At 44.4% G+C, this 72,089-nt stretch overlaps 1 long non-coding RNA gene across 1 annotated transcript; it reads right to left on the bottom strand.

Annotated features, from left to right (window-relative positions):
* Positions 1 to 23,844: 23,844 nt before the first annotated feature.
* On the bottom strand, positions 23,845 to 69,205 carry LOC130295658 (uncharacterized). Its single transcript, XR_008848950.1, has 3 exons — positions 68,895 to 69,205; positions 61,543 to 61,609; positions 23,845 to 24,097 (listed from the first exon to the last, which is right to left on the bottom strand). It is a non-coding gene; the product is annotated as an uncharacterized LOC130295658 (long non-coding RNA).
* Between the last annotated feature and the right edge of the window lie 2,884 nt (positions 69,206 to 72,089).

Here is a 72,089-nt window from a genome sequence, read left to right as displayed (position 1 = left end):
TTGAGATGAAGTTATCCTAACACATTGCACAAATCAAATTTTAACATTATTCCTCTCTCTATTACTGAAACCAAGGTGCTATATAAATACATAATAATATTAATCTCTGGAGCATTAGGCTATCCCAACACAACGCATTGTCAGGTAAACACATTCAAGATAACCATGACTACGTCTGTATATTTAATGGAGGGGGGTACGGAGCAGGGCTTTATAGACAGGGGTATAATTATCGTTATATGCGATCATGCTTATTTTTAGAGCAGGAGAATACAATACAATCTTTCATATATAATAGAAAGTACATATTTGCCTCCACCAAGTTAAGTAACCTTGAAACTTTCCAGTGCTAGAAATTGTACATATACTTCTTCTGTTTGCATTTTGCTTGCCAACATCTGCATTTCGGACAACAATATCGTAGCGCGCTGCTTTTCCATGGGCAACTCTTGTTATTGTGTAAAATACATGTGAAAATACCTCCCAGAACAAAGCAAGGAAATACTTTTATTGTGACACCTTAAAAATGCAAAGCCTGTCTGGGTTACACATGGGGAACAGATGCCAGCTGCGAGCTGCTATGAAATATAGATATTTTTTCTTCTTTTTTTAACTACAGGTCATGCTTTCAATGCAATCTTTGTCTTGACATTTACATGCAATGAGTTAATCATGAAGCTGTGAGGTTAATTTTATCATGTGTGTCCCTGTTGCTTAGGAACGTGGCTCCGCTCTGGCTATGGCCCGCGCCGTATTGGGCTGGATGGTAAAACCACCTTAGAACTTTGACTTTTGTCCAAAGGGACCCAAATATATCTCACTGTGACCCGAACGTTATCGATTCTCCTAGTAAAGGGAAAAGAGAAATAAAGACTAAACTGGAGTTATATATTAAAGAGCTCTTGTCACAAATACACATATAAAGCGAAAATATTTACTATACTATTTATACTAGTTAACGCTATACAGTGACCCCCCGACCTACGATGGCCCCGACATATGATAATTTCAACATACGATGGCCTCTCAGAGGCCATCGCATGTTGAAGGTAGCATCAACATACGATGCTTTTGTATGTCGGGGCCATCGCATAAACGGCTATCCCGCAGCGCTGACTGCTTCAGCTGCCGCCGGATAACCGCTTACGGTGCCCCGTGTGCTTCGGTGATGGTCTCCTACCTGTCCGCGGGGCTCCGGCGCGTCCTCTCAAGGATCCCCTCCATCGCCGGCGCTCTCCATTGTCGTCATCACGTTGCCGCACACGCCGTCTCTTCATGTAATAGGAGCGGTGTTCATGCGTAGTGATGGGATGACGGCGACGGAGAGTGAGGATGCCTGGGAAGAAGACGTCTGGAGCGTCGGGGACACCCTGGGGACGCGGCGCCAGCGATGGAAGGCGACATCCAGGGCAGCGGTGACGAGCGGTGACGGTCCGGAGCGGCGGGGACAGGTGAGTACAACTTCCTATACTTTACATTGCACGGATCCCTCAACATACGATGGTCTCAACAAACGATGGTTCATTTGGAACGGATTACCATCGTATGTTGAGGGATCACTGTATTATATTTAGCTCTTTACTCATTGGTATGAGAAATCTGAATATCATATTCATATGGACTGATGGGAATAATTGTGGCTGTAGAGGATGAATGGGTAGTACATATGGCGCATGGTTGTTTGGGGCCCTATCGCAGATTTTGCAGTGGGATCCAGAGCTGCCACAAACAAGCTGGGAATCACCAGGAAGACTGGATCCCACTGCGAAATCTGTAATAGGGCCCCCAACAACCATGTGATATTCGTAACACTGCTGACGTGAGTCAGGGTAGCCTTTAAAAACCCAGAGCTACCCTATTACCGCACTACCCCATTACCCTCTACAGCAGTGTTTTACAACCAGGGTGCCTCCAGCTGTTGCAAAACTACAACTCCCAGCATGCCTGGACAGCCGTTGGCTGTCCAGGCATGCTGGGAGCTGTAGTTTTTCAACAGCTGGAGGCACCCTGATTGGGAAACACTGCTCTACAGCAACAATCATTCCCACCTGTCCTAAGGGCAGCATGTGCTTGGTGACAGGGACACCGAGTCTTGCTTTCCATTTTAGGCGCTGTACATCTGAAAAATCGCTCACTAGTCCACGATATTCATGAGCTGGTGCTCCAGCCTACCCATCGCCGGCACGTGATTTGCAGCGTTCTGTCAGGGATGCAGCTCATTATTATTATTGCAGACTACAAAGCGCACGCTTACTCAGTAGTCATTAATGGTCTATTCACACGCACAGTATTATGTGCAGATTGATTGACGCGCTGATTTGATGTAAACTGAACACAGCTTCAAATCCAGCGCATCAAATCTACTCAGAATACTGTATGTGGGAATAGACCCTAACAGTGATTTTATCATATATAGTGTGCCAAAAAAAAGATAATTTTTTTTTACTCAGAGTCCCTGTCACCAGGCTTATGTTGCCCACAGACAGGGCAGTATGAATTTGGTGATAGAAAGTAGCTATCATTAACTAAACTTTCCCTAATCCCCCTCCCCATCTGTCCCTGACACTAACTACATCTATCCCTGTATTAATTTTTATTTAAATCCCCATTAAAATACCTTTTATAATAGCATCTTCGGTAGCTCAGAGTTGAGCTCTCTCCGGAGGGCAGGAAGTGGGCGTGGCCCGGTAGGCGCAATGTCATGGGAAGCCTGGCCAGCCGGCTTCCGCCAGTCTCTCTCTCCTGTATCTGTGAGACTGCAGCCAATGAGAAGAGGGAAATGCAGGGGGCAGGGATATTTAAATGACGTGCGCCGCACGAGTACTGTGCTTGCTCTCTGCCTGTTTTATATACAGCCAGAGAGCAAGCTGAGGATGAGCATTTTGGACCACGCTGGACGGGGCTGGGGGGGGGGGGGGGGGGGGGAATGATTCCTGGACGACATAGGGTGACACCTAGTGGCCAGGTTTTCAAAAGTAAAATAAACAGTGAAAACAAGATTTTTTTAATTAACATATATTACAAAGATATTTATTTAGGCATAAACTAGTTAATTAAAAAAAATATATATTTTAATGAGAGTACCCATTTAAGACCACCAGACTGGCTTGTGGAGACTTACAGGCCATGCAACTTGCAAAGTAGCCCTCCTCCAGAAGGTAGCCTAGCCTCCCTGCAAGTCAGTTCTCAGCACATTAGAGAGCCTTGGAACATGACTGGGGATTATTAGAGAGTTTGAATCCCCCTGTAGAAAAAATTTATTTAAACTAAGACCATTCTACCCCATCAGCCAACAAATTGTGGGTGTAAGGGCAAGTTCAGCTCATTCAGTCAAGAAGTTGTAGTTTTTCTAAATGGATTAGATAATAAAGAACACATGAAGCAAGGGCAATATGTGATCTACATATGCTTTGCAGAAATTTTTGGGGGGGTGGTGGGGGGGGGGGGCAATTTCTTTCAAGAAATCTTCTCCCCAGTTCTCTGTTAGCTTAACTAGACTTTACGTTCTTAACACCATGCCCTTGAAACACATACCTTGTAACTTCTTAGGTATGTGTGGTGTCTTGGGGTGTGAAGGTGAGGTGTATGGGGAAGATGTTGTAGCTTAGGGGCAGGTGTTGTTAACCCATAAATGTTTGTGACGCCAGGGCGTGGTTTTCCCGGTAACCACCCGAACGGTAGTACCGCTAGCTCTAGGTTAGGCAGGACAATAATAGTCCAAGACCAGGTTAGGGTTAACGGTAGCTTTACTGAGGTAGACAGATGGAAATAGTCTTTACAGCTAGGCCAGGATCCCAGAGTGGTGGCCAGTAACACAGAAGGACTGTGCAGCTTGCTGGGACTTGTAGTGACAGCCATGTTGACTATAATAGACTTGACTATAGACTTGATTGTAGGTAGTGACAGCAAACATAGAAGACTTGACTTACTGGCATGTGGCTGTAGGTGGCTTGAGGCCTCCAGATGTGCTGGGCACGAGCTCTGAGACCTCTGGTCTTTGCTGTGCCTCAGGATCAGGATCCCCCTATTATAAAGGGGGGGCTGAGCCAGAAGCCCATAGGTCAAGCTGCAGGTCACCTGGTTAGCTGGTGCTCTCTGGGTAACAAATACATCATGTGAACACATTATCATGTGCAGGGCCGGTGCAAGGATTTCTGCTAACACAAGCGAAACTCCATTTTGGCGCTTCCCCCCCCCCCCACCCCAAGTCGACCCCCACCCTCCACTCCCGGCCACCAGAACTCCCACACGCGAGTACAGATAATGTAGCAGATGTTACCTGCAATCCTATGTAACACCACAGATAACACAGTGATAACTCTCTGAGTACAGATAATGTAGTAATGTGACCTGCAGTCCTATGTAACACCACAGATAACACATTGATAACTCTCTGAGTACAGATAATGTAGTAGATGCTACCTGCAGTCCTATGTAACACCACATATAACAGTGATAACTCTGAGTACAGATAATGTAGTAGATGTCACTTGCAGTCCTATGTAACACCACAGATAACACAGTGATAACTCTCTGAGTACAGATAATGTAGTAAATGTGACCTGCAGTCCTATGTAACACTGCAGATAACACAGTGATAACTCTGTAACAACCCCCAGCGCCTCCCCCCCTTATCAATCATACATATACAACCCCTCCCCCTCCTCAGACTCCTTACCCTCGCCCCCCAACCTTCCGATAGCTTCCCCCCCTGCACCCCATCTTTGTATTTTTGCTTTCCCCAGCCTCCCCTCCCGAACCTCATCCTTAGTCTTCTTTTATTTATTTTGTACCTTAATTATGTGACGCTCCGTTGCTCCTGAGCAGGGCCGGCCCAAGGCATTGTGCTGCCCGGGTCCAAGAGTAAAATGCTGCCCCCCAATGAAGAAGAAAAGAAAAAAAGAAAAAAAAAAACTACAGCCGCCATAAAAGCCCCTACAAAATTCAGTATTTTTTTATATAATTTTATAACAATGCTGGCGCTCTCCAGGTGAGGACTGACAACTCTCAGGGCACCTGGAAAAAAAAATAAAAAGAAGAAGCAAGACTCCTGCCCTTGGTCACACCACTGCCCTGCTCCTATTCCAACAAAACTAATGCTCCACACCTACACACTGAATGATGGGAGATGTCATTTAGCAAATGCTGGGGGCACCCTGGCATAAAAATGCCACCCGCCTGCTGCTGCATATCTACAACTCCCAGCATGCCCTTTTCAGTGAGGACATGCTGGGAGTTGTAGTTTCACTCATCATAACTGTAGAACTTACAAGTGACTACAGCTCTGATGGGACAGTCAGAACAATACACAATGATATCAGTGACTACAGGTGACGTCTTCTCTATAGTCTTCCCTTATCTAATTCAGATGGTACATACCGCCAGGACTTGTTCCAGCTGAATCTTCTCTCTGCAGAATGTGACGCCCAGACGTCTCCTCACTATGTCAGCGCATTCTGATCCTCTATATAAAAACATTAATTATTATAAACCTGCCAGACACTAAATATAATACTACTATACACTGCACTCTTTGAATATAAACCTTCCACGCACACTTTACCCTCTGAATATAAATCTGCCACATACTGTACCCTCTGAATATAAATCGGCCACATACTGTACCCCTGAATATAAATCTGCCACATACTGTACCCCTGAATATAAATCTGCCACATACTGTACCCCTGAATATAAATCTGCCACATACTGTACCCCTGAATATAAATCTGCCACATTCTGTACCCCTGAATATAAATCTGCCACATATTGTACCCCTGAATATAAATCTGCCACATACTGTACCCCTGAATATAAATCTGCCACATACTGTACCCCTGAATATAAATCTGCCACATACTGTACCCCTGAATATAAATCTGCCACACACCGTACTCTGAATATAAATCTGCCACACACCGTACTCTCTGAATATAATACTGTCATATACTGTACCCCTGAATATAAATCTGCCACATATTGTACCCCTGAATATAAATCTGCCACATACTGTACCCCTGAATATAAATCTGCCACATACTGTACCCCTGAATATAAATCTGCCACACACCGTACTCTGAATATAAATCTGCCACACACCGTACTCTCTGAATATAATACTGTCACATACTGTATCCTCTAAATATAATACCAACACACACTGCGCCCTCTGAATATAACCTTGCCATACAGTGCGTCCTCTAAATACAATACCACAACCGCAGCAGCACCTATTATATCCCATAAGCTGATGCTATTACTACGGGAGGGGGGGGAATTGTGGTGTTGCTGGTGGATGATAAGGGTGCTACTGCCCCACACCCCCCCGTTTCCACACATAAGGTAGCATCATTTCCCCACATTAGGAAGCAGTTTCCCCATATTAGGTCATTAGGTAGCAGGTTCCCCACATTAAGTAGCAGGTTTTCCACATAACGTTGCAGGTTCCCCACATTAGGTATCCCCACATTTGGTCATTAGGTAGCAGGTTCCCCACATCAAGTAGCAGGTTCCCCACATAAGGTCACATGTTCCCCACATTAGGTTTACCCCAATTAAGTAGCAGGTTCCCCACATAAGGCTTCCCCATATTAAGTCGCAGGTTCCCCACATTAGGCTTCCCCACATTAAGTATTAGGTTCCCCACATTAAGTCGCAGGTTCCCCACATTAGGCTTCCCCACATTAAGTAGCAGGTTCAGTACGGTAGCATAGTTACCCCCCCCCCCCCCCCCCACACACACACAGACTCACACACCCACACACACTGACACCCCCCCCCACACACACACACACATGGGGACGAACACCACTAATGAATAACCCCTAAAAATTAACTTTTATTAGTGACTATTAAAATAAATACCCAGAAATAAGTGAGTTAAAATTGATGGCAGATAGGTTATAGTAATATGAAATAATAGTGGGAGTTCACCCCTCACTTGTGAATTGTATAGGTACTGCAGATACCACAAATCCCGAAATCATTAAAACAATTACACCGTATTGCCAGCCCCTACATGTTTCGCCATTACAATGGCGTTCTCAAGAGGCATACAGTGGCAATGGCGAAACATGTAGGGGCTGGCAATACGGTGTAATTGTTTTAATGATTTTGGGATTTGTGGTATCTGCAGTACCTATACAATTCACAAGTGAGGGGTGAACTCCCACTATTATTTCATATTACTATAACCTATCTGCCATCAATTTTAACTCACTTATTTCTGGGTATTTATTTCAATAGTCACCAATAAAAGTAAATTTTTAGGGGTTATTCATTAGTGGTGTGTGTGTGTGTGTGGGGGGGAGGAGGGGTAAGTGTGTGTGGGTGTGTGAGTCTGGCGCACACACACACTGACCCCCCCTCCCCCCCACACACACACACTGACCCCCCCACACACACACACACACTGGCACACACAGACTTATACACACACACTGACCACCCCCACACTGACCCCCCCCCCCCCGTCACACACACACACTGGCACACACAGACACACAGACTCACACACACTGACCACCCACTCCCCACACACACACTGGCACACACAGACACACAGACTCACACACACTGACCACCCACTCCCCACACACACACTGGCACACACAGACTCACACACACACACTGACCACCCACTCCCCACACACACACTGGCACACACAGACTCACACACACACACTGACCACCCCCACCCCACAAACACACACTGGCACACACAGACTCACACACTGACCACCCCCACCCCACACACACACTGGCACACACAGACTCACACACACACACTGACCACCCCCACCCCACACACACACACACACTGGCACACACACACACACACATAGACACATGGCAACATTTACCTGGCATAGGCTTCACTTCTCCTCTCCGGCAGTGGACCACGAGTCCTCTCCGGCGCCGGTCCTCTCTGACGGCGTCCTCCTTCGCGGGTCTGCGGAGTGATGTCACTAGCGCGACGTCTCTCAGTAGGCCCGGGCTGCCGCCGCAACTGTGAGGAGGTAATGGAGCACTATTGGAGCGGGCGCATCAGACGACAAGGGGGGAGTGTTACAGTGGTGCTACGGGACAGGAGCGGGCGCATTGGACGACAGGGGGTTCGGGGGTGCTACGGGATAGGGGCGGGTGGCAGCTGAAGGATGGGGGGGGTGCTTTTGGACACACGGCACGGGCGGCGCAACAAAGCATTAAAAGAAAAAAGTCCTTGATTTTTCCGCTCCCTGGTCCTTGTGCCCTTAAGCGACCGCTTGGTCTGCCTAATGCAAGCGCCGGGCCTGATTATGTGACTAACTCAAAGGTCCTTTATATATAACACACATAACACTATAAATAATATATATATATTATATATCAAACTATATCCCGTACTGGAACATCACATATGCGCAAACTTTTATCTGCCAAGGTCACAAGGAATGACAGCATTACTGTAGTATGACATCATATTCCTAGGATGTTCATAGGATGTGATCCCCACCTGCGATGCCAAAATGTGTCACTGACACCTACACGCTGAGCCAACTTCCTTCCATCAGGCATTGTATGAATCACTCCAAGGTGTTCATGTATTCACTACAAATATCCCAGTCTGCTGCCACTACTCCAAGGAAGAGACTCTGACTAATATAAAGAATGACTATTGTACTTATTTCACCTTATATGAGGATCAGAAAAGTACTGCACCCAGGTATGTCTTAACCTTTCCTTTGCCCAAACCCCTTATATTAATTTGTAAAAATTTGGCTGGGTAAAAGCCAATATGTTGACTATTATAGCTCCCCCGGTTACCTGCAATGCACTAGCTGGGAATAAATGGGGAAAATGCTCTTTAAAGATACATTCACAGGATCCTATGCAGATTTGATGTGCAGGATTTGTAACTGCAGATTAGAAGCTGTGCTCAGTCCTTTAGTTTACATTGAAATCTGCAGCAGAAAATACTGTGCATCAAATCCTGCGCAACAAATCTGCCTACATGTGAACGTGCCCTAAATGTTACAGTTCTGTTCATAAGACGCAATTTTTTCCTATTTAATGTAGAAGAATTTCACAGCAGAAGCTGATGAATATGTAACATACTGGTGCTAGAAACAAAATGTACAAGCTCAAGGAGGACCTGTGACATTTCGGAGTATATTTTTGGTTTAGCTGCATAGTGCACTCTAAAAAGCAAAGGAAGCAGAGCTTTAGTGGAAGGAACCCTATTTGCCCTGGGGAGTGTGGTTTCTCTGGAACAAGGACATAACAATAGACATGGCAGAGGGGAGCATCACAGCTGCATTACTTTGTCCTCATTGACATCTGCCACCTAAGAGTATGACTGTAAGTGAGCAGAGATGGAGCATAATAGTTCCACAGCTATCTAGTCACATTGAATCTTGGTATTGCATGTGCTATGGGGCTTGTGCTTCCTCCAAATACGTAACGGAGCACTGACCGGGTACTTGAAGTCAAGGTCTCTTTATTTCTTCAGCAGGTACAGCATGTGCAGGGGGAGTGGACTGCCGGGAGCAGCTTCGGGCAATGGACCGTATCACGCCTTAGCGCTTCCTTAGGCCATATGTCAGCATGTATGTGGGTGTGCTTTAAAACCAGGGATATATGGTCATGGAGACAGGACAAAAATGAGAGAAAAAATACAAACATGTAAGTGAAGAACTACGTGAATACCAGGGTGAGATATACATAAGGAAACAAGACAATATACAGTAGGTATTAAAAGCATATCCACAAGTGAGAACCAATGTGAACAATATATCTATAAAAAATAGATCAAAGACGCGCATTTTGCTGTGGTCGTTCAGACCCAATGGACCTGTGGCGTCTGTACGTAAGATCCATCGGGACTCTTTCCTAAATAGACATTTATGTCTGTCACTTATATTTGGCGAGGGTTCTATCCGTTCCAATGCTGAAAATTTCATGGCTTTTCCGTCTCCATTGTCGGCATCAATCATGTGGGAAATAAATCTGGGTGAACCTTGCTTGTTTTTCAATGATCGTATTTGTTCATGTATCTGGGGAAACATCGGGCGTATGGTTTTACCCACATACAGTCGTGGATGGAAATGTTGGCACCCCTGAAATTTACGTTTTTCTCGCAGGAAAGGATTGCAGTAAGACATGTTTTGCTATACACATGTTTATTCTCTTTGCGTGTATTAGAACTAAACCAAAAAAAGGAGGAAAAAAAGAAAATTGGACATAATGTCACACCAAACACCAAAATGGTCTGGACACAATTATTGACACCCTTTCAAAATTGTGGAAAAATAAGATTGTTTTAAGCATGTGATGCTCCTTTAAACTCACCTGAGGCAAGTAACAGGTGTGGGCAATATAAAAATACCACCTGGAAGCAGATAGAAAGGAGAGAAGTTCACTAAGTCTTTGCATTGTATGTCTGTGTGTGCCACACTAAGCATGGACAACAGAAAGAGGAGAAGAGATTTGTCTGAGGACTTGAGAACCAAAATTGAGGAAAAATATCAACAATCTCAAGGTTACAAGTCCATCTCCAGAGATCTAGATTTGTCTTTGTCCACAGTGCGCAACATTATCAAGAAGTTTGCAACCCATGGCACTGTAACTAATCTCCCTGGGTGTTGGGACGGAAGAGAACAATTGATGAAAAGGGTCAATGCAGGATGGTGGATAAGCAGCCCCAAACAAGTTCCAAAGATATTCAAGCTGTCCTGCAGGTTCAGGGAGCATCAGTGTCAGCGCGAACTATCCGTCGACATTTAAATGAAATGAAATGCTATGGCAGGAGACCCAGGAGGACCCCACTGCTGACACAGAGACATAAAAAAACAAGACTACATTTTGCCAAAATTAACTTGAGTAAGCCAAAATCCTTCTGGGAAAACATCTTGTGGACAGATAAAACCAAGATTTGGATAGGGGGTATGAGGTCTAGGGGCGGAGTACCCCTTTAAGCAAGTGATAAATGGAGTCATGGCAAGTCACCAATAGAATTGATCAGACTAAGGAGGAACATGTTCAGCTAAGCACTTCTGCCCTTTCATCCAGATATTTAAAACTTATCTCTGATTCGCTTAAAATGTTTCATGAATAATACAAAAAAAAAAAAGAATATATGTTAGGAGGATAACAGGCATTTTTTTTTTAAAGGAAGATGATATATAAGATTAGGTTATAATGGTGACTAACAGTCAAAAAGGATAAAATAATTGTATGCTGTATTTTCATTTTCCTCTTTTTAATGCCGTATTCTGCTTTCCTTTGGAATCAATGCTTTCATCTCTTGAACCACATGAAGCATGGTTATGTTAGGATTTCCACTGGGTTTTCTCTATTAGGTCTTTACATTATTCATATCATACTCTAAGTGTGTGTACAATCTACATATATAATGTGCATACATCTATGTAATACATCTCATGGACAAACACTGTGTGAAACAGATACAGAATAGAGTTTCACCTCAATAAAAGGAAAAATGCATTTTTACATCGCAAGCTGTTGCCATCTGGTAATTTCATTCAGAGAGCAGATTGCTACATTTGTGAGGATTTAATAATAAAACCATTCATTTGGTGGAAACAGAATTAATAAAAATAGAAAATGAGACATGAAGGAGAGGGGGTGGGGAGTTAATATTGAGATACAGAAATAGTGCAGTGGAAAGAACAGGAACATTGCCTATAGCAACCAAGATTTTTAGTTTAGTATTGACTTCCATGCAAAGTTGACCATTCAACTTTTTAGTACTTTTGTAATGTACTACACCCTACAGTTGTGCTGAATAATTAAACCTAGACCAAGCCATAGTATCGACTATGTCATGATTAAAGGACATCTGCAGCCTAAATACACTTATCCCCTATCCACAGGATAGGGGATAAGTGTTTGATCCCCGGGGGTCCGAATGCTGGGACCCCCTGCGATCTCCTGCACAGGGCCATGGCTCTGCCGCAGCTCTCCTGTGCAGGAGGCGTGCCGGCTGCAGCATGAAGCTGTGGCCGACACGCCTCCTCCTTGCAGTTCTATGGGAGAGGTGGGTATGCAGCATTTGTGCCTCCCCGCCTCTCCCATAGAGCTGTATGGGGAGGGGGTGTGGAAGGGGCATACAGTCGACCCCTGTGAGGTCGATGCTATGCGCATTAACTGGGTCCCCGTTCGTGAGATTAAGGGGTGTCCCAGTGGTCAGACCCCCCTGCAATCAAACACTTATCCCCTATCCTGTGTATAGGGGATAAGTGAATTTAGGCTGCAGATGTCCTTTAAGCACTGACAGCAATGTTAATGGTAGTTATAGTTGTTACGCCGAGCGCTCCAGGTCCCTGCTCCTCCCCGAAGCGCTCGCGGCGTTTCTCTCCCTGCAGCGCCCCGGTCAGACCCGCTGACCGGGAGCGCTGTACTGACATTGCCGGCGGGGATGCGCCCGCCCGCGAATCGCATCCCAAGTCACTTACCTGTCCCGGTCCCCGGCTGTCATGCTCTGGCGCGCGCGGCTCCGCTCTCTAGGGCGCGCGCACGCCAGCTCTCTGAGATTTAAAGGGCCAGTGCACCAATGATGGTGCCTGGCCCAATCACCCTGTTTAGCTTGCACCTGTTCCATGCTCATATAACCTCACTTCCTCTGCACTTCCTTGCCGGATCTTGTTGCCTTGTGCCTTGAGAAAGCTATTACTGTGTTACCCATACTGTGTTCCTGACCTCCTGCTATTTCACTATTGACTACGAACCTAGCCGCCTGCCCCGACCTTCTGCTACGTCTGACCTTGCTCTTGTCTACTCCCTTGTACCGCGCTTATCTCAGCAGTCAGAGAGGTTGAGCCGTTGCCAGTGGATACGGCCTGGTTGCTACCGCCGCTGCAAGACCATCCCGCTTTGCGGCGGGCTCTGGTGAATACCAGTAGCAACTTAGAACCTGTCCACCGACACGGTCCACGCCAATCCCTCTCTGGCACAGAGGATCCACCTCCAGCCTGCCGAAGCGTGACAATAGTCCACCAGCAAGGGGCCGTAGTCACCAGCTTGGTGCCTAGCTTAAGTAGATGTAAATTCTAATGAGCAGTAATATGGGCTCCCCCCTTCATATTACTGGTCTCTCCCTGAGCAGAAAAAAGGGGGGAACATAGATGGTGCAAACGAAATGCTTTGCTGTATGGCTAATAACTTCATATTGGTAAGTTGCTTTATAATACTTTGTGACAATGGTTGCTTCTTTTATTGGACAACTCTTTTACTACCGGTGAAGAGACTTAGCTAAAGCCTGCTTTTGTAGTGAAGGGTCCAGGAGCAGAAAAAAATTACAGAACCACAACTTATCAGGATCCGATGCATCACAACTAGCAGACCCATAGAATATCACAGATTATACAGTCATTGGATCCATAACAATTGGGCTTTTACTGATTAAAGATCCTATATACTAAGGATTGGGACAGTAAATGTATAACTAACCCCCAGGACAGAGTTGCAGACTGTACCCATGACCACCAAGCACTAAAGATTTCATCTACCACCACTATAGACAGAAAGCACCAAATGGGAGAAGAAATCATTTTTGAAAGTATATAATAGATTACACAGTTATTGTATCTCTAAAACTGGGCTTTTGAATGCCACCAGGGAGTGACAATTCCATATACCACCAATCATTGGAGGTAAAATGCACCAATTGGGAAAGAGAGAAGAAAAAAACACAGCCACTTCATCACTAGGAACTGGGCTGCTAAAGGAACCAATTACCACCATGTTGGAGTTCTACCCCTGAACAGCAGATACTGGAAAGTCTATATTCCACCAATCATTGGCAATAGAACGTACCAGATAAGAGAAGCTAAATATTTTAGATGGTATACACATCCTAAATTGCTTCACTAAAGATTGGACTGTTGGATTTACCACTATCATTTTGCACCCTGACACCCAGCAACTAAAGAGTCCGTATTCCACCAAGCACTGTAGGCAAAGTACACCAAAGACAAATCTCAAAGACATTTATTTACATCATGGATTGCTCAGCCATTGGATCTCTAGGAATTGGGCTGCTAAATGAATCACTAACCACTAGGTCCCATTTGGACCCATGACCATCAGAGACTAGTGAATATGCTATGCACCAATCAGTGGTGAAAGAATGAACCAAATGGGAGAAGAAAATATTTTCATAAGGTATTAGGATCACAGATTACATGATTATTGCATCACTAATGAATTATTGAAGCACTAATGATTGAATGTAACACTAAGTACCAGGACCCAGTAAACTTGGAACAACCAGGAACTGAAAATGCTGTATTTTATCTAGAAGATTTAGTATTTTATATTACATTTGAAATACATCAACTGGGAGAAATAGAAGAAAAAACATTTTCAAGCCATTGAATCTCTAGGAATTGGTTTGGTGCTGCGGTGGCCCAGTACAGAAGGTGCCATTCTGTACCCCTCAGTAGACTCAGTCAATGTCCCCTGGCCCCCCACTCCTCAGAACTCTCTCTACCATATTAAGTTATGTATGGGTTAATGCAATGTTATGTAATGTATTCATATGTTATTGTGCCTTAAAAACACTGTTGCAAAGCACTATGTTACCAAGGGGAGGTATGCAAGGTGAAACAGGCTTGTTGGTTACCAGTGGGATTTCTCTAAACTACCCCCCTTATGTAGTGAGGTCAGGGTTCAGCTCTCTCTCTTGAGTTTTAGCTGAGGTACAGTGAAGGGAAGAGCTGAGGAGTTTGTCTGTGTGATCCAGAAGGAGGCCTGAGGCCTAGCCCTGCAACCACGCTTCTACTGCAAGTTAACCCCTACATGTGAAAGTGAAAGTCAAAGCCTAGTGGTAAACACAAATACAGGGGATAAATAGTCTAGTCAAGATAGTCAAGTGTCATTTACTAAAGTCAGCGTGGGTCGCATAAATCAGTCCAAGTCGACTACAAGTCCCAGCAAGCCGACAAACTTCCTAAAGTTCACTGTGCATCTCCTTGGGCCTGAACTGAGCTTTAAAGACTTTAACACTGCCTGTCTCAGTAAAAAGCCACTGTTCCATAACCTTTCATCGGAGTGATTATTTGCCCTGCGCCTGGCCCAGGAATCATCGGCTATACCTCGGGTGGTGAATAAGATAAACCATACCCTGGCGTCACGAACACAAAGGGTTAATGCCATATGCCCTAAGGGTTAATACCATCTGCCCTTCCAACAACCTCACCACACTGCATTAACCACTAACCACCAGTTCCCAGTTGTAGATTGTGCCCATAACCACCAGGGATTAAAGATTCCATATGCCACTAAACAATGATGGCAGCCTCCACCAACTAGTAAGCAGAAGAGGGAAAAAAAACATTTTTAAGGAAGTTTATTTATAGATTTTACGACCATTGGCTAAAAAATTTGCCAATATTCATTAGATCCCAGTTGTAGGAAGTATATTTTCCATTACTGGGGTTATGGGGCACCAAATATTAGCAGAGCAATAAAAAAAATATTTTTTAAGAAAGCATATTCACATGTATTTTTATTAAAGTGGTTATGCAATATTTTATAGTTCTTTTTCTACCTATTCTCCCATTACTGTTCACCGGAAATAAGTAATTTACATACTACTAAAATAGGGCACCCAGTTTCCATTTCAGTGGTATGTCATGTGACCTGTGACATCACTGACTTTTCCCACTCCAGTGATGTCCCCTTTTACAAAGAAGATTAGCATCTTAGCTATAAGCTAGATATACAAGACCTCAATCAAGCAAATAGGTCATGTGACATGTCACTGAACAGACAATGGGCATGTTTTTAGGGGCAGTAAGTGAATTATCAATTGCAGTGGACAGCAAGTAGGGAATAATACCAGATTTTTCGCCGTATAAGACGCACTTTTTCTTCCCCAAAACTGGGGGGGAAAAGTTGGTGTGTCTTATACGGCGAATACACACACCTATGGCGTGGACCCATAGGTCAGGACCCGCGGCTAATACAAGACATCACCGATCGCGGTGATGCCCTGTATTAACCCTTCAGATGCGGCGAGCAAAGCTGACCGCCGCGTCTGAAGTGAAAGTGACACTAACCCGGCTGCTCAGTCGGGCTGTTCGGGACCGCCGCGGTGAAATCGCGGCGTCCCGAACAGCTTGCAGGACACCGGGAGGGACCTTACCTGCCTCCGCGGTGTCTGCTCCGTGCCGAGATCCCCTGCATGGCCGGCGCTCTCCTTCGGCGTCATCACATTGTCGCGCATCCAATAGGAGTGGCGTGCGTAGTGACGTGATGACGGCGACGGAGAGCTTGGATCCCAGGGAACAAGACGTCCGAAGCGTCGGGGACACCACGGGGACGCGGCGACAGCTATGGAGAGACATCCAGGGCAGCGGTGACAAGCGTTGACGGGTCCGGTGCGGCGGGGACACGTGAGTTTCACCTCCTATCCAGTGGTCTTCAACCTGCGGACCTCCAGGTGTTGCAAAACTACAACTCCCAGCATGCCCGGACAGCCGTTCGCTGTCCGGGCATGCTGGGAGTTGTAGTTTTGCAACATCTGGAGGTCCGCAGGTTGAAGATCACTGTTGGGTTCAGAATCTTTATTTTCTAGATTTTGCACCTTTAAAACTGGGTGCGTCTAATATGCCGGTGTGTCCTATAGGGCAAAAAATACGGTATGTCTAAAAAAAATAAAAAAAATAAAACAACTTTAAAGTGAACTATCGCTTCAGTGGTTTCAAAATTTCTTATGTTTAACCTATCGATCACTAGGGGGCATAGTTATAAGGTTGATGACCATAGACCAAAGATGCGTACAATAAAAGTGAAGTTACTGTTTCTGTTTCAGTTACTGTTTCCAATTGAGCTCCTGCAATGTGTTGTGTATAATATTTTACTTGGACATTTATTTGACAATAAAAAACAAAAACAAAAAGAAACAAAGTAAATATCTCTTTAATAGACAATGCTACCTTTTATTCAACGTCCTATATACTGACATTAATGGAAGCAGCAAATATTTGCCTCCTGCCTGCTCTCTCTATTCCTTTGTGAATGTGATGTGTAAATATGGAAAACTATTACTAAAGCTTTTCCCTTTCAACTTTGAATGAATTACCCTTACAGTTCTCTTGAGTTGTTTTTTTGCTTTTTTTATGGTGGCGGCAGATATTATATAAATTGGTTTTGTCTTTGCACCCACCGTGTACACACAAAACAAGAAGTAAATTTAGTCACGAGTCATTACTGCAAAATTGTCCTCATAGCTGAATGTAATTTAAAGAATGCATAGAATGATGGGAAATGGACCAAAACTACACGTGTGATTATGAATCCCACCACTGTTTAAGTTGTGGGGTCAATTGCAAGAATTTTAACTTGAGTAAGCTATTTTATTGAAACGAGCACAAAAGTGCCAGAACACGAATATGTGTGCACTTTTCTTTAAAGGGGTACTCCGGTGGAAAACGATGTTTTTTTTAAATCAACTGGTGCCAGAAAGTTAAACAGATTTTTAAATTACTTCTATTTTAAATCTTAATCCTTCCAGTACATATCAGCGGCTCCATAGGATGTTGAGTTGTTGTTTCTGTCTGACCACAGTGCTCTCTGCTGACACCTCTGTCCATGTCAGGAACTGTCCAGAGCAGGAGAGTTTTTTTTTATATATAGGGATTTGCTTCTACTCTGGACAGTTTCTGACATGGACAAAGTTGTCAGCAGAAAGCACTGTGGTCAGATAAAAAAAAACTAATTAAAAAAGAAAAGAACTTACCCTGTAGCATAAAGCAGCTGATAAGTACTGGAAGCATTATGATTTTGAAATAGAAGTAATTTACAAATCTGTTTAACTTTCTGGCACCAGTTGATTTGAAAAAATAATAATAATAATGTTTTCCACCGGAGTACCCCTTTAAATCAAGGAAAACATATCAAATAAGTTACTGAAAGAGACACAAAACCAAAATTGCTTAAATATGGCTGAAATGGGAACCTTGGAGAGAGGGGGCCTATTGCTGGTTGATCCCACTCCCACCCCCTTTGATATTGGATGGTAAAATCCTGGTCAGGGTCCCCATTTCCTGCAAAACTTTATTGTTTACAAATAAGTGGGTGCATAACAATGATTATGGGGCCTTTGGAGCAATTCTAATAGTAATGAGCGGCATTGCCTATATTCAAATTTGTGATATTTTGCGAATATATAGACGAATATTCGTCCTGTATTCGCGAATTTCGAGTATTCGTTATATTTGCATATTCGCTTATTTGAGGAAGAAAAAAGTCAACTTTACTATTGGTTGCTAGGGATGTTGTTGATAACCTCTGACAAGTGTATTTGCATCATTCTAATTGGCCCACAAGTGAAAAGAAGGAATATGCGAATATTCACATATGCGCATATGCGGAAAAAAGCTAATATTTGCAATTTTGAATATATAGTGAATATATTCGCAATATTCGTGAATTTGCGATATTCGCAATAAAAATTTGAAATGCGAATATTCGTGCCCAACACTAAATTCTAACAATGCAGTTCTCCTCTGGGGGAAAGATAGTACTGCAAACCAGATGGCACCTGTTAGGACTGGTCCCGTCTATTTAATGGCCGCAAAGCAACCACATGGTTTGCCTTTTTGGTACTGTATATGAAGTCTTGCCTATTAATGTCTATGAGGACTGACTACAGATCAGCCCCCTAGTGATGGCCGCAGACTGCAAAGACTCTTCTTTTGAATGTTGAAGGGAATAAAACTGGACATATATTATAGGCCTGCTCATTTCTTCAGGATTTGGCAACTATCTGATGGGTATGACAACCTCCCAACTCTTCCTTGACAGCAGATGTGTGGTATGTCTCTGCACACAGGCAATAGCTACAGGGACAGCAATTTTTCACCCAAAAATATCCCAATTTTTTAACCAATGTACTTTTCAAATATACATATAATGTTATTCTCTACATAATAAAAAATGTTTTTGCAAATGACATGTACACTATACTATATAGCAATACCCATTATCTTAGCAAATGCCTTATATTAAAGTGTAAAACTTAAGATAGTATTTGTCTGTTTTTGTAGCCGAGTCTCTAGACACCATTAGGGATAAGAACACATTGACCAACAGAAATCAGAGGATTGTCAGGTTTATCAGCCTTTTCTTATCCCACTCACTTACACAGCGATATTGTTCTCACTTATCTACCATCAAAGCCCCGCAATGAGAGGTTCCTGGAATAAGCTTTGTTTGTGAATATAAATAGACCTGACAACTATTGAAGACTATGTTGAGAGATCAAGAGTCATACTCTCACCATACATTGTCGTAGGTGAGATGTTAAGACAGGAATATCACTGCAGAGAGTAATGGAGTCCGTTTGTGTCAAAGCAGGTGATGAATTTCTGGAGAGCTGCAGACTGGAAAATTTAAAGTCCCAACCTCTACTGCCTACAAAATAAGAAAAAATAACCGCAAGGCCATTTTTATATTGGAAGTATTTGTTAATATTTTACAGAAGTATTTAGAAGCCAACACCAGGAGTTGATTCTACAGGTGTAGCCACCACCATGACGATATCCCAGGACATCCTTGTGGGTTTAATTTACATAAAAGACATAGACATGTTTCTGTCAGAGGCGTTGCATTTTTGACAGGAGTCTTTTCTCCCCTCTTTCCAAAGCATGCTACGCTAATAGTGTACCTTGCTATAAAGAAGATATAACATGCGGCCAGTGGGTATGAAGTGCTGGTGTGGGACCATACTCACAGGATTCCTACCAGCACCCTCATATTTTACTACCTCCGAGGAGTGCAGTGTATAATTTGACCTGAGGAAGGCACTGTTTGTGTGCTGAAACGCGTTGTCCGTATTGTCATTAATAAAATATCTAATTGTCCTGTGCTGGCCTGAGTCCTTCATTTTGTGACAACCCCTTGAGCAGCTCCTCAAAGACCATATTTTTTTCTGTTATTTGCATATCCCTGTTGGTCTCCCTACCGGAGTCCAGAACCGATCCGAGTGCAGCAGCCAAACCTATACTCACCTCGTCTACACCTAAACATATCTCTGTGAACCATGACTCCCAGGAGCCATGGATCAGAGTGCCCTTATCCAACAGGTTAGTGTATCACTTAGGTGTGGTGAAGGGTCCTCACCAAGTTGATATACACTACAAGGGAGCACCCCCCTGTTTTCTTCTTTTTCTCTCCCAATATCGTCTTTTGTGTACAAGGAGGAATTGGGAAGGTATTTTAGCAATGACTCATGGCTTCGCCATGCACAAAATTGACATAATGTCCAAAAACCATTTCACTTATCCTATTTCCATGTTATACTGTATTTTTCGCCGTACCACGGCGGTCCCTGCGGCCATCAACGGCCGGGACCCGCGGCTAATACAGGACATCACCGATCGCGGTGATGCCCTGTATTAACCCTTCTGACGTGGCGATCAAAGCTGACTGCTGCGTCTGAAGCGAAAAAAAACACTAACCCGGCTGTTCAGTTGGGCTGTCCAGGACCGCCGCGGTGAAATCGCGGCATCCCGAACAGCTTACAGGACATCGGGAGGGACCTTACCTGCCTCCTCGGTGTCTGCTCCGTGCCGGGATCCCCTGCATGGCCGGCGCTCTCCTTCGTCGTTCTCATGTCGCCGTGCACGCCGTCCCTTCATCCAATTGGAGCGGCGTGTATAGCGGCGTGCATAGCGACGGAGAGCGAGGATACCGGGCAGCAGAGACGTTCCGGAGCGATGGGGACACCCCGGGGACGCAACGACAGCAATGGAGGGCGACATCCAGGGCAGCAGTGACGAGTGGTGACGGGTCCGGAGCGGCAGGGAAAAGTGAGTACTACCTCCTATACCAGTGGTCTTCAACCTGCGGACCTCTAGATGTTAAGAACCACAACTCCCAGCATGCCCCGACAGCCAACGGCTGGCCAGGCATGCTGGGAGTTGTAGTTTTGCAACATCTGAAGGTCTGCAGGTTGAAGATCACTGTCCTATACTTTACATTGTATTTGTTTCAGAATCTTTATTTTCTAGATTTTTATCCTATAAAATTAGATGCGTCTTATATGACGAAAAATATGGTCATTTGCAACAATACATAATTTAGTTATTGTAGAATCATTTTCCAGCTTTTAAATAATGTTGCGCTTAAGTAAAAATACATAAATCAATCTTCTGTTTCTGTCACACAGTGATATTAATTATGAGGTTTTTTTTTTTTATTAAAGTTGTAACTTTTCGTGCCTCGGAGTCATTCACACAAGGAAATTATTTGATTGTACTCAATTCGTAAGAACTTTTGTACTCTTACGTACTTTAATTTAAATACTGGGAAGAAGACAATGCCAAATAATTAACCCAGAGATGGCGATGCCCAAAGGTTCAGAGCTGAGCTGAGGCCATACTATAAGACTTTTGGGCTATAAAGATTCAAGCATATGAAACCATAAGGATGGTGTCACACACAGCCTATTGGAAAAATGCAACTGCAGTTTTTGATGTTTTTGGAGCCAAAGGCAGAAGTGGACTCTGCAAATCCAGAAAAAATCTACTATGTGCAAACCTTCCCTGGCACATGGTCCAGCATCTCTGGTATAACATGGAGTTATGGTGTTTCCCAGAGATGAACTCTTTCCCAGTAATCTTGGTTATCTGTCTTAGATGACTTTGTATCACTCTGTTCCTTGCATAATGCACAACTCTTGGATATGAAGGGCATGCAGTTGGTCCCTCCTGAACATTAACCAGAAAGTGCCCCATAGAAAAGATCAAAATGCACCCCTCATTGTGGTAACTGGGTACATGAGTGGGCAATTAAAGATCCCTGCCCTATATGAAGTATTTCCCCGAAAATACACCCTACCCCGAAAATAAGCCCTAGGCAATGCCTTGGCTGCAAATATTAAAAAACAAACTTTAACTTACCTTCGTCCTCCGTTTCCCCATTGCTAAGGAACCGGCCTCATGGTCCCTCTGCTGTTCTTGCTGCTTCCTGGTGTTGGGAGGTCTCAGAGCCTTCAGCCTATCACCGGCCGCAGCGATGTCTCGCCTCTGCCGATGATAGGCTGAGCCCACTGTCATGTAAGAAGCCGGCCGGCCGGCATGGGACGTTGGGGGGCAATGTATGTTGTTCAATGTACATACCGTAAATAAATAAGCCCTACCCTGAAAATAAGCCCTAGTGTGTTTTTTGTGACTAAAATTAATATAAGACCCGTTCTTATTTTCGGAGAAACACGGTATAGTATTTTAAATCACACACGATATTTGGGGGGCCCTCTTAAAGATTTAGTATTGAGACCCAAAAGCTACAAGTCACACATCTGGCTTAAAGGGGTACTCCGGTGGTCAACGTGTTTTTCCGTTTTTGACTTACCCTATTTGTTTTGTTCCATTTCTATTCTTGTTGTTTAGCCTACTCTATTTCCGTTCTTTTTTGTCTTTTTATCCCCCACTTTGTTTTCCTATCTTTGCTTCTGTTTCCTGTTTCTTGCTGTGCTGAAAACTACAAATCCCAGCATGCCACATGCCTTGCTGGTTTGGGGCGGCTCCTTTTTTTGTGTGTTTGTTCCGCCCTTTATCCATCCCACTATTTTCCCGGACCGGCCCCCTCATCCACAGCACACTAATATAATCAGCCCTCGTTGGGATACACTGTCATACACACACAAAAGGGACTACAACTCCCAGCATGTGTCATTTAGGAGTCTTCAGTCTGTGGTATAACACCAGCATGCTGCCTCTGTTGTCTCCTGGGGGTTGTAGTTCACCACACCTCTGTAGGGCATATACCTCTGTTTCCCAACCAGGGTGCCTCCAGGTTTTGCAAAATTAGAACTCCCAGCATGCCCTGACAGCCTTTGGGCATGCTAGGACTTGTAGTTTTGCAACTGCTGGGGGCACACTGGTTGGGAAACACTGGTGTAACATGATGTGTATGCTGAATAGGCTAGAACAGTGTTTCCCAACCAGTGTGCCTCCAGCTGTTGCAAATATACAACTCCCAGCATGCCCAAAGTCTGTCAGGGCATGCTGGAAGTTGTACTTTTGCAACAGCTGGAGGCACACTGGTTGGGTAACACTGGCATGCACACACACAACAGGGACTACAACTCCCAGCATGTGTCATTGATAAGTCCCCCCCCTTCCCCTTCACATATATGTGAAAACCATCACACACAGGTACATACACTATATTATGAACTACACTAACTTTACAGCCCCTGTAGCATAGTCAAAAAAAATTCCTGGAATACCCCTTTAAGCTTTTATAAGAAAACCGGGAGAAGGCCTTGTCTGATATGACTTTTCAAGGTATCAGGGGACTTAGAAAAGCACTTGGACAGCAGAACCGCTGAAGCTTCGGTTTTGGTGTAATAGATTCGAACTGTAGATTCCTGTAAGTGATTGGTGAGGTCCGACCTCTGGAACCGAAGAGAGCATGGCCCCTTGTGCCCTATTCACATTGAGGACAAGGGAAATGATTCCCATTCTCTATGGGGATTCCAATGGTTATATACTGTAGATGGGAGATACATTTTAATTTTGGGAAAACCTTAATAACTCCATAATACTGTGCCATACGCAGGTGGCACACAAAGTGCCTATGGCTCCATAATACTAACCATGTGATACAGTGAAGGCTCTCTGCAGAGATTTGCTATGTGCATGAAAGCTTTTTCCCAGTGCCTGTATATTCTTTTTCCTATCTTGGTATAGAACCTTTTCCTCATTAACTTGTGTAGAGAGGGACTGTCAGAACAGGGAACAGCACCCCAGACTTTAGCTGGTATGGAGGGGTATAGAAACTCTTACTAATGTGCAAGTAAATACGATGAAATGTCATGCAATTCTTCTCCTGACCTATCGAGGGCAGCATTTATACACAATTTGCTACGTGGTGCATGTTACGACTAGAAGACATTTGCTGTATGAAACTGAACACCATGCATTAGATTGGCTGGCAGCCTTAAGCTTGTACTCATTCCCATTTCCAACCAAAGGCAATTATATAATTACATTCACTGTCCTCTCCCACCAAAAATGCACTTTACATCTCCTGTCTGTTCCAGTTGCGCCCTGCAGGGGCCTGCACATGCGATGCTTTCAGTTTCCTATGGAGACACATTGTGAATTATTGTTTTTATTTTCATTTTGAATGGCAGCAGATAACATTACAATCCTGACATGTTTATGTGCGACTGCATTTAGCATCAGTACCCTTCTTTATCCTCAGATCACGAGGACTCCGGAAGATGAGAAATGGAAAGTTTATTGGCTTTTAAAGCAAATAGAATTTTTCAGCTGCAAGGTGTTAAATGTAAATAAAATGTTCTCACTTTATGCATTTAATGATTATCATCATCATCAAAGTGGTTGCAATGCTGTGACCTGTGACCGACTGCAAACCAGCTGTTGCAAAAACTCCAAACCTGTTGAATTTTGGTCGCAGGCTGCACATGACGTGACATTTCAAGTATCAACCTCGATGTAAGTCACATTGATCTATGATCTGCTTGCAACTTATCTTTGATTTAGCTTTTCCTTTACATAGAAATTGTACCTCTAATAAAGCTGCACAACAGGAAGTGGCACAAACTGTGCGACATGTCTAAGACTTGATGTTATGCATTCAAACTTAAAGTATATCTGTCATATCACAGAAAACAATAATGCTTATATATGTTACTCACTAGGTCATGCAGAATCTTTACATTTCTTTTTTATGTGTCCAGCTTATGTATTTGGCTCACAAATCCCTCTGTTCTGCTGATCACTCATTCTGACATCCACTGCTCAGAAAGGGGCGTGTCCAAGGCAAGTACTGAGCCGCCCTCACTCACCATGCATTTACTTCTGCCCTAAATCTGCTCTGCTGGGTCTCTTCATCCAATCACTGCTGGCGGCTCTGTAACCCCCTCCCCCCTGTTTTCATGCTGCAGTCTGATAGGACAGGAGTGAGCACAAAGGAGTGGTGATCCTTCCCTTACTTCCTGGACTTTGTCGCAGCCTGTGAAACTGAAGCTTTACTATAACCATTATTTCTCATATTGAAGGAAGCACTATGGTCAAAGCCTGTGAGGCCAAGTTCACGTGACATTTTTCAGCACACATTTGGTGCATATGATGTTCCCACTGTTTATAATGGGGATATGTGCTGCAGGTCTCAGGGTAAAGTGTGGCATACACTCTTCTGAGCGAACACTTTAAAGGGGTACTCCGTCTCCAAGACATCTTATCCCCTATCCAAAGGATAGGGGATAAGATGCCTGATCGCGGGGGTCCCGCCGCTCGGGACCCCCGTGATCTTCCACTCAGCACCCCGTTAGAATCAGCCCCCGGAGGGTGCTGTCACGCCCCCTCCATAGGCTTGCATTGAGGGGGCGGAGCGTGACGTCACACAAGGGCGGGGCCGTGATGTCACTATGCTCCGTCCCCGTGATCGCCAGTTGATTCTAACGGGGTTCGGCGTGGAAGATCACAGGGGGTCCCCAGCAGCGGGACCCCCACGATCAGGCATCTTATCCCCTATCCTTTGGATAGAGGATAAGATGTCTTAGCGCTGGAGTACCCCTTTAAATATGCCAGAATAAGTGACATGTCACCTATTCTTTGAATTATGAGTGTAAACACATTGGAAATCCAGAAAGCTTATTAGCCTCATTGAATGGGGCTTCCATGACCACAAAAAGCAGGTTATATACCAACAGAATTCAGAGGCAACCTCTAGAATTCCTGTCACATATTTCATGGCACATAAACATTATTGGCTTCCTATGATATTGGCCCTAATGGATGTCTGGAATCAGATATTAGATCATGAGCACCACTGTAGACTGGGACTGATGTAAGTTGTGACCATTTCTGTACAGTGCTGCAGTATATGTTGGTGCTAGAGATGAGCGAACTTACAGTAAATTCGATTCGTCACAAACTTCTCGGCTCGGCAGTTGATGACTTTTCCTGCATAAATTAGTTCAGCTATCAGGTGCTCCCGTGGGCTGGAAAAGGTGGATACAGTCCTAGGAGACTCTTTCCTAGGACTGTATCCACCTTTTCCAGCCCACCGGAGCACCGGAAAGCTGAACTAATTTATGCAGGAAAAGTCAGCAACCGCCGAGCCGAGAAGTTTGTGACGAATCGAATTTACTGTAAGTTCGCTCATCTTTAGTTGGTGCTATAAAGGCAACAGACAATATGTAAAGCAATTTTAAGTTGTAGCATTGAATTTGAAATGGATTTGCCTTTTTCAGGTGTTGGGGTCAATTGTAGCAGAAGAGGTGACATGAGATTCGGCTGGGGCCCTTTATATGCATATTACGGTGGCTACAAACGTGTTTGACTAATTACGTCAATAAACGCGGCAGAAGGTTAGGGATCAGGTTAGAACTCACAAGTAAATTATTAATGGAAAAGACACCTGGAATAGAGACCTCTTTTTATTCTGGTGCATGTGAGCTATGAAGTACAGCACAGGTGGTATTCTTAAGATAGTGCGTTCAGGTTTCATGCCTGTTATACCTATGTCGGATAGAGGTTTCTAGTTTCAGTTCGGACTTAAAGACAATGTGATCCTTTGCCGCTAAGTAGAAACAGAGCCTGATATTTTTTTTTTATCTACACTGACATATAGGAAACCTATTGACAGGCAGGAAACGGTCGTCCCTTTCAGGAGCAGGTTATCTATTTCAGCAATATGTCAGCCAATCCATTATTGCATTGTTGCTGTGTGATTTATTGCATCTTGTACATTTTGTTTGGATCAAAAACTGGCAGCGCTGACTTGTGAATGTATGTGGCCTAAAAAAAATACTTTTCTCTAACTAATCCTCCATTTGCTTTTATTTAGTATACGTTTATTACTAAGGCTTCCTCTGAGAATACAGCCACATGCAGCATAAGTGCTGCGGATTGTCCTCGGCAGATAATCCGCAGGATTTTTACACTGAAATCTGCAGCAAAAAAATCGTCACTACGGATTTAAGTACAGATGTTCTACTGTAAATTAATTGTAAAATCAAACACAACTGGACCATAGACACAATGTTCAGTGTATTTATGGAGACAGCTGCCAATCAAAATGGGATCACTCCCGAAACACATAGTAAAATAGGTATAAAAACGGGTGTATTTTGTAATGAAATTGGGGACATTTATCAGAATCTATCAAAACCACTGGACAGGTTTTGATAAATCTCCCCCAATGTGTTCTATTACGTTATGTTCACATGCCATGAATTTCTGCATGGAATTCCGCATGAAAATTCTGCATGAATTTATAGCCAATACACTTCAATTGGATTCCACTGTTCCATTCACACAGTACAGTTTCCACTGCAGCAATTTCATTGAAGTGTATTGGCTTTAAATTCATGCAGAATTCCATGCAGAATTCCATGCAGAATTCCATGCAGAATTCCATGCAGAATTCCATGCAGAATTCCATGCAGAATTCCATGCAGAATTTAGTGCAGCAATTCTGCCATGTGAACCCAGCCTTAGGCTGTATGAAAATTATGCAAGAATTTATAGCCAATAAACTTCAATGGGATTCTGCTGTCCCATTCACACATGAGAATTTCTACTGCAGGAATCCCATTGAAATGTATTGGCTATAAAGTCATGTAGAATTTTCATGCAGAATTCAGTGCAGAAATTCTGCTGTTTAAAAGTAGCCTTAGGGTGCGTTCACACGCTAGTAACTAGCAGCGGATTTTCTGCTGCAGGAAATCTGCTGCGAGCTACACTAACATTGATTTAAATGAGTCCACAGACAGTCCGCAATAGTGTCAGAATTGCGGACTGTCCGCAGACCCATTCAAATGAATGGTAGCATAACTCACAGCGGATTTCCCGTAGCGGAAAATCCGCTGCTAGTTACTAGCGTGTGAATGCACCCTAAGGGTATGTTCCCACATCCATATTTTTGCTGCAGATCTACTGCAGCTTTGCTGCTGAAGATTTTGTTGCCCATTGACTTGGTAGCAAAAATCTATGACAGCAAATCTGCAGCAGAAAATACGCACGTGTGAACGTACCCGTAAAGGGGTATTCAAGTGGAAAACAATTTTTTTTAAATCAACTGGTGACATAAAGATAAACAGTTTAGTAAATTACTTCATCTTAAAACCTTAATCCTTCCAGTACTTATCAGCTGCCGTATGCTCCACAGGAAGCTCTTTTCTCTGCTGACACCTCTGTCCATGTCAGGAACTGTCCAGAGCAGGAGCAAATCCCCATAGCAAACCTATCCTGCTCTGGACAGTTCCTGACATGGACAGAGGTGTCAGCAGAGAGCACTGTGGTCAGACAGAAGACATTTAAAAAGAAAATAACTTCCTCTGGAGCATACAGCAGTTGGTAATTCCTGGAAGGGATACGTTTTTTAATTTAAATAATTTACAAATCTGTTTAACATTCTGGCACCAGTTGATTTAAAAAAGGCTATGGAAAAGTAGCCATCAGTGCACATTTGGGGGAGATTTTTCAACACTTGTGTAGAGGAAGAGTGGTGCAGTTGCCCATAGCAACCAATCAAATCACTTCTTTCATTTTTGAGGAGGCCTGTGAAAAATGAAAGGAGCAATCTGATCTGGTCGCTATGGGAAACTGCACCACTCTACACAGGTTTTGATAAGTCTCCCCCATATTGTTTGAAGACGACCTGCAGTGTTTAAATTAGTTGTAACGACTGCTGTGTTTTTTTAGTACAATGTGGGCAATTTTTTTTTAAACTTTATTAAAACACATTATTAAATCTTTAAAAAACTGTTACTCAAAGTAGAGCTGCATATCTAGTTGAGACCAATATATGGAGGGTGGAGTTTGACCACTAACTCATAGACTACCAAAAAGGCAGCCCAAAAAAAACCCTTTATTTCCCATATATCTTCTGTTGGAGATAGGTCTCTAGGCTCGCTATCTCCCACCAGGAACGAATGTATTTTTTGTAGGTTTTTTGCAGATTACGAAAAGCTGATTGTATATCAATCTGGTTCAGTGGTAATTCATTGGCTGAGAATACATGTTGGGCTTGTGCCAGAAAAATATCTGGATTTAATTTAGTGGAAAGAAATCCTGCCATAATATAGACAAGCCTTAAAGGCTCGGTCTCGAGAAATGGGTATTTGACCCAAAAAAACGGAGAAACATATCTAGTTGAGACCAATATATGGAGGGTGGAGTTTGACCACTAACTCATAGACTACCAAAAAGGCAGCCCAAAAAAAACCCTTTATTTCCCATATATCAAAAAAGTGAGATTAAAAGTGCAATCTTTATTGTATTAGGTTCGCACTTAATAGTGTTTTAAAATATAGAGCACCATGTCGTCCTGCTTATTTGATTGTATATATATATAGATGGACCATCCGGTCTAATGATTTGAATGCACACTGAAGCGAAGACGAGGTGCCTGCAGACCACCTATATTCAGCGCTATTGTAGGACAATGGAGCTCAAAGTTAAAAACTTAACATGGCCCCCCTCGACATGTTTCACTGCCTCAGCAGCGTTATCAAGAGGTAGATGGGCACTGAGTTAAAAAACGCCAGGCAGGGGGTTTTAATACCTCCCATCATGATGTCACAGGATGTCAGGATTCACACATCATCAATTCTCCACCAATGCCTCTCCTGCATTGAGGAGTGACACTCAAATCGACCAATCCACGTCTCTGCGTTTGATCAGCCAATCTCCTGTTTTGGTTCCCTGCGCCCAATCACAGGTGGGTAACCTTGACTGGCATGTCTATCGGCGAATCCCTGTAGGGTCAGTTGCCGATGACGTGCTGCGCTATGTTCACATGCGCGAGGTAATAGAACGGTGGAGCCGGAGTCCGCCTCATCTGCGCGTGCTCCGTTCTCCGACGGCTATGGTAAACTTCCGGTTGCGCATCTCAACCTGCGCTAAAACTTAGAAATCCTTCGTATGCGCCGGGGTAGATGCGCGAGGACATAGAAAAATTAGTGAGGACTCATATCGATTGGATGGTAAGGACTTAATGTGTAGGATAATTCTACAGACTTAATTGCATTGAGCTGAATTATAGTGTATATATTGTTATGCATATTATTAGTTTATTTGACAAATGAAATAAAAGGACTTTTCCTTATCTCATCTATATGGATGAATATGAATTCGTACCGATGGGAATCTGATAGCCCAAACTAACAGGGGGACAGGAAGAAAAGAAAAGGGATAAAAGTAGAGAAGTGAGGGAAGAACAGGGGAAGGAAAAGAAGGGGAAGGGAAGGAAAAAGGGACACAATAGAACTGAGTCAATGTTGAGGAATTGAGTCATCAAACTGATCAAAGGGGCTGGGAGAGGAGGAGAGATTGATAATAAAATTTGTGTGTCCTAACCTAACCATAATCTCTGTGACACCCATATAAGGCTTAACCCCTTAAGGACCAGGCCATTTTATACCTTAAGGACCGGAGCGTTTTTTGCAATTCTGACCACTGTCACTTTAAACATTAATAACTCTCGAATGCTTTTAGTTATCATTCTGATTCCGAGATTGTTTTTTCGTGACATATTCTACTTTAACATAGTGGTAAAATTTTATGGTAACTTGCATCATTTCTTGGTGAAAAATCCCAAAATTTGACGAAAAAATTTAAAATTTTGCATTTTTCTAACTTTGAAGCTCTCTGCTTGTAAGGAAAATGGATATTCAAAATAAATTTATTTTTTATTCACATATACAATATGTCTACTTTATGATTGCATCATAAAATTGACGAGTTTTTACTTTTGGAAGACACCAGAGGGCTTCAAAGTTCAGCAGCAATTTTCCAAATTTTCACAAAATTTTCAAACTCAATATTTTTCAGGGACCAGTTCAGGTTTGAAGTGGATTTGAAGGGTCTTCATATTAGAAATACACCATAAATGACCCCATTATAAAAACTACACCCCCAAAAGTATTCAAAATGACATTCAGTAAGTGTGTTAACCCTTTAGGTGTTTCACAGGAATAGCAGCAAAGTGAAGGAGAAAATTCAAAATCTTCATTTTTTACACTCGCATGTTCTTGTAGACCCAATTTTTTTATGTTTGCAAGGGGTAAAAGGAGAAAATTTTTACTTGTGTTTGTAGCCCAATTCCTCTCGAGTAAGCACATACCTCATATGTCTATGTTAATTGTTCGGCGGGCGCAGTAGAAGGCTCAGAAGCGAAGGAGCGACAAGGGGATTTTGGAGAGTATATTTTTCTGAAATGGTTTTTGGGCGGCATGTTGCATTTAGGAAGCCCCTATGGTGCCAGAACAGCTAAAACCGCCCACATGCCATACCATTTTGGAAACTAGACCCCTTGAGGAACATAACAAGGAATTAAGTGAGCCTTAATACCCCACAGGGGTTTCACAACTTTTGCAAATGTAAAAAAAAAAAAAAAATATATCTAAAATGCTTGGTTTCCCAAAAATTTTACATTTTTACAAAGGGTTAAATCCGAAAATACCCCCCAAAATTTGAAGCCCAATTTCTCCCTATTCAGAAAACACCCCATATGGGGGTGAAAAGTGCTCTGCTGGCGCACTACAGGTCCCAGAAGAGAAGGAGTCACATTTGGCTTTTTTGAAGCAAATTTTGCTCTGGGGGCATGCCTCATTTAGGAAGCCCCTATGGTGCCAGGACAGCAAAAAAAAAAACACATGGCATACCATTTTGGAAACTAGACCCCTTGGGGAACGTAACAAGGGGTAAAGTGAACCTTAATACCCCACAGGGGTTTCACGACTTTGGCATATGCAAAAAAAAAAAGAATACATTTTACCAAAAATGCTTGATTTCCCAAAAATTTTACATTTTTACAAAGGGTTAAAGCAGAAAATACCCCCCAAAATTTGAAGCCCAATTTCTCCCGATTCAGAAAACACCCCATATGGGGGTGAAAAGTGCTCTGCTGGCGCACTACAGGTCCCAGAAGAGAAGGAGTCACATTTGGCTTTTTTGAAGCAAATTTTGCTCTGGGGGCATGCCTCATTTAGGAAGCCCCTATGGTGCCAGGACAGCAAAAAAAAAAACACATGGCATACCATTTTGGAAACTAGACCCCTTGGGGAACGTAACAAGGGGTAAAGTGAACCTTAATACCCCACAGGGGTTTCACGACTTTGGCATATGCAAAAAAAAAAGAATAAATTTTGCCAAAAATGCTTGGTTTCCCAAAAATTTTACATTTTTACAAAGGGTTAAAGCAGAAAATACCCACCAAAATTTGAAGCCCAATTTCTCCCGATTCAGAAAACACCCCATATGGGGGTGAAAAGTGCTCTGCTGGCGCACTACAGGTCCCAGAAGAGAAGGAGTCACATTTGGCTTTTTTGAAGCAAATTTTGCTCTGGGGGCATGCCTCTTTTAGGAAGCCCCTATGGTGCCAGGACAGCAAAAAAAAAAACACATGGCATACCATTTTGGAAACTAGACCCCTTGGGGAATGTAACAAGGGGTAAAGTGAACCTTAATACCCCACAGGGGTTTCACGACTTTGGCATATGCAAAAAAAAAAAGAATACATTTTACCAAAAAAGCTTGGTTTCCCAAAAATTTTACATTTTTACAAAGGGTTAAAGCAGAAAATACCCCCCAAAATTTGAAGCCCAATTTCTCCTGATTCAGAAAACGCCCCATATGGGGGTGAAAAGTGCTCTGCTGGCGCACTACAGGTCTTAGAAGAGGAGTTACAAATTTTGCTCTAGGGACATGCCGCATTTCGGAAGCCCCTATGGTGCCAGGACAGTAAAAAAAAAAAAAAAACATGGCATACATTTTGGAAACTAGACCCCTTGGGGAACGTAACAGTGTTACAGTGAGTACTTACACCTCACAGGTTTTTTGAAAAGTGGGCCATAAATTGAAAAATTAGATTTTTTTACAGTAAAATGCTGGGGTTACCCAATTATTAACATTTTCACAAGGGGTAATATGAGGAATTGGGTTACACATTTTGGAGGGCTTTTCCCCCTGACTATAAAAATACATCCACATGTGGGGTAACGTGCTGGACGGGCGCACAACAAGGCTCAGAAGTCATAGAGGTCACTTTGTATTTGTGACCTTTGGCATATCAGTAGCTGACGGTTACATACATTCCGAGGAAAATACAAAAATGAAACACCCACATGTGGCACCATTACAGAAAGTACCCACCCTGAGGATTGGGTATAGGGGTAAAGAGGACATTTTTAATGCACAGGTGTTTCCTAAATTTATTTTCCAGGAATGGATGAAGGGTAGCTTTTGAATATTGCAATTTTCAACCTATACTCTGCTTCATTTTTCTGGGAACAACTAACATGTGACTCCGAATTGTCGCCTGGAAATACGACAGAGCTCAGCGAGAACTCTTCGCATTTGAGGCGGATGTTTGTTACGGACCTAACAGTTACATACATTCAGAGGAAAATACAAGAAAGGAACACCCACATGTGAGCCTATTACAAACAGTACACCCCCTAAGGAAGGTGTATAGGGTGAAGTGGAGATTTGGAACAGACGGGTGTTCCCTTCATTTATTTTCCAGGAATGGATGAAGTGTACTATGGGGGGGAAAAAAATTGCAATTTTAGAACTGATATGCCAATTATTTTCCCAGAATGATGACCCAGAGTACAGCCAAAAGTAAAAATGATGCCCGCCCCAAACCCTATACTCTGAATCATCATTCTGGGAAGGGGATATGTGGGGCCGTCCCTATTCTGTTACCTCAAATGCGCAACCCGCTCAGGTGGAGAGAGAGAGCGTTGCGCATTTGAGGCAACTGCAAACCTCCAATGCTGTTGACTCTGTGTCCCATGACCCATTTTTGGGGGACAAAGATATTATGAGGGGCATTGGGAAAGAGGTTTTGGATTTGATTTTTTGGGGGTAGGGTATTTTGGTATAAAATTTGGAAGATAATGTACCCTGGACTGGTACATTGGAGCCGAATTCTGGGGAATGAAATTTAGGGCAAAGGATGGAAAATTTAGTACTCCATGGAAGTGTGATACTCCCTGAAGCAGCCTATGCAGAGGCCCGGATGATCGGGGCAAGTGTCACACTGAGTGGTGGTGTCCCTCCGTCTCCCCTTCCTGTGACACACTCTGCATCTTTTCTGGGTTCGTCCCGACCTTCCAGTGTTGGGGATCACACCTGGAAAGTGTTGGCCGGGGACGATCCGGGGACCTAAAGTTCCAGAGGTGCTCTGACCCGCTCTTTGGCGATCACCATAGATGAGGGCCTTTAGAACTACCTCTTGGTACTGCAGGTATGTCCCTGTGTTGCCAGCGTTCTGGTACAGTATAAAAGAGTTGTACATGGCAACCTGTACCATGTAGACCGCAACCTTTTTATACCATACGCGTGTTTTCCGCATGGCATTATATGGCTTGAGGACTTGATCAGAAAGATCAACTCCCCCCATATACCGATTGTAGTCCAGAATACAATCGGGCTTGAGGACCGGTCCCGCGGTACCTCGCACAGGGACAGGGTTGCTGCCATTCCCATGAATTGTGGTGAGCATAAGGACATCCCTCTTGTCCTTATACCGGACCAACAACAGGTTCTCATGGGAAAAGGCACGGGACTGACCCCGGGGGATAGGATCATGTAGGGAATGATGTGGCGGAATGCCTCTTTGATTCTTCAGGACTGTCCCACAAGCGACCGTGGATCTGGCGGCGAGGGATGAAAAGAGAGGGATACTAGTATAAAAGTTATCCACGTAAAGGTGGTAACCTTTATCTAGCAATGGGTGCAAAAGGCCCCAAACGATTTTCCCGCTAACACCCAGAGTGGGGGAACAATCTGGGGGTTCAATGCGGGAATCTCGTCCCTCATACACCATAAACTTGCAAGTGTACCCGGAGGTACTCTCGCAAAGTTTATACATCTTCACGCCATACCGCGCTCGCTTGGTCGGGATGTATTGCCGGAAGCTGAGTCTCCCCTTGAAGCTGATGAGCGACTCATCAATAGAGACCTCCCGCCCCGGGACATAGGCCTCCCAAAATCTGGCCCCGAAGTGATTGATGACCGGCCTGATTTTATACAGGCGGTCATACGCGGGATCAGTTCGGGGGGGACATGCCGCATTATCAGCATAATGCAAACATCTCCGAATGGCCTCGAACCGGGAACGTGTCATGGCCATACTGTAGAGGGGTGTCTGGTAAAAGACGTCCCCACTCCAATATTGCCTGACACAGGGTTTTTTAACCATACCCATATGCAGCGCAAGGCCCCAAAAGGTCCTCATTTCGGCTGCATCGACTGGAGTCCAGCCGCCGGGTCTAGCTAAAAGTGAGCCCGGGTTAGCGGCGACGAACTGTTGGGCGTACAGATTCGTCTGTGTAACCATCAAATTAACAAAGTCGTCACTGAAAAAATGACCGAAAAAGTCCTTTTCAGTGAACCCGGCGATGTTAATTTTGATTCCTGAGTCGCCAACAAACTCAGGAATCACGGGCTCGTGGTCCGCTGGCTCAGCCCAGTCAAGTTCTCCGGTACGAGGTACCAGTGACCTTGGCAGGGGGGCTTCACTAGTATGAGCGCCAGGGGGACTCATACTAGCATGGGGCACAAGCTCAAGGACAGAGGAGGTTTGCGGCACCGCATGGCGGCGAGTTCGCCGCCTTGGTGGCTCATCATCTGAACTAGATGATGAGGAGGACAATGAAATAAGGAAGGTGGGGTCTTCATCGTCCTCTGAGATGCTTTCAGAGTCGGAGGCAATTAGGTCATATGCCTCCTCCGCCGAAAACACTCTGCGGGCCATTTCCCTACTCTAATGGGAATACGGGTATGTGTGTGTGTGGGGGAAAACTTTATTGGTGTGTGTGCTGCGTGTGGTGTGGTGCGATACTACCTCCCTAACCCGCCCTAACCCGCCCTAGCCTAACCTAACTAAACTAACCCGCCCTAACAGAAAAAAATATAAAATAAAAAGGGGACTTTTAAAAAAAAGGGGGACTTCTAGCGCAAAAAAAAACCCTGCACCAAAAAAAATAAGCGTTTATCTAATCAGTGGTGTGCGCACTGATTAGCGCTTGTGGCGGCAGGGGGCGCAGAAGTCAGTGGGGGGTCCAGCCACTCAGCCCAGGACAGTGGCTGGTGGCTTGTTCACAGACCCCCACACAAAAAACCCGAAAAAATAAATAAAAAAACGCTTTACCCCGAAAAAAATGCACCCGCCTGAACCAAAAAAAAAAATGCTGATCAGTGATAAATCACCGACAGCGGTGGGACAGGCTGCACACACAGGTACGGTCCGTCCACACAGTACACGCCTGCTACTGGTGGCACGGACCGCCTATGGGTGCAAAAAAAAATCCGCGTTAACCGAAAAAGGTGCCTTTACCACAAAAAAAAAGCTGATCAGTGATAAATCACTGACAGCGGTGAGGCACGCCGCACACACAGGTACGGTCCGGCCACACAGTACACGCCTGCTACTGGTGGCACGGACCGCCTATGGGGGCAAAAACACGCTAGAAAACCCGAAAAAAAGCGCCGGCACCACAAAAAAAAAACGCTGATCAGTACTACGGGACTGATCAGCGGCGGGTGGGCTTTAACAAACGGTGGCGGACCGCTCTTTTATAACTAAGAGGGTCCGCACACACGCTTAGTGAAAAAAAAAAAAAAAAAAAAAGATCTGCGCCAAAAAAAAGGCTGACGGCAGACCGCAGCGACCCAGCAGGGCCGGGGTCACGCAGCTAAAGGTGCTACGGACCCACGGACACCCACTGAGGTACGCCGAAAAAAAAAAATGTTAAACTATTTTTTTTTTTTAACCCTAACCTGTCCCTACCTAATCTAAAGCTATCCCTGGGATTTCTGTGCCAAGGGGCCACAGAAAGGGGGCAAGGGGCACTTTTTTTTTACTGAGGGGATGGTGGGCAGCACGGGGCTCCGTCCTGCACACCAGATCTCTGTGGAATGGTGGGCAGAACGGAGCAACGTGCTCCTAGCCCACCAGATCCCCTCCCATTACTATGTGATTGGTGTGGCCACTTTGGCCACCCAATCACAACTGTACTGAGGGGGTGGCCACAATGCCAGCCCCCAGTACAGCATGGATGGTGATTGGTGGTGTATACTACACCACCAGTCACCATCTATATCCAGGTCACAGGGTCACACGTGACCCTGATGACCTGGAACCGCTGCAGAACGCCGGTTAGTAGTTACCGGCGTCCTGCAGCGATCGCCGGTAAAGGAGGTCCTCCGGACCTCCTCCGGCACACTGCCGGGATGTCTGCTGATAGAAATCAGCAGACATCCGGCTCCGATCCCCGCCCGGTGAGCGGCGGGGAACGGAATCGCAGCGCATCGCTCGTCTGAATTGACGAGCGATGCGCCGCGATCGCCGACATGGGGGGTCATCATGACCCCCCTGGGCGATATGCCCCGATGCCTGCTGATCGATTTCAGCAGGCATCGGGCGCCGGCTCCGCTCCAGATGGTTGCGGGGGGCCGGCAAAACACATGACGTTCTCATACGTCATGTGTCCTTAAGGACTCGGACATGGAGACGTATGAGAACGTCATGTGTCCTTAAGGGGTTAAATGCGACACTAACGTGATTGATACATGAAGTACCATAATTTCAAATTATTAAATGAATGGGCTGAAAGTAAACCCCTCATTCAAGCCCAAAGGAGACATAGATTTCAATCTATAAATCCACTTAGCTTCCTCCTGTAGAAGCTTCTTATCCAGATTACCACGTCTTGGTCCCAAGCGTGGTCTGGCCAAGCCAAAAAATCTCAAACAGGACCAGTCGCCCCCATGATGAGACCAAAAATGTCTTGCTAGAGGTGTATCTGCTCTAGTCCGTATCGTCCGTATCAAAGTAGAGCTGCTCCTCTAGGCACCACACCACTATAATCCCATTACGTGCTATGGGTATATATGTTACAAAAAATATACACTAAAATGCTCATAATACACATTATTTCATATAAATCTGAAAACATATATGCAACTCCTGCTGCAATCAATAACAAGGTGCGCCTACAGACAACACTGTTCCTGCACTAGATCGTGTATTAGATATTTGGGCACAGATATAACTCAGTCTGCAACAAGAAATAATAATGCAATTCACTTTAATAGAAGTCACAGCGTACTACACTAGAAGTACTTGCTGTTTTGTCTGAGAAGTCCGAATGTGTTGGACGAGTTACATATTTTCATATTTTTTTTTATAAAACATTGTGCATTATTATTCTTTTAGTTTATGGTTTTATGTGGAATATATACCCATAACATGTAATGGGAATATAGTGGTGTGGAACCCAATGGAGCTGGTCTTCTGAGTATTTCATTATTTATGTGTGTTCTTGCTGAGTACCCGACACTGCCCAGTTTTTCCTACCTTTTCCTTGTGGGGGAGGAAAAGCAACAAAGGAGGAAGATTTTGTCCTCATATCCTATCCTTAAAGGGGTACTCCGACGCTTAGACATCTTATCCCCTATCCAAAAGGATAGGGGATAAGATGCCTGATCGCGGGGATCCTGCCACTGGGGACCCCCGTGATCTTGCACGCCGCACCCCATTTATAATCAGTCCCCGGAGTGAGTTCGCTCCGGGTCTGAGTACTGTCGATCACGGGGCCGGAGCGTTCTGATGTCAAGGCTCCGCCCCGTGTGACGTCACACTCTGCCCTCCTCAATGCAAGCCTATGGGAGGGGGCGTGACAGCTGTCCAAAGGATAGGGGATAAGATGTCTAAGCGCCAGAGTACCCCTTTAAATCCTGACCCCATATCTCGTCCTCATATACCGACCCCAAATCCCCTCCTCATATTCTGTCCTCATATTTTGTTCTCATATCTTGACCCCATATCCTGTCCTCATATCCAATCCCCATATCCTGACCGCATATCCCAACCTCATATCCCGTCCCCATATCCCGACCCCATATCCCGACCACATATCCTGTCCTCATATCCCATCCCCCTATACCGACCCCATATGCCGTCCCCATATCCCGACCTCATATCCGGTCCCCATATCCTGTCCTCAGGTGGGGCTGCGTTGTGGGAAAGATATTGTAAGCTGAATATAAAAGGGGTGTGGCTTAAAGTATGGGCGTGTCTTTGCAATACGGGGCATGGAATGCGGGGAGGGTTTGGCTTGCCAGCTGGACTGACGCATTCACCAGGAGATGCAGAGCGGAGCTTGTGGAGTAAGGCACCAGATGTTCTATATACTTGCATGGGACTTGAAACAAAAACCCATCCTTCACATATGGGGATAGGTTAGGGCTTAATTTAACTATTATTATATACCGTATTTTTCGCCGTATAAGACGCACTTTTTCTTCCCCAAAACTAGGGGGGAAAAGTTGGTGCATCTTATACGGCAAATACCGCGGCGGTCCATGCGGCTAATACAGGACATCACTGATCGCGGTGATGCCCTGTATTAACCCTTCAGATGCGGCGAGCAAAGCTGACCGCCGCATCTGAAGCGAAAGTGACACTAACCCGGCTGCTGAGTCGGGCTGTTCGGGACTGCTGCGGCGTCCCGAACAGCTAACAGGACACCGGGAGGGACCTTACCTGCCTCCTCCGTGTCTGCTCCGTGCCGGGATCCCCTGCATGGCCGGCGCTCTCCTTCGACATCCTGTCATACGACGTGCGTAGCGACGTGATGATGGCGACAGAGAGCGAGGATCCCGGGGAAGAAGACATCCGGAGCGTCGGGGACACCCCGGGGACGCGGCGACAGCGATGGAGCGACATCCAGGGCAGCGGTGACGAGCGGTGACGGGTCCGGAGCGGCGGGGACACGTGAGTATAACCTCCAATACCAGTGGTCTTCAACCTGCGGACCTCCAGATGTTGCAAAACTACAACTCCCAGCATGCCCGGACAGCCTTTGGCTGTCCGGGCATGCTGGGAGTTGTAGTTTTGCAACATCTGGAGGTCTGCAGATTGAAGATCACTGTTGGGTTCAGAATCTTTTTTTTCTAGATTTTGTACCTTTAAAATTGGGTGCGTCTTATATGCCGGTGCATCCTATAGGGCGAAAAATACGGTATTGAAATATATCAAGCCGTACGGAAGTTATGCTGGAACATACATTTCCCATGGATTTGCATTGGATTTTAAATAAAAACCCCGACCCTTGCAAATGAGACTAGGTTAGGGGTAAATCGCCTTTCCTTTATTTTTAGTGGACATATAAGTAACATATAGCAGAGTATTACCGAAACTATACATGCAGTAACATATTTCCCATTGACTTGTAGCAGACTTTAAATAAAAACCCCGACACTCGCAAATGGGGGTGAGTAAGGGTTAAATACCTATCCTATATTTGTTGACATATTAGTAACATGTGTGCCAAGTTTCATGTTAATATATTTAGCCCTTTGGAAGTGATGCTGGAACAGTCACACATCAATACATACATACATACACACACATACACACACATTTATCAAAGCTGTCTATTTCCCTTTTTAAATAAAATGAGTATGTTTAAAATGACTCTATTTGGACCACCTATAACTCTAATTTTTTTTGTATAGGGCTCATTTTTTGTAACTTTTTTATCACTTTAAAACATTTTTGGGGGGAATGCGATGTCACAAAAATGCAGCAATCTTTGACTTTAATTTTTAGGTTTACACCGTTCAATTCATTAACATTATATTTTGATAGTTCGGACATTTACAGATGCGACCATACCAAATATGTTTATTAATAATTTTTTTACGCTTTTTGGAATAAAATGGGAAAAAGGGGCCATTTGAACTTTTATTGTGGGGAGGGGCTTTAAAAAAAAAAAATGTAAACTTTTTTTACACTTAGATTGCAGATACTGAACAATGCTATGCCTATGCATAGCACTGATCAGTATTATCGGCAATCTTCTTCTCTGGTCTGCTCGATCAGACCTGAGGATAAGACCCCGGGATGATCGGATCCCTGCAGCAGCCCTGCGGGCAATATGATCATCCATTTTAACAACCGCATTTCCGCAGATGCCGTGATCATGGCATCCAATGGGGGACATTAGCCCGATCGCTGATGTCTTCCATTGACGACGGGTCCCTGGCTGCTGACAGCAGCCGGGACCTGCCGCGCATGATGCGAGCACCGGTCCGATGCTTGTTTCATCTATAGGATCTAAATGTATGTCCTGGTGCGTTAAGTACCAGGGCATCAGGATGTACATTTACGTCCTATGTCATTAAGGGGTTAAAGGGGTTGTCTAGCAAAAGAAGCAATCTGTGTATGGTTTAAAAATGTATAATAAAGCAACTTACTCTTATGAAGAAATATGTGCAGTATGGATATTAATATTATATCAGCTAAGCTGTCGGGCTTGTAGCTGTGACTTTCTGTCACACTTTCTGAAAGAAAGAGCCTCTTCCCTCCGTCCCTCCTGTCTGCTAAGGACCAGACCATTGATGTGAAGAGGGGAGCTCATACAACTAAAGCTTTCTCTGATAAGACAGCAGTGAGCTTGGTCTGAAGAAAGCTACTGTAAGTTACAAAAAACTTCCTTCTGCCTTAGAATCTAAAAAGCAATTATATAAGTGTCCCCCTTCATATCACTGAACTCTCCCATAGCAGACAGGAGGGGAAGGGGGAGCAGACTGCATTTAGAGAGTGTGACAGAGCTACAAGGGAGACAGTTCAGAGGAATGTGTGCAGTATGGCTTGTAACATTATATTAGTAAATTAATACACACAGGTTATTTATTTCGGTGAACAACCCTTTTTTTTTTTTAATTACTACATATCAATATAGGAATGCATACTGAAACTCCACTTGTATTAAATAGTTTACCCCCTAAAGGACAAGGGCACGCACATTTCTGTCGCTGTACCCTGGTACTTTCTGTGCCCTGGTTGTACCAGCACAAAACAACATACCTGTACCTTGCGCTGGGTTTACCATCTATGAAGCAAGTGCCGAAACTGCGCTCACTTCATAGAATGTGGGTCACAGCCAGGGACCCGCCTTTAATTGGCAGATTATCACTCCAATTATTCATCTAATGATTGCATATACTAATCCCCTATGAGGTCTTAAATAGTGTAAAAGAAAAAAACAAAGGTTTTTAAATTATACAAAAGCACCCTCCAAATAAAATCACCCCCTCCCAATAAAATCATCCTTCTTCCCATTTTACAAATAATAAATAAATAAATTAAAATAAACATACTTGGTATAGCCACATGCGGAATTATCAGAAATATTACAATGTAATATTTATGACCCTGCACAGAATGAGGTAAAAAAAACCACCAGAAATTAGTCCTTATATAGCTTTGTATTAATAAAAAAAAAAAAAAAAAAAAAATGAATTTCACATGGTGAAAATCAGCAACAGAATTGACAGGCTGCAGATTTTAAAAGCCATAGCAAGATAAATTGTTCACAAATGGTGATAGGATTTGTGAAATCTCATCCATGTTTACTGTACCACTGTGGATTTTACCATTGCAAACCCACTGGGGCTTGGATAGGGGATAAGATGTCTAGGGGCAGAGTACCCCTTTAACCCCTTAACGACGCAGGACGTATATTTAAGTCATGTGCCGGCTCCTGCGAAATGAAGCGGGGTCGCGCTGCGACCCCACATCACATCGCGTTGGTCCCGGCGCTCATCAATGGCCGGGACCCGCGGCTAATACCACACATCGCCGATCGCGGCAATGTGCGGTATTAACCCTTTAGAAGCGGCGGTCAAAGCTGACCGCCGCTTCTAAAGTGAAAGTATCCCCGCTAGTCAGTCGGGCTGTGCGGGACCACCGCGGTGAAATCGCGGCATCCCGAACAGCTTACAGGACACCGGGAGGGCCCTTACCTGCCTCCTCGGTGTCCGATCGACGAATGACTGCTCCATGCCTGAGATCCAGGCAGGAGCAGTCAAGCGCAGATAACACTGATCACAGGCGTGTTAATACACGCCAGTGATCTGTGCAAGAGATCAGTGTGTGCAGTGTTATAGGTCCCTATGGGACCTATAACACTGCAAAAAAAAGTTAAAAAAAAAGTGTTAATAAAGGTCATTTAACCCCTTCCCTAATAAAAGTTTGAATCACCCCCCTTTTCCCATAAAAAAATAAAACAGTGTAAAAAAAATAAAATAAACATATGTGGTATCGCCGCGTGCGTAAATGTCCGAACTATAAAAATATATCATTAATTAATGATGAAAAAATCGTATTTTTGGTCACTTTTTATACCATTAAAAAATGAATAAAAAGTGATCAAAAAGTCAGATCAAAACAAAAATCATACCGATAAAAACTTCAGATCACGGCGCAAGAAATGAGTCCTCATAACGCCCTGTACGTGGAAAAATAAAAAAGTTATAGGGGTCAGAAGATGACATTTTTAAACGTATAAATTTTCCTGCATTGCATGTAGTCATGATTTTTTCCAGAAGTACGACAAAATCAAACCTATATAAGTAGGGTATTATTTTTACCGTATGGACCTACAAAATAATGATAAGGTGTCATCTTTACCAAAATATAACAACAACAGAAACAATCTGGGGGGCTCAGTACAATGTAATATATATATATATATATATGAGTGGGTGCAATTCAGTGCAATACATCAATCTCCAAAAAACAGCCGCCACTGAAAACAGAATGCACTCCACTAAGTCATCAACACGGGGTCCTTTGCTCCAGTATCTGTGTCGTTGGCCTTTGTGGAAGTGGTATTGTATATGACTAATGGCAGAAGAGTAGCATCCAAGGTTATTATATCAGAGTCAGGATATTATTGATTATTGTGCTATTTTACTGTGGTGCTCACCTTGCCCTTGTATTATTTATGCTTTGTACTACCACATAGAGCTGGCACTATATATACCTTTGTATTTATAGTAGGACGGGGTCTTTTACTCAGAGCAAGGGGTCATGGCCTTGCTCTGAGGCTGTGTTGTGGCTCTCTAGGGAGCCTTTTTAATGGTTTTAAGAAATTTTGTAACTTGATCTGTTGTTCTGTAAATTAATGAAGATATTGTCAATGACTTAGTGGTGTGCATTCTGTTTTCAGTGGCAGCTGTTTTTTGGATATTTTTATCGAAATATGTACTGCGTAGAAACGGAAGCCCCCAAAAGTTACAAAATGGCGTTTTTTCTTCGATTTTGTCGCACAATGATTTTTTTTCCCTCTCGCCGTGAATTTTTGGGTAAAATGACTAATGTCACTGCAAAGTAGAATTGGTGATGCAAAAAATAAGCCATAATATGGATTTTTAGGTGGAAAATTTAAAGGGTTATGATTTTTAAAAGGTAAGGAGGAAAAAACGAAAGTGCAAAAACTGAAAAAACCTGAGTGCTTAAGGGGTTAATGGGTCCACTGGCAATCTGCAAACCTGCCACTGTTTTCTGGACCAATTCAAGCAAATGGTAACAAAACTCGGAGCAAAGAAAAAGAAAATGCCATAATCGCTGCAAAGACTCTGCAGCCAGATGTCAGCTGGGAATATGAAACGCCACACCTACATGTTTTCTTTTATGTTTCAGTGCCAATTTTTCAAAACCGCAGGTGTTTTACCCCTGATTTAGGCTGAAAAAAACACCAGAAAAATTAAGCATTTTTATCTGAGCTTTTTACTTGTTTCCTCTCCCTCAATTCTTCATTAGAAATTCTTCAGTCACATGATGAAAGAATCACATGACTTGTTAGGAGAGAAAATGAGGGTAAGGGGGGAGAAAACACCTATACTGATACACACTTTGGGTGAGATGCCACAAAAACTGCATTATTGAGCAAAAAAGAGGGTGAACAAAATTTGTGTCTGTCGGTAGTGTTGAGCACTAATATTCAAAATGTGAATTTTTACCATGAATATTGGCACTTTGTGATTTTGTGAATATTTAGAATATAGTGATATATATTCGTAATGACGAATATTCTGTTTTTTTTTTGTGAATATGCAAATATGTGAATGTGCAAATATTCCCGAATATCGGCACATCCAGGAAAGGACACTGATCCCTTCCTTCTTTTAGGTGAAAAATATAATTGTGCATGCACACTATGCGAATTTCATTAGGAATTTTTGCATTGGAAAAAAAAAGTGAATGAACATAGCGAATATGAAAATATTGCGAACATAGGACGAATATTTGTCCATATATATGCGAAATATCGCAAATCCGAATATGGCCCCTGCCGCTCATCACTATCTGTCAGCAGCCATATCCAATTCACAGCAGGAAAATACAAAAAACTCAATAAGGCTGGGTTCACACTATGTTTTAAGCAATACAGGACCATAAACAACTGGAGGGGAGGGTGAGGGAACCAGGTGCTCCCGTATCCCAGCTGTATCCAGCCCTTATGTAGAGCATTTCAATGAGCCGACCAGAGTAAAATGTTGCCTTCGGTCGGCTCATTTTTGCCCTGTATACGGTTCTCTAACCAGACCCAGGGCCGGCGTTAGGGCGGGGCAAACCAGGCAATTGCCTAGGGCCCCCATCCCCCAGGGGGCCCCCTGCTGGCTGCTCGGCATAGGCGTGCGCACGTGGTGGGCCTGGGCACACCCTAATCAAGCCCGGGGGGGGGGGGATCCACGGCCATCACTGAGCAGCCCGCAGGGGCCCCCGTCACATTCTGGACATCCCTGTGCAGGGCCGCCATCAGGGGGGTACAGGCATTACCCCAGTACGGGGCCCGGTGCCCAGGGAGGCCCGGGCTTCGTGACCGACCCGCTCACTGCCCGCAGGGAGTAGACCCCATCCCGCCGGGTTAAGGGCCTGCCGCCGCTACTGAGAATCCGGGACACTCATCCCAGATCCCCAGCAGACAGCACTGCCTTCTCCTGTATGCGTGATACACGCTCATACGGGAGAAGGCGTCCCCTCTGTGTGAGCTGCAGCTACACAGAGGAGACGTGACCTCTGCCCCCACGCAGCACGCAGTACAGGCGCCGATAACGTCACTTTGGTGCCTGTACTGTGGAGGGGAGAAGAGCGGGCCCCTGCTGCTGAGGAGATCGCTGCGTGGGACCTCAGGTGAGCATCATTTTTTTTTTAACTATGCATAAAAGGGTGGTAACTCTGCCTATATCTATAGGGAAAGGGGGGTAACTCTGCCTATAGGGAAAGGGGGGTAACTCTGCTTATACCTATAGGGAAGGGGTGTAACTCTGCCTATAGGGAAAGGGGTAGGTTAACTCTTCCTATACCTATTGGGAAGGGGGGGGGGGTAACTCTGCCTATAGGGAAATAGGGGGGGGGGGGGTAACTCTGCCTATACCTATGGGGAAAGGGGGGTAACTCTGCCTATACCTAAAGGGACAGGGGGTAACTCTGCCTATAGGGAAAGGGGGGATAACTCTGCCTTTAGGTAAAGTGGGTAAATCTGCCTATAGGGAAAGGGGGGGGGGGGGTAACTCTGCCTATGGGGAAAGGGGGGGGGGGTAACTCTGCTTATACCTATGGGGAAGGGGGAGGGGTAACTGCCTATACCTATAGGGAAAGGGGGGTAACTGCCTATAGGGAAGGGGGGGTAACTCTGCCTATACCTATGGGGAATGGGGGGGTTTAACTACCTACATACCCAGCTATATAACTATGTACCTGGCCTTCATACATGGCTGCCTAACTGCCTTGCTAGCCCCCTACCTATACTGCACCTAATGTGGGGGAACTATACTGCACCTAATATGGGGGAACTATACTGCATCTAATGTGGGGAGAACTATACTGCACCTAATGTGAGGAGAACTATACTGCACCTAATGTGAGGAGAACTATACTGCGTCTGCACCTAATGTGGGGAACTATACTGCACCTAATGTGGGGAACTATACTGCACCCAATGTGGGGAACTATACTGCACCCAATGTGGGGAACTATACTGCACCTACTGGGGGGAACTATACTGCACCTAATGTGAGAACTATACTGCGTCTGCACCTAATGTGGGGAACTATACTGCACCTAATGTGGGGGAACTATACTGCACCTAATGTGAGGAGAACTATACTGCATCTGCACCTAATGTGGGGGAACTATACTGCACCTAATGTGGGGAACTATACTGCACCTAATGTGGGGAGCTATACTGCACCTAATGTGGGGGAACTGTACTGCACCTAATGTGGGGGAACTGTACGGCACCTAATGTGGGGGAACTGTACTGCACCTAATGTGGGGGAACTGTACTGCACCTAATGTGGAGGAACTGTACTGCACCTAATGTGGAGGAACTGTACTGCACCTAATGTGGGGGAACTGTACTGCACCTAATGTGGGGGAACTGTACTGCACCTAATGTGGGGGAACTGTACTGCACCTAATGTGGGGGAACTGTACTGCACCTAATGTGGGGGAACTGTACTGCACCTAATGTGGGGGAACTGTACTGCACCTAATGTGGGGGAACTGTACTGCACCTAATGTGGGGGAACTGTACTGCACCTAATGTGGGGGGAACTGTACTGCACCTAATGTGGGGGGAACTATACTGCACCTAATGTGGGGGGGAACTGTACTGCACCTAATGTGGGGGAACTGTACTGCACCTAATGTGGGGGAACTGTACTGCACCTAATGTGGGGGAACTGTACTGCCAACCTAATGTGGGGGAACTATACTGCCATATGTGGACTATATGTGGAGGAATTATACTGCACCTAATGTGAGGAGAACTATACTGCATCTGCACCTAATGTGGGGAACTATACTGCACCTAATGTGGGGAACTATACTGCACCTAATGTGAGGAGAACTATACTGCGTCTGCCCCTAATGTGGGGAACTATCCATCCCATATGTAATGCATTTCAATGAGCCGACGGGAGTAAAACGCTGACTCTGGTTGGCTCATTTTTGTCCCATATGCGGTTCTCTAACCGGACCTAAAACCGTGGTAGACCATAGTTTTAGGTTCAGTGGAAAAACCGTAGATGGGGCAAAAATGAGCCGACCGGAGTCAGCGTTTGACTCTGGTTGGCATATTGAAATGCATTACATATAGGCTGGATACGGCTGGGATACGGGGGCGCCCGGTTTTCGCTCCCCCCAGCCGTATACGGTCCCATATTTCTTAAAACGTAGTGTGAACGCAGCCTAAGCTGACTGACTGAGCAGACTCCCCCCAGTAGATGTACGAGTGGATGTTCATCAGTAGATTGCACCTATCTGATCTCCATCATAGAATATTGTGGCTGGTGTGCATGAGGCTGGGGACTGCTGTTAGTACCTACCTTTTCTCAGTAAGTAATAAGTATGGCTTCCCATCCCCCATTCCTCTATAGCATCTGATTTGCCAATAGTGAAAAGGCTGCACTTTGATATCCCAAACATATGGATGCTGAATGCAGTGTGTAAACTAGGCCAGAGAATGACATAAAATGAATCCTGTATAATAATGCAATATCCCAGTACAGAACATGGTTCTGTACTACCCTTAAGCCCTGTCAGGTTGAGTCCCTCAGTGACCTGGGGGCTCTCCTGCAGTGTCTCCCCTGCTGTTACTGCACTGTTATCTATTGTAGTTTGTGGATAGTCAGTGTCCTAATGTATAGTCAGTATAAAGAACCTTTGGAGGACTCCAGCAGTTGTCTAAAGGACCTATGGAATGTCACATGTTATGTTATGTTGTCACATGATGTTACCCAGAGGGCACCAGTCTAACACATGACCCACAGCTTGACCAACGGGCTTTGTCTCAGCCCCCATCTATATAAGTAAGCGGCCATTACAATTCTCTCTCTTCTCTGAGACTCTTCTTTACTGAGACCAGCCAACACCAGATGTCTCAGTGCTAGTGACCAGCACCTGGAAGGCCGCAAAGCTACAGTTATTCCAGTAAGTCAAAAGTCTATGTCTGCTGTCACTACCCAAACTCCAATCTAAAGTCAAGCCTCAAGATAATTATCTAAAGTCAAATAAAGGCTAATTTGTCCCAGCAAGCTGCGAGGTCCTTCTGTGTTCCTGGCCACCTCTCTGGGAATCTGGCCTACCTGTGAAGATAATACCATCTATCTAAACTCAGTAAAGCCTCCGTTAAACCATAACTGGTTGTGGACTCTCATTTCACTACTTTGGAACAGAGGAGATACATTTTGTGTGGTTCCGGTACCCAAAAACCACTCTGGCGTCATGAACATTAGGGGTTAACAACACCTTGCCCCGCCGGTTAATACCATCTTGCCCCTCCACCTACACTGCTACACCCCGTGGTACAGCCATACACTGTGGGTCACCACAATAAGCCTACCACAGTCACATGTTTAGATGACAAGGTAACAATAAAGCCAGGTTCACACTGCGGAATTTCCAACCGAAATTCCGCTGTAAGAAGTTTAACATGCAGGTAAATGGGTTTTCCATGAACCCATTTACACTGTGAATATTCTGGTTCAAATTATGATCATAAATTCTGCCAGAACATAGAACATGTTCAATGTTCTGGCGGAATCCCCATTGACAGCAATGTCTGTGCAGTCCTAACACCAACTGATTTAATAGGCGCTGGCCGCACTCGGAATCTCCAGCCGTAAAATGCAAAGTGTGAGCCCGGCCTTATCCTCTCAATGGAATTTATCATTCCCTGCACCAGAACAGAGTGCTAATTATTTTGCACAAGCTCTGTTTTTGTGGTAGAAGTTTGCAGAACACCTTTGGCTTACTCAAAAATTTTGCAACTTAGCTGCTGTAGAGAATGATAGATAATAGTGTATGTTTAAATAGGCAGATACGTTGCAGATTTTGTGCCCATAAAATTTGCAATGTATAATAGTACCAGAAAAATAAACACAATTTCAACAACTGTCATCCACACAATGTGATGCAGAATAGGAGTTATCCAAGCTGTAGAAATTGATGGCCTATCCTCTGATTTGGCCATGAATATTAGATAGGTGGAGTTCTGACTCCCAGCTGCCTAGCTAATACTTTGGAGGATAGGCCATATATTTTCACAGGCTGATTAAAGGGATACTCCACTGGCCAGCGTTCGGAAGTAAATGTTCCAAACGCTGTTGTGGTATCCCGGTACAGGACCTGGTCCTGTCCCTGTCTAAAGTCCCCTCAGCCAGAGTCCCTTCATTCCCATAGGGCTCTCCTGCAGGGCTTACCCCGTCTTATATAAATTGTATAATGTTTAATATATAAAGATATTATAAATGTATAGGAAATATAAATGTATAGGACCTTTCCCGGGTCACCTGATGTACAGTTGTAATGTATACTTGCTTAAGGACCTTCCAGGGTCATGTGATGTACCCAGAGTTCACTGGGTTCAGGACTTACAGGTTTGCTGACCAATGAGCTTAGTCCAGCCCCTTATTATATAAAGGGCTGTAGCCACTAAATTCTCTCTCTTAGTTCCTGCTCTTATCTCCTGGACACTAAAGAAGCACAAACATCTCAGCAGAAATCTCAATTCATCTAGGCCAAATCCTGAAAAAACCTGCAGCCACTAAACCGTGAGTTACAAAGCTCAATCTATCAAATCCTATGTTACTACTACCAGCTAAAATATTATAATTAGTAGCACAGTGGCCTGCATCAAAGCTCATTGCTTCAAAGTCCCAGCAAAACCTGTGAGGAACCTGCATTCTGGTTACCTCTTAAGAGACTGTTATGTTTAACCCCTTAATGACGCAGGACGTATATTTACGTCCTGCGCCGGCTCCCGCGATATGAAGAATCATATCGCGTCGGTCCCGTCGCTCATCAACGGCGTCACGCCCCCTGACGAAGCGCATTGGCGTGAAACGTGCGTTGGGGTAGGTGCAGGTAACTACATGGCTGTGTTGTGGTAATATACACTTGTCCTTTTCTCTGACTGTTGTTGCACTTGTACTCAGATTATTTAGCTATACTGCATTGTCTGCATTTCTTCATTGAGTCCCCTGTTTATTCAACGTTTGTCATTGTTCTTTCTTTTTATTCAATACCCTTTACTTTGAGCCTGTATGTTCCTGCCTTTTCTTTCAGCTGTGTACACTGTACTTTTTAATTGCTTTGATGAATATTTTATAGGATTCTCAATAAATAAACTTTTGCAATGTTTCATACATTCTTGTTGCTGACACTTTTGTTGTTGGTGTGTTTTGCAGAACTGCAAATGTTTCATTTAATCAGTAATGGTTCATTGTGATCACTCCAACCTGTTTCATTGGATTCTTGTGGTAATTCCGCAGCTACTATATGACTTCGATGACCATAGGGCCTGAGTCTTGAAAAGATTACATCAATATTTTGAAATTTAAGATTACACTCCCAAGTTTTAATGTCACAGGAGTTGGCGGCAGAACCTGGAGTTGGCGGCAGTATGAGTAGAACATATAGTGGCTGAATGGCACAGCCTGGAGTTGGCTGAAGTATAAAGAGCCCATATAATGGCTGAATGACACAGCCTGGAGGTGGCTGAAGCATGAGGAGACCATATAGTGGCTGAATGGCACAGCCTGGAGGTGGCAGCAGCAGCATCAGGAGTCCTGAAAGTGACCCAGTGACAGAGTGGTGAGGTGGTTGGCACTACCAGTATCCGGTGAAGAAGGTGCATGAAAGAAGGAGACCTTGGCATCAGATGTAAGGCATCAGGTGGGTGGAAGGACCAGAATATTTGCTGAGGCAGGTAGGCAGAAGAAAACAGTCTTTTTTGTCAAAGTATTGGTGTGCAAAAGTAAGAATTAAGGATATGCATTACGTAAAATAACTTTTCTTAGGATAAAATATATGGACCCCATTTTTAAAAAAAATCTAACAAAAGGAAAGGTGTGCAAAAAACACCACGTGCTACAAATACCACCAAGTATTTATGCGATGCAAAGACCTCTAAAAGGTGGAAGGGAACAATGTATGGTCCATTGTAACAGGTGTGGGTAAAAACTTCCCCTGTAAGGCCCTACTCTCGCACTATTAATTCCCTTATTGGCAAGTGTTACTCGTCCTAAAAAAGGGCGGCCCCACACAGGAACCTCTCCCTATTTCCGCCTAAAAATACTGCCATTTTCCATGGTTTTTAGTTGGAAATAGGGAGAGGTTCCTGTGTGGGGCTGCCCTTTTTAGGAGGAGTAACAGTAGCACGAGAGTAGGGCCTTACAGGGGAAGTTTTTACCCACACCTTTTACAATGGACCATAAGTTGTTCCTTTTCACCTTTTAGAGGTCTTTGCATCACATAAATACTTGGTGGTATTGGTGGCACATGGTGTTTTTTGCACACCTTTCCTTTTGCTAGATTAAAAAAAAAATTTGGGGGCCATATATTTTGTCATAAAAGTTAAGTTTTACATAATGCGTATCCTCAATACTTACTTGTGGTCTAATGCAGAGGAATTTATGAAACTGGGGACCAGCACCTTAATTATGTTTTGCAGTATCCATGGCAACACAATGAGAGAGCCTGGAGGTTGTAGCTTCAGCATGAGGAGACCATAGAGCAGAATGAGAGAGCCTGGAAGTGGCTGCATCAGCATGAGGAGACCATATGGTGGCACAATGACAGCTTGGACGTGGTAGCATTAGCATGAGGAGACCATAGAGCAGAATGAGAGAGCCTGGAAGTGGCAGCATCAGCATGAAGAGACCATATGGTGGCGCAATGACAGTGCCTGGAGGTGGTAGCATCAGCATGAGGAGACCATATGGTGGCACAATGACAGCTTGGAGGTGGTAGCATTAGCATGGGGAGACCATAGAGCAGAATGAGAGAGCCTAGAAGTGTCAGCATTAGCATGAGGAGACCTTAGGGCAGCACAATGACAGAGCCTGGTGGTGGCAGCAGCAGCATGAGGGCCATGCCAACTGAGGGTTGAGTCTAAGGAACCCACTAACTGTTGACTGGGGGTGTTGGATGTCACTTGGGATGAAGTGGATAACCGAGTGAACCGATCAATCAAGGCTGCTGTACTGCTGGTCGAGACACAACTGCTAGCTGACATCGGGAGCTCAGACCTCTCGCTGCGACTCCGGCTGCCCCTACTCTGCTGTGACCTCTGCCTGCGCCTGATAAATTTAGGCCTCTGCCACTCCTGTGCACATCCAGGCACTACTCTGCCTGACATACTTATTGCGTATATGAGAGAAGTACAATACGCTTCACTAGAACAGCAGCCAGTGTATACTATTGGCTGTCCTTTCACAGTATCTAGGCCCTTGACAGATTAACAGGTACAAAATAGTACACTACTTAGATGTACGTATGTGGTATGCACTTAGGAGGGCAGAAAAATGCGCTACAGTACGCTTAAAAATACGTACACCAGCAGTACACAACAGTGCTGCAGCACACAGTCGCTGTGTACTATACTAAAAATTGCACTCTCTCACAGACTATTAGGAATGAAATACAGACAAGTATAACCAGCAGACCATTTGTTGTGGAACAAAGAGGGCAGAAAAATATGCTACAGTATGCTTAAAAACCGTATTTAAGTAAAATACCAGCCGGGGATTACTTTTGCCTGGACTTTCACAGTATCTAGGCCCTTTCCAGATTAACAGCGAATATTCGCATTTCGAATTTTTATCACTAATATCGCAAATTAGCGAATTCGCAAAAATTGCAGATATATTCAAAATTACGAATATTCACTTTTTCTGTATATTCGCATATGCGTATATTCGCATATGTGAATACAGTGGTCACTCAACATACAATGGTAATCCGTTCCAGATGAACTATCGTTTGTTGAAACCATCGTATGTTGAGGGATCCATGCAATGAAAAGAATAGGAAGTTGTACTCACCTGTCCTCGCCGTTCCGGACCGTCACCACTACCCTGGATGTCGCCCTCCATCGCTGTCGCCGCATCCCCGGGGTGTCCCCGACGCTCCGGACGTCTCTGCTTCCCCGGGATCTTCGCTCTCCATCGCCGCCATCACGTCACTACACACGCCGCTCCTATTGGATGACGGGATGGCATTCACGGCGAAGTGATGACGACGAAGGAGAGCGCCAGCGATGCAGGGAATCCCGAAGATGACGCTCTGGAGCCCCGAGGACAGGTAGGAGACCATCACCGGAGCACACGGGGCACCGTAAACGGCTATCCAACGGCAGCTGAAGCAGTCTGCGCTGCCGGATAGCCATTTATGCGATGGCCCCGACATACAAAAGCATTGTATGTTGATGCTGCCTTCAACATGCGATGGCCTGTGAGAGGCCATCGCATGTTGAAATTATGGTATGTCGGGGCCATCGTAGGTCGGGGGTCACTGTATTCGCATATTCCTTTTTTTTCACTTGTGGGCCAATTAGAATGATGCAAATACACTTGTCAGAGGTGATCAACAACATCCCTAGCAGCCAATAGTAAAGTTGCCCACACCCTCACTGTTTTCTTCCTCGAATATGCGAATATTCACGTATGCCAATATGCGACTATAACGAATACGTCGTCTATAAAGTCGCGAAATATCACAAATTCGAATATGGCCAATCCTGCTCATCACTAATTAACAGCTACAAAATACAACACTACTTAGATGTAGGTATGTGGTATGCACTTATGAGGGCAGAAAAATGTGATACAGTACGCTTAATTTTTTTTATTTTTGCACAACACCAGCAGTACAGAACAGTGCTGCAGCAAACAAAAGCTGTGTACTAAACCCAAAAATGTACTCTGTCAAAGACTATTAGGAATGGACTGATGGGTATTATACTGTCTACAGACTCGTATAGCCAGCAGATGATTTGTTGTGGAACATAGACAGAATTGCGCTGAAAAATTATTCCTGCCTCCTCTGCTAAGGTTTATGAAGTTGAGGCAGCTTGTTGAAATGTTTAAGACAAAACACAGCTTTCTGCCCTTCTCTGTAACACAATGCTGTAGAAAGTGACTGGGAGGTTAATGGCTGCAGTAAAAGTCCATTTCAGTGGAAAAAAAAGCACTGCTCTCTGTCCACCAGAACACTGATGTGACTAGGAGGTAAAATGCTTTACCGTGTGACTGACACTGACACTGACACTGACACTGACACTGACACACACACACCTGATAGGCTACATCCTGCATGTGTATTTTAGATGCCCTGGAGCCTGGACCGCACTAAATGGAGTTTAATGAAGCTATTTGCGTGATAGAATCGCGGCGATATTCGCATTCGTTGCAAGTCAAATTTTTCATGAAATTCGCAACAAATTTGGATTTGTCTGCTTCGATTCGCTCATCTCTAGGAATAATACACAGTGGTGTCATAATACAGAGATAATATACATTGATGTCACAGTACAGTGATAATACACACAGTGATGTCAAAGTACAGGGATAATACACACAGTGATGTCACTGTACAGGGATAATACACAGTGATGTCACAGTACAGGGTGTAGGGATTTCCCTCTGGGGTTAGCTCTGGGATCGTCCTTGACACGTTTCTACTTCAATCAGCAGCAAACAACAGTTCTTTATGCAAGTCTGGCTCCTTACCAGCTTTATTAGACAGGTTGCAGGATAAATAAAAACATAACACAGGAACAAACAAAATCCTAGACCGTCCAGTCACTAACTACACAACCCAGCACGCCCTGACTATCAACTGGCAAGCTTGTCTCCACCAGCTTAAAACACGTTTCCTGCAACCTTTACTCACTGTTCACACACAGCGTTTTGCTGTTTGTGCTAAGACTTGTCTGTGCACTTCATTGTTCGGTCACACACAGCTCCTGGCTTTGTGCTCCTCACACAGCCCCTGCCTCCTCCAACAGCCACCTTGGTGTCTTCTGGGGAGAGACAGATTATTCTGTTTCCTTTCCTTATATGCATACGTCCCACATTTCTGCTGGCCTCATTAATTAGGCAGCTGACGAGCATCTCTGCTAGCTCACCTAGGATAAAGGTCTTGGGAAAACACCCTTTCATTGCCCTCAAACCTGCCTCAATACCACAAGGGATAATATACAGTGATGTCATAGTACAGGGATAATACACACAGTGATGTCACAGTGCAGGGATAATATACAGTGATGTCACAGTACAGGGATAATACAGTGATGTCACACTACAGAGATAATATACACAGTGATGTCACAGTATTGGGATAATACACACAGTGATTATAGTAATATGTATGGTGATAATATTGTTCCTTGTATACTGGTATTATTGATAATATTGGTCTCAGTATACAGGATTTGGTCAGTAACAGTATGTTAGTAATATGTATGGTGATAATATTCCTCCTTGTATACTGGTAATTTTGGTGATTTGGTCTCTGTGTGCTGGACAGAATTTACCATGGGGTCCATGGGACACTAGTTACCCCCCCTATCTTATATCTGCCCTGTCGCCACTTGAGCTTTGTGCTGCGGCGACTGCACAGCAATCTCATAGCCGATTGGATCACCATGGGTCTGTGGGGCCTCATGTTTGAGTTTCGCCTAAGGCCTCGCAAAGTCTAGAGCCACCTCTGCTGGCAATTTATCAATTTTTTGGCCCATTTTTGTCTGTAATCCGGGCCATTTTCGGCTATTGGCTTTTTTTTTTTATCTAGCTACTTTTAAGATACATTTTAGCTTTATTTTGGTAAAATGCCAATACTATGTGTGAACATACCCTAAGGACCGAGTTCACATGGGCCATATAGGCTATTTTAAATGGACTGAACAACGGAATAGCAGACTGCAATTTTTTATCTACAGTAAGGGTATGTTCACACAAACAAGATCTGCTGCATGTTTTCTGCTGCTGATTAACTTGACTTTGATGGGTAGCAAAATAAGCTGCAGAAATTATGCAGCAAAATTTCCAGCAGATCCTGTAAGTGTGAACATTGTGGGATACACAGCTAGGGGATACACACCCAGTTTGCTGCAGATTTGTTGCCAATTTGCTGTACATTTCTTGCAAATTTTGACTTTCCAATTAAAGATAATGGAATATTCACAAAAAGCTGTCACAAACCTACAGTGCATCTGCCACACGTTTACATGAGCGGATTTTGTTTCAAACCCGCTGCGAGTTTGAAAGGGGGTCTGCGACAGATTTTCAGCAATGAAGGTCCCGCTGCTAAAATTCAGCTGTAGAGAGCCTTCCCTTTTCAAACTCGCAGACAGATACCCGCTGCGAGTTTGAAACTAAATCCACTTGTGTGAATGAGCCCTTGAGCTAAGCCGGGAGCAGATGCAATGTGTGCGAGTATACTGCTCATGCACGCAGCGACTCGCACATCACAGTATGTCTGCTCATAGCGGTGTATTGCTGCTCCAAGCAGGCACATCTGAGGCACATTGTAGGGGTCCATCGTCGGCAGATCAGCAGGGTAAAATACGCTGTGGATCTGCCCGTGGGAACAACCCCTAAGGCTAAGTTTCTACTTGATTTTTTGTCCTGCGTTTTTTGGTTTGAAAAAAAAACACAAGAAAAAACGCTTGAAAAAACGGCAGTGCAATTTCCTGCGTCTGGTGTTTTTTCTGGTGTTTTTTCATTTATGTGGATATTATACCTTGGCAGTTTTTTTTTTGGTACCCAAAATTTGTTGGGTACAAAAAAAAAATGGATGCAGTAGTGATGGAAAATTTTTTATTTAACGAAATGTATATATTTTATAACAACATTTTTATAAATTTTTTTCACATTTTTAGGTAGTGCTACTGCTCCCAGCATGGAACAGACTGTTCCATGATGGGAGTAGTAGTACTTGCACTAATAGATATATCGCCCCGGGTGTCAGTCGTGACACCCAATGCGATCGTCCATAATATAGCAGAGATGCGGAACGGCTTTATACAGCATTCACATCTCTGCACCATACTCCGGCCAGTGATGTGAATAGAACATCACGGATGGTTGCAGCCAATCACCACTCTTTGAGGGGAATATGAATGAGTGAGTGGCAGGTCAGAGTATAGTACAGAGATGCGAGAGCAGGAGAAAGCCGCTCCACATCTCTGCAAAAGATAGGATGATCGCATCGGGTGTCAGTCGTGATACCCGCTGTGATCTGTTCTTTCCTGCAGGCACTACTTCTCTCAACATGGAGCACACTCTACTCAATGCTGGGGGCTGTAGTACCTGCATTAATAGACAGATCGCAGCGAGTGTAATTTCTGACACCTGTTGTGATCTGTCTATTAATGCAGGTACTAGAGCTCCCAGCATGGAGCAAAGTGTACTCCATGTTGGGAGTAGTAGTAACTGCAGTTAAGGAAAGATCACAGCAGATGTCACTCCTGAAACCTGCTGTGATCCTCCTGTATAATCAGGGTCGCCATCAGTGGGGTACAACCCATACTCTTGTAAGGGGCCCGGAGCTTCAGGGAGGCCCAGCCGGCCCTGTCCTTTTTTTTTTTGCTTGTCAGTGAGTGACTGTGCCTGTCACTCACTGACCGCTGGGGGCCCATCACTGTACGCTGCTTGCTGACTGATTGACTGACTATATACAGTCAGCCAATTAGTCAGAATGCAGCAGGGCTCCACTGCCACACATGCCTGCGGCCACTGCCTCTTTAAATCTGCAGTGGCCGCCTCCCCCCCTATTGCCCGCCCACTCACCAGTAAAAAACAAAAAACAAAAAAACTCAATTTACAAAGCTCCTGCCCGACTTCCTCCTGCCACCGGCACCGCTCTGAGCTGTATGCACATGCACATACAGTTCAGAGCAGGCCATGACCTCTGCCCTGACGCAGGCGCTGATGTCGTCTTTCATCGGCCCCTGCCCTGTGGAGAAGATAGCACGCGACCCGGCTGTTTAAGATTGCTGCGTGGGACATGGTATGTATCTTTTTTTTTTTTTTCTGTACGCGGGGGTGGGGGGCAACCACACACATCATGTTACACCAGTGTGCCTCCAGCTGTTCCAAAACTACAACTCCCAGCATGCCCACAGGCTGTCAGGGCATACTGGGAGTTGTATTTTTGAAACAGCTGAAGGCACACTGGTTGGGAAACACTGGTGTAACATGATGTGTATGCTTAATAGGCTAGGACAGTGTTTCCCAACCAGTGTGCCTCCAGCTGTTGTAAAACTACAACTCCCAGCATGCCCTGACAGCCTTTGCTCATGCTTGGAGTTGTAGTTTTGCAACAACTGGAGGCACACTGGTTGGGAAACATTGGTGTAACACAATGTGTATGCATGCTGAATATGCTAGGACAGTGTTTCCCAACCAGTGTGCCTCCAGCTGTTTCAAAACTACAACTCCCAGCATGCCCAAAGGCTGCCAGGGCATGCTGGGAGTTGTAGTTGTGCAACAGCTGGAGGCACACTGGTTGGGAAACACTGGTGTAACATTATGTGTATGCTGAATTGGCTAGGACAGTGTTTGCCAACCAGTGTGCCTCCAGCTGTTGCAAATCTACAACTCCCAGCATGCCCTGACAGCCTTTGCGCATGCTGTGTCGTCATCAGCGCACACCTCCTTACTTTCAGCTTCTTCTAAGCTGAATGCGGATTGGGCTGCTTTCGGCGAATCGGATCCCGTGATGAGCGCATGCGCAGTTCGTCCTTGCTCAGATGGGTCATCTGCGCATGTGCCATTGTGATGTCCCGAGGCTGACATCACAATGGCACATGCGCAGATGACCCTCCTGAGTGAGGACCAACTGCGCATGCGCCCATCACGGGATCCGATTCGCCGAATGCAGCCCAATCCGCATTCAGCTTAGAAGAAGCTGAAAGTAAGGAGGTGCGCGCTGATGACGCCATAGGATTCAGTCGCGCGGGAGGCGGGCACGTACGGAGCGAGGTGCAAGCCGGCCTCCCACACACCACCCTCCACGGTGACGTCCCGATGGCAAGATGGCGGCGGAAGAAAAGAAAAAAAGTGGTCGAGGCAAGGCAGGAAGCAAATAAAGAAACCAGCTTCCTGGTCTGTAACCAAGGTAAGAAAAACACCACATACAGTACCGTGAGCAACCGGAAAAAAAAAGCCATAATAACAGATAGCCACAGTATTAACTAACTGCCACAAGTAGGTTAAGGCAGTGGAGAACCCCTTTAACAAAACCTGTCCAGAGGAAAAGTTGCCCAGTTGCCCATAGTAACCAATCAGCTCCCTTTTTTCAAGTTTAACAAGGCCTCTGCAAAATGAAAGAAGCAATCTGATTGGTTGCTATGGGCAACTGAGCAATTTTCCTTTGCACAGATTTTGATAAATCTTCCCCATAATGAATTGTAAAAAAATAGCATGTGAACATAACCTTAGGCTTGATGCACACATTAGGGGACATATTCCAAAGCCTATGTAATTTATGTTACAGTAATATTACTCACACTTTTGTCTTCTCACCACATTTTCATAGTTCGCTTGTGTTTCTTTGAAAATACATGGCCTCAAGGGGTCAAAAGCTAAAGAAAAGAACCCTGGAATACTCCTATAGGGTAGGGTCACACATGACGAATCGGTAGCGTATTTTACACTGTGGATCCGCCGGTGACCCGACCCATATTGTGCCTCCTGCTTGGCCCCCTTTCCTGCTCGCCCCGCCCCTGGACCAATATGGGTCGGGTCACCGGCGGATCCACAGCGTAAAGTGCGTGTGACCCTACCCTAAGGCTGGAAACACACACATGCAATTTTTCATGCAGTTCCAAATGCAGTTTTTTTTTTTTAGCCTAAGACAGAAGTGTATTTAGCAGTAAGTACAATGTAATTCTTTATGGGGAAGATTTATCAAAACTTGTGTAGAGGAAGAGTGGTGCAGCCGCCCATGGCAACCAATCAGATGGCTTCTTTCATTTTCACAGGTCTCTCCAAAAATGAAAGAAGCTTATTATTATCTTATTGGTTGCCATGGGCAACTGAACTACTCTTCCTCTGCACAGTTTTTGATAAATCTCCCCCTATAAGTCCTATTCTTTTTGTATTCACTTTAGCCTAAAAAAGAACTGCATAAAAAATTACCACAATTGCCTGTGTGATTTGAGCCTCAAGGCCAGGGAGCTGTGATGTGTGCTTGGTTTAGGATAATACAAAATGCATTTAAAGGGTACTTATCTAGTTGCTTTTTGTCGGCAGACCCCACATTTGCTGTCTATGTTTGGCTAGGGGCCCTTGATACAAATCCTTCTAAATGGTTAGTCTGCCCCTGTCAACTATTAAAGGGGTATTCCAGGAAAAAAAAACTTTTTTTTATCAACTGGCTCCAGAAAGTTAAACAGATTCTTAATCCTTTCAATTATTATCAGCTGCTGAAGTTGAGTTGTTGTTTTCTGTCTGACAACAGTGCTCTCTGCTGACATCTCTGCTTGTCTCGGGAACTGCACAGAGTAGAAGAGGTTTGCTATGGGGATTTGCTTCTAAACTGGGCGGTTCCCGAGACACGTGTCATCAGAGAGCACTTAGACAGAAAAGAACAACTCAACTTCATCAGCTCATAAGTACTGAAAGGATTAAGATTTTTTAATATAAGTAATTTACAAATCTGTTTAACTTTCTGGAGCCAGTTGATATATATAAAAAAACATTTTTTTCCTGGATAACCCCTTTAACATTGAGAAGAGGGTGGAGGTAAGATGAAAGTCAGTAAGTTGCATTCAGACGTTACTTTTTATTTTATTTTTTTTCTTCAATGTTAATTTGGTACTGTATGTTGCATTCACACTGACTGCCATTTATTGGATATTTGCATGAGCAAAATTAAAATCACAATAAATCTCACCAAGGCCGGATGAATGTGCAGGCAAATATCTCTCTTCCAGTTCATATTGACAATGTGATTCATCATGCTGCATAGAATATGAGACAAACAGAACAAAGTAAAATAAAATGGAAACATTATAATTGGAAAACTTCACCTGCTGTACACTAACAGGGCAGATACAACAGAAACTAATTGTCTATGGATAGATGATATGTACACATATGTAGAAAAGATAAAATAAATCATGTGAGTCCTTAGAGAAAGTCAAACTTTAAAGGTTACCTCTCATCAAATAAACTTTTGATATATTTTAGATTACCGTATATACTCGAGTATAAGCCGAGTTTTTCAGCACGATTTTTCGTGCTGAAAACACCCCCCTCGGCTTATACTCGAGTGAACTCCCCCACCCGCAGTGGTCTTCAACCTGCGGACTTCCAGAGGTTTCAAAACTACATCTCCCAGCAAGCCCGGGCAGCCATCGGCTGTCCGGGCTTGCTGGGAGTTGTAGTTTTGAAACCTCCGGAGGCCCGCAGGTTGAAGACCACTGCGGCCTTCAACATCATCCAGCCCCCTCTCACCCCCTTTAGTTCTGAATACTCACCTCCGCTCGGCGCTGGTCCGGTGCTGCAGGACTGTCCGGAGAGGAGGTGGTCCGGTGGGATAGTGGTTCCGGGCTGCTATCTTCACCGGGGAGGCCTCCTCTAAGCGCTTCGGGCCCGGCCTCAGAATAGTCACGTTGCCGTGACAACGACGCAGAGGTGCGTTCATTGCCAACGTACTTCTGCGTCATTGTCAAGGCAACGCCTCTATTCCGGGCCGGAAGCGCGGAGAAGAGGCGCCCCCGGTGAAGATAGCAGCCCGGACCACCTCCTCACCGGACCACCTCCTCTCCGGACAGCCCTGCAGGACCGGACCAGCGCCGAGCGGAGGTGAGTACTCAGAACTAAAGGGGGTGAGAGGGGGCTGGATGATGTTGAAGGCCGCAGTGGTCTTCAACCTGCGGACCTCCGGAGGTTTCAAAACTACAACTCCCAGCAAGCCCGGACAGCCGATGGCTGCCCGGGCTTGCTGGGAGTTGTAGTTTTGAAACCTCTGGAGGTCCGCAGGTTGAAGACCACTGAGGGCGAATGATGAGAAGAGGATGATGAAGGGGGGGTGTGGGGATGATGAAGGGGGGTGGGGATGATGAAGGGGGGGTGTGGGATGATTACAAGGGGATGATGAAGGGGGGATGTGTGGGATGATAAGGGGATGATGAAGGGGGGATGTGCGGGATGATAAGGGGATGATGAAGGGGGGATGTGTGGGATGATAAGGGGATGATGAAGGGGGGATGTGTGGGATGATGACAAGGGGATGATGAAGGGGGGATGTGTGGGATGATAAGGGGATGATGAAGGGGGGATGTGTGGGATGATAAGGGGATGATGAAGGGGGGATGTGTGGGATGATGACAAGGGGATGATGATGAGGATGTTAATGACGGGTCTGGATGATTACATGGGGGGATGAGGTATTTCCCACCCTAGGCTTATACTCGAGTCAATAACTTTTCCTGGGATTTTGGGTTGAAATTAGGGGTCTCGGCTTATACTCGGGTCGGCTTATACTCGAGTATATACGGTAATGAATGTTGAATAACTTTCCAATAGCATGTTAATGAAAAAAATGCTTCTTTCTATTGTATTTTTCCCGATCAGTCCTGTCAGCAAGCATTTCTGACTCATACTGGAGTCCTAAACACTCAGAGCTGCCAGCCTGCTTTGTTCACAGCCAAACAGGCTGTGAACAAAGCAGACTGGCAGCTCTGAGTGTTCTCCTTTGTGAACAAAGCAGACTGGCAGCTTGTAGTGTTCAGGACTCCAGCATGAGTCTGAAATGCTTGCTGCCAGGACTGGTAGGGAGACCCCTAGTGGTCATTTCTTCAAAGTGAAAAATTCAATAGAAAGAAGCATATTTTTTAATAACATGCAATTGTGAAGTTATTCTGCATACATTAATCTATAATATATCAAAAGTTTTTTTGATGAGAGGTACCCTTTAATCGTCCAAATCTCAAGCGTAACTTAAGTGTATAGAGCTCCACAGTAAAATAAGGATGGCCTGCCACTTACAGACAGGAAATTGAAATAGCTGCATATATTGCAATAATAAAGGCATAAATAATATTGTTATATATATCACAGAACATTGACCATGATTCTGTGACCTGTATAGTGGTCCTTGTGCAGAGAGGGGGAGGAGGGAAGCTGTCACTATCTCCTATGTCCATGGTGGATCCTTTGTTATCTATAGGCTGGCATCATTTTTATGTTTCAATAATCTTTGTTAAGAGGAATTTTAAAAACATAAGATAACAAACAGTGCACATATGGAAGAAGTAGCAAACACCACATGTATACAAGTAATAAAAATACAAAATATACCATTGTAAGCACAAAATAGCAGTATAAGAAGAAAAACAGGGAAACCAAAAGTGTGAAGAACGGTAATAACTGGTGTCACCTTTTATTTTACTCCTATCTCTGATAATAATGAGCAAACTGCTGCAAAGTAATCTCTGTAGAAAGGAATTGTCAGCTTATTATTAGACCCTGTAGTCAGTGTGAAAACTGCAAGATTTCATGGGTTCTTTTTTAGAATTAGAAAAATGCAATTAAACAATGTTAAGAAACCATAAACGCATTTTTTTTTATATTGTTTACTTGGATAAAAGCATGATTTAGGTAAGTTATTTTCTAATTTTATGTTCTTTAGAAGCGTAATTGCACTGCTCAAAAAAATAAAGGGAACACAAAGATAACTCATCCTAGATCTGAATGAACTAATCATATGAAATCTTTACATAGTTGAATGTGCTGACAACAAAATCACACAAAATTATCAATGGAAATCAAATTTATCAACCCATGGAGGTCTGGATATGGAGTCACACTCAAAATCAAAGGGGAAAACCACACTACAGGCTGATCCAACTTTGATGTTATGTCCTTAACCCCTTAAGGACGCAGCCCATTTGGGCCATAAGGACGCAGAAAATTTTATTTTTACGTTTTCATTTTTTCCTCCTCGCCTTCAAAAAAATCATAACTCTTTTATATTTTCATCCACAGACTAGTATGAGGGCCTGTTTTTTGTGTGACCAGTTGTCCGTTGTAATGCCATCACTCACTTTACCATAAAATGTATGATGCAACCAAAAAAATACTATTTGTGTGGGGAAATTAAAAACAAAACCGCAATTTTGCTCATTTTGGAAGGTTTAGTTTTCACGCCGTACAATTTATGGTAAAAATGACATGTGTTCTTTATTCTTTGGGTCAATACAATTAAAATGATACCTGTGATAACATACTTTTCTATTACTGTTGCGCTTAAAAAAAATCACAAACTTTTTAACCAAATTAGTACGTTTAAGATCCCCCTATTTTGAAGACCTATAACTTTTTCATTTCTCCGTATAAGCGGCGGTATGAGGGCTCATTTTTTGCGCCGTGATCTGTACTTTTTATTGATACCATATTTGCTTATATAAAACTTTTAATACATTTTTTAGTTTTTTTTTGGAATAAAATGTTATAAAAAAGCAGCTATTTTGGACTTTTTTTTAACATTCACGCCATTCACCGTACGGTATCATTAACATTTTATTTTAATAGTTCAGATATTTACGCATGCGGCGATACCAAATATGTATATAAAATATTTTTTTAACACTTTTTGGGGGTGAAATAGGGAAAATGGGGCAATTTACATTTTTATTGGGGGAGGGGTTTTTTTACATTTTTTTTACTTTTTTATTTTACTTTTTTTTACTTTTATTTTTACACTTTTATAGTCCCCATAGGGGACTATTTATAGCAATCATTCTATCGCTAATCCTGTTCAGTGCTATGTATAGGACATAGCACTGATCAAGGTTATCGGTCATCTTCTGCTCTGGTCTGCGGGAAGGCAGATCAGAGCAGAAGACTCCCAGAAGACAGCGGAGGCAGGTGAGGGGACCTCCGGTTGCCGTGCTGGATGATCGGATCGCCGCGGCAGCGCTGCGGGCGATCCGATCATCCAATTAAGTGACCACGATGCTGCAGATGCTGTGATCTGTATTGATCACAGCATCTGATGGGTTAATGGCGGACATCCGCGGGATCGCGGGTGTCCACTATTACCGACGGGTCCCTGGCTGCGATCAACAGCCGGGACCTGCCGCGCATGATCCGGGCATCGCTCTGATGCCCGCGGTTATGCTTAGGACGTAAATGTACGTCCTGGTGCGTTAAGTACCACGTCACCAGGACGTACATTTATGGCGCTCGTCGTTAAGGGGTTAAAAGAAGTCAAAATCAGGCTCAGTAGCCTGGCACAACACCTAGGCATGCTCCTGATGAGATGGTCTCCTGAGGGATGTCCTCCTAAACCTGGACTGAAGCATCAGCCAACTCCTGGACAGTCTGTGGTGCAACATGGCATTGATGGATGGAGCGAGACATGATGTCCCAGTTGGGCTCAATCGGATTCAGGTCTGGAGAATGGGTGGGCCAGTCCAGAGCATCAATGCCTTCCTCTTGCAGGAACTGCTGACACACTCCAGCCACATGAGTTCTAGCATTGTGTTGCATTAGGAGGAATCCAGGGCCAACCGCACCAGCATATGGTCTCACAAGGGGTCTGAGGATCTCATCTCGGTACCTAATGGCAGTCAGGCTACTTCTGGCAAGCACATGGAGGGCTGTGCGGCCCCCCAAAGAATTGCCACCCCACACCATTACTGACCCACCGCCAAACATGCTGAATGATGTTGCAGGCAGCAGAACATTCTCCACGGCATCTCCAGACTCGTTCACGTCTGTCACATGTGTTTGGTGTGAACCTGCTTTCATCTGTGAAGATTACAGGGCGCCAGTGGCGAATTTGCCAATCTTGGTGTTCTCTGGCAAATGCCAAACATCCCGCACGGTGTTGGGCTGTAAGCACAACCCCCACCTGTGGATGTCGGGTCCTTATACCACCCTCATGGAGTCTGTTTCTGACCTTTTGAGTGGACACATGCACATTTGTGGCCTGCTGGAGGTCATTTTGCAGGGCTCTGGCAGTGCTCCTCCTTGCACAAAGGTGGAGGTACCGGCCCAGCTGCTGGGTTGTTGCCCTTCTACGGCCTCCTCCACGTCTCCTGATGTTCTGGCCTGTCTCCTGGTAGTGCCTCCATGCTCTGCACACTATGCTGGCAGACACAGTAAACCTTCTTCCTACAGCTCACATTGATGTGCCATCCTGGATGAGCTGCACTACCTGAGCCACTTCTGTGGGTTGTAGACTCCGTCTCATGCTACCACTAGAGTGAAAGCACCGCCAGCATTCAAAAGTGACCAAAACATCAGCCAGTCTGTGGTCACCACCTGCAGAACCACTCCTTTATTGGGTGTGTCTTGCTTCCTGAGTGGACAGTGTGATTTCACAGAAGTGTGATTGACTTGGAGTTACATTGTGTTGTTTGTGTTCACTTTATTTTGAGCAGTGTATATTGGACACAGGGATTTCTAATCTTTTAATGGATTGTCCAGTTTTAAAATCTTTATTATTATTTTTATACACTCTATAAGGGAATTCTTAGTTGATAACGGGGGTTCTCCTGTTCAGTGTCCATATATTTTGGCTAAAGTAGTAAGAGGCCACAAAGAGGTTTTGTCCTGTATTACACAGGAAACACATTGATGAACGGGCACTGTGTATTGATTAATATGCTGCCTATGGTGGCGCTGCAGGAAAACAGAACACTTTCTGCAAGTTTTTCCCACAGATCGCAGTTGATCACCAAATGTCTTAGCAGGGAGAGATGCTTTCTAGTGTAAAATTCGATCGATCCACCCTCATGCTGGTTTCCTCTCTAAAAGAAAACAAGTACAGATCAGTGTAGGGCCCAATTTACATCAAATTTGGGGTTACATTGCCAGTATATGTCAGAATACCTGCAAAAATGTATTGCAACATATACTGCAGCTTGGCCTAGTCTTCTTGTGATGTTTGGTCTGTTCTCTGAACATTATCATTATGTTTATGGGACTCAAAAGCATAGTATTGTAGGTGGGAACAAAGTAGTGGAAGCCCCTAGATCAATGGTTGTCAACTTTAAAGACTTTTTAGCCCCATATTGTAATCAGCATGGCAAAAAGAAAGCAATTATGCACCTAGAAAGCAGACCTTTCCAAATTACCCCATGTGCCCATAACATGCCAAGATCCCGTGAGACTATGCTCCATCTAAAACGACTTACAGTAAAAAGTCTTCCTGAATCGGCAATTAGATTATGAAGAATTGTTTGGTGCCCTAGGGTAGTTATATTGATCCAATAACTATGCTAATTCGGTACCAATGCCCTTGTAAGTGGAGGCTTTGGGCTGGTGACCCCATACTATAATCTATCCTTGCTAGGTACGTGTTAATACAGAGATCCTCTTTTGTAATAAACCTGCATTCTTCATTCGTTTCCTGACTTTGCAATTAACAGGAGGTGATATTTAAAATACCTGCGTGTTCTGAAAATGATATGTCTAAGACATGCAGACACACGTCTGCCTCATAAATCTAGATGGGAACAAGGTGATCCATCTTCACGAAAAACAGTATTTTAAGAAACCTTTTGGTTACATAAGTTTATATCAACCAAGTAAATGTTAGAGGGGCCCACAATTCTACTTGCTGTGCAGGTGTAATGACCCATGAGTATGTAGACAGGTGTTCTTAAGGTGTGAGATAACGTCTGAAGTCAATATACACTTCGAATTGGATCCCACACAGCAAAAGCCACACAGCTGCCAAACGTCACCTATGAAACCTTAAAGAGTACCTGTCATTATAACAAACTTTTGACATGTCTAGTGACATGTCAGTGTTCAGATCTTCATCGATCAAGAGAACTAGCTGGGAGAAGTCTGCACCCTCCGCCTGTGTCACGTGATTGAGATACTCTCATAGACTTACATGACGTGCTAGTCTCAATCGCGTGACACAGAGGCATAACGCACTAGTTTTGGGGCCCTAAATTATTTTGCAGTCACTTTTAATTTTACAACCATAATTTTTACGGATGTAAAGTTTAATGCAATGGACTTTTTTGCGCAGTTAACCTGCTAAAATCTAGGATTTTGGGACCTAAATGGCCCCCCAAAATTTCCCAATAGCAAATAGCCTAAATACCAAATCTAAAAGTCTAAAATACAGCAAAAAAAAAGTTGCACAAAACAACATTATTGGGCAAACAAGATGGGCCAAATGGTTCTTATCTGCCTACACATTCTACATTTCTATGTTTCCATAAACAGCCCGAATGCAATAAGACTGAAAAAATTGAAAGAGAGCTATTGTTACACCTTTTTAGTAATACATGTGAATATTTCCTATTGAGGGGAAAGTGGCATCTTTTTCATCTTCCAGCAGCCTGTATTTCTCCATTCCCTGCCAGCAGGTCACTCTAAATGTCAGAATCCTCCACAATCATCAACAAATCCATCTGGTGTAAAACAGAAGGAAGACCCGATGGAGGGGGTGTGGGGGAGATGCAGTTGCAGAATGTTTCAGTGTGTCTGCAAGATGACATACTGTGCAAGACAGGAGTGGAGCTACAGGGAGAAGACAGCTGGTTGGCTAACAGAACACAGCCTGCCTACGCAGGAAGACAAAATATAAAATCAACAGGGGAAAGGAGAAAACCCCCAGATATTCAGGTTAGATACAGCGGGGGAGATTTATCAAAACCTGTGCAGAGGAAAACTTGCCCAGTTGCCCATAGCAACCAATCAGATCGCTTCTTTCATTTTTCACAGGCCTTCCTATAAATGAAAGAAGCAATCTGATTGGTTGCTATGGACAACAGGGCTAGTTTTCCTCTGCACAGCATTTCTGGCTACACTAAATGTAATACACAACTACAGCTGCCTAAGGCTTGCAGTGCCTATGCTTAAAGGGGTACTCCACCCCTAGACATCTTATCCAAAGGATAGGGGATAAGATGTCCGATCGCGGGGGTCCCGCCACTGGGGACCCCCGCAATCTCTCTTGCTGCACCCCCAAACATCAGCAGCTTGGAGCTATGCTTGCTCCGTGGCTGATGAAGGGCGATACAGGGGACAGGGTATCGTGACATCACGGCCCCGCCCCCTGATGACATCAAGCCCTGCCCCTCAATGAAAGCCTATGGGAGGGGGCATGATGGCCACCACGCCCCCTCCCGTAGACCTGCATTGAGGGACCGGGGCGCAATGTCCCAAGGGGGCGGGCCGTGTTGTCACCATACCCTGTCCCCTGTATCGCCCTTCATCAGCCACGGAGCAAGCATAGCTCCAAGCTGCTGATGTTCGGGGGTGCAGCAGGAGAGATCACGGGGGTCCCCAGTGGCGGGTTGCCCGTGATCAGACATCTTATCCCCTATCCTTTGGATAGGGCATAACATGTCTATGTTATGATTCCCATAATATATCATTGTACTGTGTCTGGCTTCAGGAATCTCTTGGGGGAGATTTATCAAAACCTATGCAGAGGAAAATTTGCCCAGTTGCCCATAGCAATCAATCAGCTTGCTTCTTTCATTTTGCAGAGGCCTTGTTAAAAATTAGAGAAGCGAGTTGATTGGTTGCTATGGGCAACTGGGCAACTTTTACTCTGCACAGGTTTTGATAAATCTCCCCATTGGTGATCAGCTGTCATACAGCAAAATTGGCCATAAAATAAATTATCCAACTAAGTTTTACATGGATAGGTGTGCCGGCGTGGAGTATGCAGTATGTTTGTGAACCTCAGTATCGATAACCAGGTATCATCCTAGCATCTTCCTAGCAACATACAACACATCAGGTTACATCCTAGCTTGTTTATTTCCATAACTGTTATTGTCTCCTTTCTGGTACAATTGTACCATGTGATACGCTGAGTTGTATAAAGAAAGCACAATATATATGGCAGTAATAGTAAATGGTTTAAAACATAAGAATTATCTCACCCGTAGGCAAGAGGCAGAGAGCATTACACATCAAGTAATACATGTACAAAGCACATTGTCAAAGCCTGAAACCACAAGTATAGTAGGAAACACAATAACTCTGGGAGCGGATCTCAATAGAGCGTTTGTTTCTACAAAGACCATTATACATTTCCAGTGCTTGGAGTCACAACTGACTTTTACATGAGTTTCTTTCCAGGTGGCATTTTGCATACTACCCAGCAAAACAGCCAGCAACCAATGTACAGCAAGAGTGCATACATTGATCTGCACTGACATGAAGGTATTTAGAGTTGGACAAAATATCTATGGGCTTGTTCACATATGTCCACCCCTCCAATCTATTTTTTTCTTCTGGGACAGTGTGGTGGCACAGTACAGAAGTTGCTCTTCTGTACCCCTGCCAGTCCTATTGGGCAGACTCAGTCCCCTAGTCCCCACACACCTCAGAACTCTCTCTACCATATTAAGTTATGTATGGGTTAATGCAATGTTATTTAATGTATTAATATGTTATTGTGCCTTTAAAACACTGTTGCTAAGGACTATGTTACCAAGGGGAGGTATGCAAGGTGAACCAGGTAACTTAACTCTCAGCCCGCAGGCATCCTAAGCTCACTTCCCGGACTCCAGTGTGTACGTACACACTGGGAGTCCGGGAAGTGAGCTTAGGATGCCTGCGGGCTGAGAGTGCGAAGGAGCCTGACAGAGCGGTGCTGAGGCCGGGGAGCCGGAGGAGCTGAGGGGCCATGAATCTGGGCTCTCTCCCACTGAACACCAATGAAGTTTGGGAACTGTTAAGTGGACCTGAGGAAGGCATCAGCAGATGCCGAAACGCGTTGTCCTATTACTTTCAATAAAATTTCGTTATCCTGCACCGCCTGAGTATTCCTGTAATTTCGCCATTTGAGCAGCGCCTCCATTGTACCGGCTTTTTCCCACATTATCTCCCTATATTGCATATCGGCTTCTAACCTAGGAGTCCGATGCCGGTGGGAGAGCTGCAGCTCATCTAACATAAGGGCTGCACAGGTCATAGTCGGTATATCACTGTTGGTGTGGTGGAGAGTGCACATCAGTGAATATACTATCTCAGGGAGCAACCCCTGTATCTTTTTTTCTCTCCCCTCGCATCCTAGTTATCTGGCCAATGGGATCTCTAACTTGCTACCAGACCTAGCTGGTAGGATCCTAGTTGAATTGTAGCTGAGGTACAGTGAAGTGAAGAGCTGAGGAGTTTGTCTGTGATCCAGAAGGAGGCCTGAGGCCTAGTCCTGCAACCACGCTTCTACTGCAAGTTAACCCCTGCAGGTGAAAGTCAAAGCCTGGCGGTAAGCACAAATACAGGGGAGAAGTCTAATCAAGATAGTCAAGTGTAATTTACTAAAGTCAGCGTGGGTTGCATAAGTCAGTCCAAGTCCACTACAAGTCCCAGCAAGCCGACAAGCTTTCTAAAGTTCACTAAGCATCTCCTTGGGCCTGAACTTAGCTGTAAAGACTTTAACACCTTGTCTGCCTCAGTAAAAAGCCATTGTTCCGTAACCTTGCATCAGAGTGATTATTTCCCCCG

The sequence above is a fragment of the Hyla sarda genome, chromosome 11 (genome assembly GCF_029499605.1).
Source record: "Hyla sarda isolate aHylSar1 chromosome 11, aHylSar1.hap1, whole genome shotgun sequence".
Classification (NCBI taxonomy): Eukaryota; Metazoa; Chordata; class Amphibia; order Anura; family Hylidae; genus Hyla; species Hyla sarda.
Note: the sequence above shows the minus strand (reverse complement) of the source record. Positions and strands in the feature narration are given on the sequence as shown.